This window comes from Macadamia integrifolia, chromosome 8 (genome assembly GCF_013358625.1).
Source record: "Macadamia integrifolia cultivar HAES 741 chromosome 8, SCU_Mint_v3, whole genome shotgun sequence".
NCBI lineage: Eukaryota > Viridiplantae > Streptophyta > Magnoliopsida > Proteales > Proteaceae > Macadamia > Macadamia integrifolia.
Window position 1 is genome coordinate 3918081 of NC_056564.1, and position 54234 is coordinate 3972314.

The following is a 54234-nucleotide window of genomic DNA, read 5'->3' on the forward strand; positions in this document are numbered from 1 at the left end:
TTTTTTTGAAAAAAAAAAAAAAAAAAAAAAAAAAAAAAAAAAAAAACTGAAAAAACGAGATTGGACGGAACTCCAAAATGGAGTTCCGTCTTCCCAGTTTCGTTCCATTTTACAAAAAAAAAAAAATCCCATAAAAATCTGAAATTTTGAAACACCATTTTTTCGTTTAAAAACTGTTTTTTTACACAGAAACTGAAATTTTTGTTTTTAACACGAAACGACGTTTCTGTTTCTTTAGTCTTTCCTCAATACTTTCTATTCACCCAAAGATTATAAGTGTCATACATATCATCCTTTCACATGATACACATAAATAGGTAAAACTTATAATCTATTCAATCAATGAGATGAAATGATAAGTTAGATGGATAATACGATTGATTGACTATGTCATTAGTTTTGGTGGGATTGTCCCATTGGCGTCATTGGAGCTTATAATATATTACCGTAATTAGTTGTATGTCCTAATCTTCAATATTTATTTGGAGGTTTTACCACACTGCTGGTGTCAAAGGAATCTCTCACATCATATCCACGGTAGCTGACAAGATTGTGTCGTCAGATGGGCAGAGAGTAGAGAAAATAAATTAAAAATGAAAGAGAGTAAGAGATAATACATTTACCCATTCCCTTCTTTCTTTAATATATCGAGGGTGGGATTTTATACTCTAGATACATGCTTTGAATGAGTATGACAGAATTAAGGATGTGAAGCTGTAATCGAAATTGTTAATTAAAATTGAATCAATCCGTTTACATTGATACCGCAAAATCGCTTAGTAAATGGTGTGGTTATAATTTCAAGTTTCAGGCCGATTAGTTAAACGGGTTGGATTGGTTTTAACACGAAACTCATTCGTTTCAAACCGAATTGAAATCGTTTAAACCGATCCGATTAATCCGTATAACAATTAAATAAAGCAAGGGCAAAATCGGTATATGACTTCAAAAAATATAACCCTAAATAAAAGCAATTGGAATGAAATGGATTTGTGACGTCTCGTATTCCCTACTTTCCTTTTCATGGTTTGAACCCCTAGTTTTCTCAATCAGGTACGTACGATTAATCTATTAGTTATAAAATAACTAAACAATCTTCATTCAGTTCTTCCCATCTTCTTTCTTCTTCTGTCTAGACTCTAATCTAAGGATTTGATGATTCATTAATCTCTTTCATTTGCACGCCCTTGAGAATTAGGAACTTGGGTTTATGGGTTTATAAGGGAATGCTCGAGGAGATGAAAAGGATCTTGAGTTATAAATCGAGTGACATTGGAGAATGGTCATGCAAAGAATAGCACTAGATTATCAAATTAAGAGATACCATCATCAATATAGAATCTCTTATTTGTGGTTGTCAATTATTTTTGGATAAGCTTATGATCTTTAGTTTAGAGATGATTGCAAGTTATAACAAACCGATTGTGAACCGTTTTACAAACTATATGGAATAAATCGAAATCGAAACCATTTAATACCGTGAAATCGACACCGTTTAGAAACCGTGAAAACCAAAATCATTTACTAAACGGTCACGGTTTCAGAAAGTGGAACCGTTTAGTAAATGGGGTGGTTATGATTTTAGTCAAATAAATGTGAACCGAACCGATTCGTACCGTTTAAATCGAAATCGAACAGATTAACACCCTTAACAGAGTACCTAGAGAACTTATTTTGCATGTATTAGGGAAAGTGAGGGGTTCTTTAAATTATGTGGATATAATTAAGGACATGTATGAGGGAGTAGTGACAAGTATCAAAACTCCAGAATATCAAAATAATGAGTTTTCAATTACAATTGAGTTACAATAAGGATCAGCTTTGAGCCCGTATCTATTTGCTCTCATCATGGATGATCTAACCAGGCATATCTAAGACCAAGTCACGTGGTGTATGTTATTCGCTGATAATATAATTTTGATAGATGAAACTGTGGAAGAGGTTACTACTAAACTGAAGCTATAGAGATCAAACTTATAATCAAGAGGTTTTAGGATAAGCAGAATAAAGATAGAGTATATGATGTGTCAATTTAGCCAGACTATGAGAAGTGAGGAAATGGCGAAACTTAAGGGGCGAGAACTACGACAAAATGACTATTTTAAATATCTAGGGTCAATCATTAGCTAAGAGGGTGATATAGAAAATGATGTCTCCCACAAAATTAAAGTGGGATGGATGAAGTGGAGAAGTGCCTTGGGAATGCTATGTAATAAACGCATGCTTGTTAAACTCAAGGAAAAATTTTACAAGACAGTAATATGATCAGTGATGAAATATAGAGCGGAGTGTTGGGCAATCAAGAAAAGTAATTTGAATAAATTGAGTGTAACAGAGATGAGAATGTTGAGAGGGATGTGCGGAAAGACCTGGAGAGACAGAATAAGGAATAATTGTATTAGAAAATAGTTAGGAGTGGCTCTAATTTAGGACAAGCTCTGCGAGAGCCTATTGAGGCGGTATGACCATGTTCAATAAAAACCCATGGATGCCCCAATAAGGAAGTGTGACCAGTTTCAATTATATGGAGCTAGAAGGAGAGGCAGACATAAAATGACCATTGACGAAGTGGTAAGAAAAAATATGCAACTGATAGGGATCAATCATAGTTTGACCACAGATAGAGGTAAGTAGAGGACAAGGACCCGTGTAGCCAACTCCCTATAGGGGATGTCCAAGGATGCTGCTTTGACTACTACTATAACTTCTTATTTTTTCCTCCTTTTACCTATTTTTTACCTCTTTTTAGAACGTCTATTTTTATGCTTACATGTATTTTAGACCTTGTTGAATCCATATAGCCAACCCCATCAAGTTAGAATAAAATTATGGTTGTTATTGTTGTTGACATGCTTTGAATAAATTTCTTGTCTTGTGTAGGTCATATGTGGCTAAACTTTTATGGGTAAATAGGTCATATTTTCTCATTCTCAAATGTCAAATTTCAAGCCAACTGAACTTGATCAAGTGTCAAAATTGTTTTCGAAATATCCACGACAATCCGAAAATGCATACTAATCCAAAGGCAGTTGAGGTTGAGGGAGAGGGAGGGGGAGGGGAGCATGCATAGAGATATAAATGAAAGGATATTTTATTAAATTTGACTCTAAAGTTGAATACATGGCATGTCCATATCATTATTTTTTACATATTAACAGTCAAAATTACCATACCATCCTTCCACTGTTTCACATAACGTGATCTACCCTGACCTTTTGCCATTAATTAATTCTTGGTCTGTTTTGGGCTTTTAGCTCTTGGCTTGTATGGATGTTAGACACTTCTTTGAAGTGTTAATTCTTGGTGTGCCGAAAGTAAGGATGTAAGATGGACAGAGGTGGGCCCAAGGAAACTAGCCCACTCAGGTTTTTGTGGATGGACTTTAGTTATTTGAAAATCTGTATTTGACGGCCCAGCCGAGTCAAACCTGCCGTCGCTCCATCTGTAACGATACCTTTGAGGAGACATACATGGCCTCGAACCCCAAAGAGTTGGGAATGGTAAACACGGGCAAGTTTCAACAGAAACAAAAGGTTACTGAAAAAGGTGCCTACACCTGTACACGGTCTTCGACTTCTACTTCTAGATGATACTCCCGGTTCACCTTAGCAAAAGCTAATACAACTGGCACCGGTCAACCCGAGGCAGTGACCGTTATTGCTTATGATCACTTCTCTATATTAAGGATAACCTTCGCTGTCTGATTCGGACCTTATCTGTCCAGCCGAGTCCACGAGGCCCATAGCAGTCTCTCTCTGTTCTGTGTTATATATAGATCAAGGCTCGACGCATTTCCTACTCCCACTCCAACTTTCCCGCTTTCCATTGTTAGTTGATACGCATTATAATCCCTGATTTCACGCTTTTATACTTTGTATTTCCTTATCATCTACCTATTCGTTTTTCTTCCTTTTTTATATAAGACTTGACTTGGGTGCTCCACATCCATCTCTCTCTCCGCAACTCCCCTGTTACAGAGGCGGCTCTTCTTCTTCTTCTCCTTCTCCATGGTCAGATTCCTTTCCTCCCCAAACCCCGGCTTTGGATTCTACTTCTTCCTGTTTAACCATCTGATTTCTGTTCTTATGTTTCTTCTTATTTTTTATTTTACAGGCGCTTGAGACTGAAAGTATCAGATTTGAAGAGGTTGGTTTGTTAGTTTTGTTTCATTAGCAGAAGGATTACTTAACAGATTTTTGGATTCATGGGTATTTTTCTGTTTTTGTTTCTGATCAAGTAATAGTAATGTGATTACTGGTTTTCTCTTCTTCTCCATTAATGCAGGAATTTATATTGAATTCTAGAGGATTCAAGCTTTACACATGCAGATGGCTCCCTGCTACAGAACCAAAAGCCTTAATCTTTCTCTGCCATGGTATATCCTTCAACACCAACTGGTTTTGCTCTGCGTTCTCTTTCAAATAAGTTTTTCTTTGAAAAAGAAAAAGAAACAGAAAACAAGATTGAGTTCCAGAATTGATCTGTTTTTAATAGGGATAGTTTTATTAATTCTTTTCTGTCATTGTTTCTCCTTTATGTTTGTAGGTTATGCCATGGAGTGCAGCATCTCTATGAAAGGTAAATGGAATAGACTAACCCTCTTCCTTAAGACTTGATTCATATTTCAATTAGGAACAGAGAAGGAAAGCTAAAAGGGTTTTTGAATATCTAATGCAGGAACTGGAATCCGGCTTGCAAAGAAAGGTTTTGCAGTTTATGGAATTGATTATGAGGGTCACGGGAAATCTGCTGGATTAAAGGCTTATATCCCTAAATTTGAAGACCTCGTCAATGATTGTTCTAACCATTTTACAAGCATAAGTGGTAAGATTAAATTTATTATTTCCTTCGCTCTTCTATTTTAAAAATTAGTCATTAAGATCAATGATCTAAGTTATTATAAACTAAACAGAGAAGCACATCTTCCTTACTTTCCCATTACAGAGAAGACAGAGAACAGAAGAAAGTTGAGATTTCTATTGGGAGAATCAATGGGCGGAGCATTGGCTCTCCTCTTACACCAAAAAATGCCAAACTATTGGGATGGTGCGATCTTGGTTGCTCCCATGTGTAAGGTGTGCTTCAATCTCATCACACTCCTTTGTGTTTTCTTTCTTTGGAGCTTGTCTGAGTTTATCCTTTGCACTATTTTAAGCTCCTAATTTTTCTGTTTTTTTCTATGAATCTGAGCTACAGATAGCAGATGATATGAAACCTCATCCATTGGTTATTAAGGCAATGGTAAGTTTTTGCAAGATCATCCCCACATGGAAAATCATCCCAACCAAAGATATACTCGACCTGGCTATCAAAGAACAGGAATGGAGAGATGAGGTAATATATCCATGAACAGATAAATAAAATCTATGTATTTAGTTTCTTTACACTTTGTTTATGATAAATTAATTAATAAATAATTTATTAATAGTTTATTGACTCGTTCGTTCAGGTTCGCTCAAACCCCTTGTGTTACAAGGGAAAGCCACGCCTGAAAACTGGCTTTGAACTTCTCAGGGTCAGCTTAGACTTGGAACAAAACCTTTACAAGGTCAGTTGGTTGTCACTTAATTTCTTAATTTGATATTTTCAATCTTTATTATTTTACATTTTTTTTTTCTGTCTCGATTTAATACATTGTTTAGTAATCAATTTAGTCTCTAATTATCACATGACAACCAATGTTTTATTTTTTAAGAAAAATATGAAGTCAATGTTGAATATAAAACTCTTGTTGATATCACATTTTTAATAAACCCTTAACGTATATGATATCAGTATTTTATATTAGGCATACCTTTTTATGACTAGGCTAAGATCAAGTATTATATATTAGGCGGAAGTTTTCACATGATGCCTTTGTGCTAAAACTTCTACATGCCAAAACACATGAAGGCAGGTCCCACCCACTATCTCCTCAAACTCATGAACTCATATTTGCTGAACTTGGATTCAATAATCAAATCAGAATCGATGGTCTACTTAATTCGGAAAAAAATTGTCTGCAATTCCGATCTCGTACAATTCCGTGAAAACCTTCAGGGGATGACACGTGTATTGATACCAATGCAATGGGCCAGATCTGATTTAAATGTCTCTTCACTGATTTAATGTTTTATTAGTTGTACCAGATCTGAACCATTGTATTGATATCAATACACGTGTCACCGCCTGAAGGTTATACGGAATTGTACGAGATCGAAATTGCAGACGATTTCAACCCACTTAATTCATATGACCATTTTTTTCGTTCCTTTAAATCATGAAATTGCATAAAATCAATAAAACTTATCTCTTACAATTAAATCTATGTAAAACTTTTTGAATAAGCATAAAAAAAATTTTAAGATATGCAAAAATATTTGTTTCTCTACATATTCCAATTAGATTCAAAATAGAATAAATGAAATCCCGAGTATGAATTCGACTGGACATCTCTTTGCACGTGACCCACATTGACATTGTTTCCCTTCTGAATGCCCCTTATTTGGCACAGGTGTCATTACCGTTTCTGATAGTGCACGGAGGCGATGACAAAGTGACGGATCCATCTGTAAGTGAATTGCTATACGAGTCTGCGGCAAGCAAAGACAAGACCTTCAAGTTGTATCCAGGGATGTGCCATGCTCTAACATCAGGTGAGCCCGTCGATAACATCAACATCGTCTTCGCCGACATCATCGACTGGTTGGATAATAGAACAGCACCTGGGACGACCACCTCAAGATGGGAAACAGAGCAGAAGAGTGGATTTGATCATCCTCACATCCATGCTATCCAAACAGAGCAGAAAAGTGAATTTGTTGATCTTCAAATCCATGATACCCAAGGCAAGAAATTGTTTGTAGACCCTCAGAATCAACTCTAGCTCTATCGTGGTTTGAAACACATTTTAGTGAACTATAATAGTGAGTGGAGGAAACCTGAAAGGGGGAAAAAAGGAAAAAAATGAAAAAGGATTGCAGCTTCCCATGCCCACATTGTGGATTTTAGGTCTATCTTCTTTAGTTCTGCCATCCATGGTTGAAACTTGAAAGGGATGAGGACCATTCAATAACTCATTAAAGGTAGTTTAATGGGAAAATAGATTTCTTTCGGAATTTGTTCTACCCTCTAAAATCCCCATCCAAATCATGGGTTCAAGTATCGGTATTGTATCCGTCATATCGTATTGATATCGTCTGAGATCGATCCTTGATTCTTGATCGATCCGGATCAATTATCTATATCCTTTCAAGGGTAAAAAAAAAAAAAGTACTCCTTATGAAAAGCAACGGGAAAAAATGACTAATACACACTGACCCTCTTCGATACTGATACCGAGAACTAAATCCATTATTCAAATCAATTCAAAATTTAAGACATTGAGAAATTGGAGAGAGATGCAATTTCTTCTTCAAGTTCTCTTCTTATTTGTTAGGGCTATGGTCAGTGGAAAGCCTTGGAAATGAAAATTTGCCAAGAAAATTAAGTAGGGAATTAAGTTTTCCTTCATCCATGATAAAATGATTCTTTTTCTCCATTGATGTTTTGATTCTATAATTGAAATATGTGAAGGCTGTATATTATTGAATGAGTTTGAAAATATTCTTTCCTTTTCAAATAAAAGGGTTACATTCTATGGTTGAAGAGATTCTCTCATCACCATAGGGTGAAGAAAAATACTCATTTAAAAATTTTCCTTTTACAAGACTTCTAACAAGAATAAATAACATGGTTGTGTTTGTTTTGCAAATCAGTGAATTTTTTATTATTATTATTTTTTTTTATTGGGTTGAAAATATTGATTTAGAAAAAGTTGCCTCGGAGAACCTCCTAACGAAGATGGGGTGCGGAGGATTTACAATGAAATTGGGTAGTCGCAGCCACCACAACACAGAGGAAAGACAAAGTTTGAATGCATCAGGCACAGGGAAATCAGCACAAACATGGTTCTGTTTGAAGGCATGGTAAGACATGATAAGATGGTCCCTTAGTTCTCAATGTTTTAATTCATTTCCATCATGCATACAATACAAACGCATAACCTTGGATGGTTACTCTAACATGTCACCATCTTATGTGGACCATATACGATTGACTTGATGACTAAAAATTAATATCGTTAATTTTTTTTACACAATCATTTTTGTCCTAAGACCTCATATTGTAGGAAGATTGGATCCACATTCTATTTTCTGCCACTACAAAGGTGAGGAGGCGTATATTTAAAAGCAAAAAAGACAAGTAATGCTAACTCATACGATCAAGTGATTGTATGAGCAGTTGATCCTTTCTTTCTGTTTATATAGGGTGAAGCCCTAAAATAATGTCATAGAGACCTTTCTCTGGCCCTCTCTCATGTTCACCATGTATTTCCACACTAACACTCTCTTTTTTTTTTTCTTTTTTTTTTATTATATGGTACCTTTTTAACAATATTTTTCGGAAACACCCTCTCCCAATAAATAATAATAAAAAAAAAAACATAGTTAAGTGTTTCAGTCTCTCCTTCATGAGATGACTTTCATTCAAGAATCTAATTGGGACAGTGGTGTATTGCAGAACAAGGAGTTTCCCCGCAACGTGAATGGATGGGGCCAAGAATTCAACTATATATTTATCATTCACGGCTCTCAATTATTCCAATCATCCTTGTTCGCATGGATCAGCATCCTCCACTATTTATGAGAGAGAGAGAGAGAGAGAGTGGGGTTGGAGGTGGGGTGAGGGAGATGACCCTTATGTATTTATTTAATTGAAAATGTTCTCCATGATGTTTGCTTTTCTTATTTATTTATTTTCTCTTATTTACCTTTAATGTGGAATGAGAGATTCCTTCAACACCGACAGAGTGGCATCTATGAATTCTTTGACTTTCTCACATAAAATGATCTAGTTATCTTTCAATATGTAATAATGTTTTTAACAAATATATATATATATATATATATAATAATATTTTGGTACAATCCCCTATGCAGAACACTCTTCTTTTAATTATTATTTGAAAAAAATGAATTGAGTTCAATAAAATTGTAAAAATATAAAACAGAAACGAGTGATAAATGTACTCAACTAATCCCCAATGTCTAAGAAGGATAATTTTTCATTTCATTATGAAATCCTCAATCAAATGCTTTATAACAGTCCTCATACATTAAGATACATCGTCCAGTAACTTTTCCACCTGAGTTAACAACTAAATACATGAAATTTACCTTAATTGTGAAAAATAATACAATTCTCCCATCCTCTAAATCACACCCCACTAAAAATCCCTTTAAACAAACCGAACATTATGAAAAAAAAGGGGGAAATGTGTAATACTATGAAGAAATAATACTTCAATGTTCAATGGACCTCTTTGGGTTCGCAGACCTGGAAATCTTGGAACTGGGTTGTATGTTTTTCTCCATTCTTCTTTTCTTTCATGATTTATCATTATAAGTTTGACCTAATTACATTCAACTCTTTTGCTTTTCAAAAATTACAAATAAACTTAACCCAACTAACACCGTGGGAAAAGGTACATTTATCACTCGTTTTTGACTCCTTCAGGTTCGCTTAAACCTCTGTGTTATAGGTAAGGCAACCGATTTGGTCAGTGGCGAATCGACGATTCTCTATTCAAATGAGCAAAAATGGGTTAAATCTTGGTCGTTAAATCGGCACGAATCGGTATAATTAGTAAGTCGCTATTCCCAATGTGAATCGGCCGATTCGACGGCTGTAAACCCTGCTTGGATATGTTATTTTAGTCAAAAATTTTAATCCAGTAGGATTTGTGGGCTTTCTGGGCTCTTGCAAAATTGGGCTTCTTATATAAAATTTTTTATTTCAATAGTCATGGCTTGCAAGTTTCGACTGATCCATGCTGGTTTTTTAGGGTTCTTAGGCCAATTCTAGTTGACTCCCGGCTGGTTCTGCATATTTGAACCTTGGCCTGCAGACCGATCATGGATTAAAAAATGGATGAAATATGCTCATTTCAATTCTAAGTAATACGCATTTGGGCATGATTTAAATTAGATCTTCTTATTTTATAATTTTCTCTCTTCCTTTTAGTCAGTAAAATAGCAGAAAATCAATGAAAATATTTTTTTTCAGTAGAATAAAAATCACTTCTTGAAATGAAATGTCTGAGATTGTTCTTAAAACTCTGAAAAGAACAGCAGCCATATCCACGGATTAGGGATATTCACGTACATGAAGATTCATTGCTCTTTTACACAGGTGTAAGAGGAATAATAGAAAATGATGAGAAAACATCCTAGAAGAGGGGCCACACTCCCCCAATAAAAACTTTTTTTCCTATTTTTTATTTCAATAGTCAAATACTTATGCAAGTTTTTTATTCCCTAGCTAGAGGCTTAAACCAAGCCTGAAGCCCCGTTCTAAGAATTGGATTCGGATCAGTGAAATCAGACAATTGAGATTGGAATAGGCCGACTCCAGGATTGGACTCGGCTTATTTCAATTCTGATTAATACCCATTTGGGTATGAATGAATGCACTTACATCTTCTGACGCCGTATTTTAGAACTTCAGAAATCCAGAATCCGGTTTATGAAAACTCTGGAATCGCAAGTCAGTTGGTTAGTTGTTAGGAGATGTTAGTTAAACAGAATCTGTTAAGTAGTTATCACTGTAACAGGATAAGGAATAAGATCCTTCTAGTACTGTTCTTCTAGTGTCCTATATAAATGTGTGGTTCTCCATTAATGAGGGAATTCCTATTAAGTACTTGAAATTCCAACAATCACATCACTCATCTCCCAGTCCATGTGCGAGCAAGACTTAACTTGAGAAGTTCCCTTCTACAAGGCAAAAGAATGGGGAGAAAGTAGAATGGTTGAGAGAGAGAGAGAGAGAGAGAGAGAGAGAAATATGCCAGACATTCACCATTGGCAAAACCCTCTCTCTCTCTCTCTTAAGCTTTCCAACTTCTTCTAACTACTTTCCAAGAATCTGACATTGATACTCTTACCGCTCAATTCTTTCTTTCTCTCTTTACCGAATTCTGAAATCCATTGCAGCACATTACTCATCTCTGTGTCCTTCAACCTGAAAAGAGTTGTTTCAAGAATTAGAACCAGCGAAAAATGAAGCAACTACATTAGCAAGTAAGCATGAACCACCGAAGAGATGAAGATATCCCAATAACAACATTCCACACCTCTTCTTATTTCCCCAAAACCCTAAAACAACCCAGGTCTTTTCGCAGAGCTTTCAATTACCTGCTCAAAGAACAGCGTCTCCTCTTCATTCTCATTAGCATCCTAATCGCCTCCATCTTCTTCATCTTCCACCCTACCTTAATGACTCTTAGTCAGTCCGCAGCAACACACGCCGTAATCCCCGGAGAATTTCCTGCTGGCGTTACCAATTACGAACAGGTTACTTACCCGTTTCCGAATTCGTTGAATTATGGAGCTGGTAAGGTTGGAAGAGTTCCGGCGGGGATCCAGAGACGGTCTTTGCGGGTTGTTGTCACTGGTGGTGCCGGGTTCGTAGGTAGTCATCTTGTGGACAAGCTTTTGGGTAGAGGGGACTCTGTAATTGTGATTGATAATTTCTTTACCTACCGGAAGGAAGAAGAACGTCGTGCACCATTTTGGGAATCCAAGGTTTGAGTTTATTAGGCATGATGTGGTTGAGCCGATACTTTTGGAGGTGGATCAGATTTATCATTTGGCTTGTCCAGCATCTCCTGTTCGTTACAAATACAATCCCATCAAGACAATTGTATCCTTTCTACTGTTATCAATGGTTTTTGTTTCTCTGGGTTTAACATAAAAATGGTTCTGTTATCATTTATTATTGAATCTGTAACTATTTATGGTCCTTGACTATGATTACACAAGACCAATGTGATGGGAACCCTTAATATGTTGGGCTTGGTGAAAAGAATTGGGGCTCGTTTCTTGCTCACCAGCACAAGCGAGGTTTATGAGGACCCGCTAGAGCACCCACAGAAGGAAACATATTGGGGAAATGTGAATCCAATTGGTGAGCTCTCATTTACGAACTTCATTTTGTTACTCTTTCTTGTCCTTCTGTTTTAACTTCTTTTTCTGTATCTCGGTAGAGATTTTCTACCCTTTCTATGCATTTCTGGGAAATGTTTCGACTCTTTGGTCTTTGTATAGGTGTCCGGAGTTGATATGTGGATCATTCGCCCTCCTTCCCTCTGTGTCAGAGTGCGATACAGGGTTCTTTTCTCTTGTTTAAGATTCCCCCCCCCCCCCTTCTCCTGTTTATTGATGTTCACTGCTCGCATTACTTTGGAGGTTGGCCACATTTTGAATTTTTAGTTTAGTGGGGATAGTTTGAATTCCATCAGCTCTTATTTAAGATCTTGAGACCATTTGCAACTTGCCACAGTAACCTTTGCAGATTCAATATTTAGTAAATATTCTGGTTCTGCATTTGGTTTTTTTGGATGTTTGACACAGTTATTTATATTTCTACATGCCTCAAGAAAAAGAGAAAAAATATATGCCATTTTTTAGCTTTTGAAAACTCCCATATTGCCAATGGATAATGTATTGACTTGAGAACTAGGAGCGGTATACAAGGGGGTATGCGAGATTGGCATGGGGTAAGGCGGTAAGCATATAAAGTGTGTTTGTGGGCTTTAGATTGTAAACTCCATAGTGTGAGATTTGGGTTAGATGGAATTTCTGGTCAAAGTTTGTCTTCTCAGCCTACTCCACTTTATTTTGGTTGATGGGGCAATACAGGACTAATTTAAGGGCTCAAGGGGACTTTGACAAAGTGATCCCTGCTGGTCATTTCATTTTTCTTTATCATCATCACTGAAGCAGAATTTACCTGTAAGTTGTACCGCAGACAGAAAAAGGATGCATGGTAGAGATATTTTAATTGGAAACCGGGAAATCATGAAGCCTCTTTTTCCATTTTGGTGAATTGAGCAGTGGAGGTTGTCTTTAACAGATAAATAGAACTATGATGACAGAGTTCTCTCAAGATATCTATCCAGCAATGTTGGCTGGAGCTTGTGTCAACTTATACCACAAGTTGATGCAACTTAAATTCAATAAGAAAGAAGGATATATTTTCTTGGTCTCAGTAGGTTTTTTTTTTTGGCATTTTGGCTCTGGTTTAATTGTGGCTGTATATATGATGTTGGTTTTTTTATATATTGGTGTCTAATTCAATGCATTAACTGTTTAAGGCTTCTAGGTTCAGAATATCTGGACCTTGTCAAGTAATTGAAGATATGAATTTTATCAATGTAAGTACATGTTTAGTCGTATTAGTCCTTTAGATCTATCAGTCATTTAAGTGGTATAAGTCTTTCAGTCTGATAAAAGAGTTACCAGAATTGGGGCTTCAAGAGTCATCTGTATTTATTATAATGGCGGTAGTTACTGGTTTGAGAGAGTTAATTAGAACTCCACTACTTCAACTCAGAATAATCTCAGATTCTACTATCTCCTACTACTAGGGGCAATTTAACCTGTAGGTTTTAAGAGCACAAGAGTTTACACGTTGTGACAACCAACTTGACACAAGAACCTTGTTTCCCTATTACCGCCGGACCTGAGTTGCAGGAGTAATATATCTTCTTTGATTGCTGTTTTGATTGCCTACTGGTCGGAATCAAAAGAAACTTATTGTACAAATTCTTCTCTCTTTTTTCCCTCTGCCCCTTTCTAGGTGGGGTCTCAATGGGGCTTCATAAAGATTCTGAAATTGCAAGACAAGGGTCAAAGTCGTAAGAGACACTGCTGCACATAGGATCAGTGCTTCTACCACTACTTTGGATGCACACTCCAAGACTTGAACATGGTACCACTCCTTTAATTGCAGGGTGGTTGCCCAACTTACCTTTGTGGTCATTGGTTTCGTTCAAATTCTTGGTGGGTTAAGTACTCATCATGACATATGTCTGATATTTGATACTCCATGGATCATGGTGCAACTCTTTCATGGTTCTTCCTTTCCTTCCAAAAATACACGCTAACTTCTGTAACATATGACTGGTTTGTGACAGGAAATTACACAAATTGACATTTGCTGTTGTTTATGTGGTTTAATATTTTGACTACTTTCCAAAGAAAGCTTCAATTTGGAATATATAGTATTTTTAATGTGTTATTGTTACATAGAAAGGAAATGTTTTTTTATAGGTTTTAATCCATTGCATGCCTGATGAAGTAACCTATTGACAGCATATTTTGATCCAAAGTCAACGAAAGATTAAAGCTTTTATGCCAGTTAAATTATTCTACCAGGTCTTTTCTTTTTTTTTGGTAAGAAGTATTCTACCAGGTCCACATACCCTCTTTTTCATGGTTTACTATGTCATGGTGAACACATTGTAATGCTTCTGTACATATTTTCTTTGACCCTTTGGGGCCCACATAGCAAGAACATTTATATCAGTGCATCAATGTTCTATCTGAGAGTATGCATATGCTAAGAAGATTTTATAATGGAACCTACCACCATGTCATACAGCATAGTTTGTGGTTGAATCAAGCGATGGATGAGTAGAGACGCCATGTTCATAGTTTGTGCTGTGGCTTTATCTGCACAAAAAATAAAAAAATTTGCAACCTTTATGGTTTGCTATGATCTGATTGTGTTAGGAAAATCCTCCATTGTTTGCCTGTCTTAGAAGTCCTTTATCTGCTAGTCTTTTCACTGCCTAAATGGATATTTTGACATTTGGGAAATGCTCCACTCAAAAACATTCTGCAGGATTGACTGATTTAGATAAAAAGGTTAACTGGAGGTTTTTCTGTTGCAGGTGCATATTGCCCACATTTTTAACACTTATGGACCTCGTATGTGTATAGATGATGGACGTGTGGTCAGCAATTTTGTTGCCCAGGTTTGTTTTCTCTCTGACAGTTCTTTGGTTAGTTAGGCTTTGATACCATGCTGAATTCTGAAATTAAGATATTCTTTCAGGTCCTTCGTAATCAACCAATGATAGTATATGGTGATGGAAAACAAACACGAAGCTTCCAATATGTTTCTGACCTGGTAATCTTCAAATTTATTTTATTAAATGATTGTTTTATGCATGCTATCTTTCTTTAGAGACTTTGAGATTACTAATTGTTTGAAATTAGATTACTGCACATGATGCCTGCTGCTATGATATAGATAATCTTATTTTTAATCTGTCAATCTCTCATTAGTATGTCTACTATGATGATCCTAAATAGAGAGATGGGAAATGTGGTATTATTTTATCCAGTTGGAAAATTTGTACTTCTTTTTAATGCTTAATGGCAGTATCTTTCTTTTGCTCCTCTTTTCCTAGACATCTTCTCATGGTTTTTTTTTAATGGAAGGGGGCAGTGCATCTACCAGTGCCCTTTTTGGTAGATAGTATGCATTTATGACTGGTGAAGATATCAAAACCTTACTATCTTTTGTTTTTTGAACATATAGAGCATGAGCATATTACCTTAAAAATGTTCACATTAGTAGCTCATTTATTCTGCGCCTTTTCCATCCAATTAGATATTGAATGTTCAACAACAACAACAACCATAACTTTATCTCAACTAAATGGAGTCGGCTACATGGATCCAATTAGATATTGAATGTTCATGACTGCTAATTTTGGGTGGGCAGTTTTTTCTTTCTGGATCTCATTGCATGTTTCCATTTAGTGTCAAAATGTTGCAGCAATATGGTAGAGTTGAGAGTTCTTACAACTCTCTCTCTCTCTCAGGATTTTTTTTTGGACTTCTTTAAAATTTTCATGGTACAAAATAACAGGCTAAGTTTTCTCATTGTAGGTTGACGGACTGGTGGCACTAATGGAAGGCGAGCATGTTGGAACATTCAATTTGGGTAACCCGGGTGAATTCACCATGTTAGAGCCTGCTGAGGTGGGTAATTCTTTGGATGATATAATGGGACATAATTTGGCTTGCTTAACTGTTTCTTTTGCAATCAATAAAATTCAACTGGCAATGCAGGTTGTCAAGGAAACAATTGACTCTAGCGCAACCATTGAATTCAAGGCAAACACTGCCGATGATCCACATAAAAGGAAACCAGATATCTCCAAAGCTAAGGAGCTGCTGAATTGGGAGCCAAAGATTTCACTGAGGCAAGCCTTCGTTTAATGGTTACTGATTTCCGGAAACGTATCCTAGAGGAAGCTGAAGGCCTGGAGTAAGATAGGGAGCTATCTTGTATGGTATGGAAAACATGCTGTGATATTATTATTATTATTATTCTTAAAATCTTGATTCCTTTTTCTTATATTTCTTCACAATCTGTGTACTTCCTGGAAAATTAAAGCTACGCCCACATTCGTCCACGGTTCTTCCTGATAACTTGTAATGTTTTTTGCTTTATCAGAAGTCAAGGGGTTTGTAATTTGTATTCCGCCATTTTATTGAGCAGAGATTTTGTGTAATATTTTTTCTATAATTGATAAGCAATAGAAAATCGTTCATAGCAGGGAGAACATATTTCATTTGTCTACTCATCTTTTTGACTGTATATTTGTATTGCCAGACTAGTTCAGCTTACGAGGGCCTGTGGGAAAAAAATGAACAAACAAGTAAAATCCTGTACTCTCTAACTGTGCCTAAAGTACTGAAATGTTAAAAATGTTTGGATTGTATCAAATCATAAAGAGATGAGGTTCATCAGAAGGTTTCAAAAGTTGGAATGAGTCTTAAGTTCAGTCAATACACCTTTGGCTCAGAATGGTATGGATTATTTACATTTGTTTATCAACTGATATAACTGACGGCTGAAAACAATGCGTCAAGGCTTCCCTACTACATGCAATGATTATCAATGCCCGCCATATTTCTATGAATATTTTTAGGATACACCACAGAGAGAGAGAGAGGGACAAAAGCTTCTTAGATCACCTGTACATGCATGTTAGATGAAATATTTTATTCGTTTTACAGATGGGTTAGATTTTAAAGCAATACATCCACCAAGAGCCGAAAGGGTCAAACCAACTCATATGGAAGAGATTTTGCTTCTGATTGGGCCTAAACAAACCCACCCGCTAGAGTTGATTTGAGTGATTTCTCAAGAGCAAGGATCACCAAGATAGTAGGTGCATATCCAGTAGAATGCTCTTCTCGTATGATCTTATTCCTAATGTCTTCAAGTTTCTTCAGTATTTCCCCAGGAGTTCTATCCAATTCATCTGCAATATTCCTCTACATATCTGGAGGCAGTGTTGGAAACTGTTCACAGAGATCTCCATCAATCACATCCTGCCAAAAAAAACCATAAATGTTAATCAGGCCTTACCACCAAATGACAGTATGAATGGAAACGCAAAATAATTGTGGTAGATATGGAACGAAGCATGAACCAAACAAGTGATGCAGTAGAAATTTCAATGGTCCCCCCCCCCCCCCAAAGGACTATGGATGTTGATGGAGAGGTCCACTTCTTGACATACAAATTAAAGTACTCAGGTTAAAAAAAGAAAAAGAGGACTGAAAATTGAAAACCAAGTATTGACAATGAGGGGAGACCTAAGACCTTTTTTTCCCCACTTAACCTGAATGGGAGATCCAAGGGCCATATTAATTATCAGACAGTAGCTAAGACGACAATTGCATTTTGAAGATCGGCTGATCTAGCACTCAATTTGATTATAGCATAGGTGAGACATGAGACGATAGATATGCCACGCCATGCAAGCAAGATTTCTTTTGTGGTGCATTTGAAACTCAAAATGGGAAGTGATTCTGACTTGATGCATGTCAAGAAAATTCAATCTCAAATGTTTTACCTTCACTGTGAAGTAAACTGATCTGTAGGCCATGTGGTCTCTGCCATACAAAGGTGGGTGCTCCTGTCTCATATGCATCTCCAGGTGAGAAAAGAAGTCAACACCTTCCCTGGATGTGAAAGCAAGCAAAGCTCCCAAGCTGCCCATGACAGTCCCATAAATGATGCAGTCACCACCCCCTGGAATGAGGGATGCCTTCTGCAAGCATGTGACCACATCACCTACATGGAATTGTAAAATCTCCTCAACCTTGTTGGGAGCCCCATTAAGTTTCCCTTGCTCCCACTTTATCTTCCCTCCTGTTGGATCTTCCTCAATCTCATCTGAGACATCCTGTGGTAAACGGGCGAAGTACACATTACCAAATTTGTCGGCACCTGCCATGCAAAGTCTATGTGGTGGGATGCTGTAAGCCATCTCGGAACACAATCATGTGCAAATATATTCAGCTGATTCACACCCCCTCTATACTTACAGTAATGGAATGACTGCAAGAATAACACCAATGCCGAGGCAGAATATTAGTAAACAAATAAATGGCAAAAAATAAAATGAATATTTGCATCAGAAAATACCTGCAAACTGGATGAGTAGGTTCACGTTAGAAAGGGAGGACAACAAAAACATAAAAATTAGGGATTTCTCTAATAGATATCCAGAGGGTTTTGAGCTAATGACTTGAACTATAGGGTTACTAAAATTACTTATTGACTTTGTCTTTCACTGTTGTTATATATCACTTACAACAATTTTCCAGAATCAGAATCTACAATCTTGAATACCCTTTGTTATGAGAGTTTATTTACGTTTCTCCACTTTCTTCCTTTACATGTCTCTGTGAATGTGCTTGCCTGATGGAGTGTAGGCCTAAGCCTAAGCCTAATGCCTCAAGCTTACATCTCATTTAGTCAAGATGTCCTATTTTGAATTTCCTTTGAAAGCATTATAAATACCATAATAGAATTGTAGAAGATTCATTTAAAAAAAAAGAAAGAAAGAAAGATCATATAAGCAATAAATTAGTTTTGCACACACACACTCAAAATCTGCACTCCAAGAGAAGCATACCTCTTGGATATCACCAACATAAATCCGGTCGCGGTACGTGTGAATAGAGACAATTGTGTTTGGAAAACGCTTATTTTCCCATTTCCTGAGCAACCTCCTCTTCCCCAAATCATAAAATCTTAGCATTGGTCCAATACCAGCAAGTAATCTTCCTTGGAATTGGCACAACGCAAGAGGAATGCCATCTACTTGTGTCTTGTGCAAAAGTTCAAGGGATTTTCCATCTTCCATGAACCTATAGATATGAATGAATCCTGCGGTAAATCTTCTCTTGGGCCAAAACTGCAATGCCTTTGCCCAACTGCCAAGAGAGTTCCGTATTCCTTGTCATGGAAATTCACTGTGCAGATACTAAATGCAGCTTCACTTTCCTGGAGCTCTAACAGGCAAGTTGTACTTGCACTCCTTGGATCAAGAACCCTCATGCAAGACACCCACTTATCCGACTCTGCCTTTGGATATCCATACTGCTCATCAGAAAGAGGATTGTCCTTGTCCTCATCATCACCACCATTTTCCATCTGTTCGACATTTCCATTTGCATTCTCCCCCATCCCAGCAGCCTCCAAGAATTCCTTTCTTGCGGCTTCACGGTCTTCTGCAGTAAATGCTCCCTGATCACTTTCGATCATAACCAACAGCTTCCCCTTGGGGTGAAGGACAAACTTCCTTGGAGTATATCTCAGAGGTATCACAGTTTCATTGAATGTCTCTCCCAGCCACTCAATTGGGAAAACTCTTAACGCATCCCCAGCAACAGCAACAACACCTTCCGCACACTGATCAGGTGAAAATGAGGCAGCATATTCAAGAGTTTCATATGAAAGGGGAGTCAATAAGAAATGCCCTTGGTGAATATAACCAAGCCAAGGCCTACTCGGCAAGCAAAGCATTGCCCCGCCTCCCTCTCACAATACAAGAGAAAAGCTTGGGGGCTCTGAGTCCTAAGAAACAGGAACGGGTATCAGAAAGCTGACCAGTCACCATATCAACTAAGGTCCTGAAGAGAACACCATTCTGTAGACCGGCATTCAGAAAAACACTAGTTGGGTGATCAGCACCATCCTCCCCACCTATGGATGCCTGTACTTCAAGTAAGAGGAGAGAGATTCTGGAGGAGAAGACGCACTCTGCACACTCAAAACCTGCATGCAATCATCAGGATCCAAAAATAAGATACGAATTGTTTTATCATATGACCCAACTGCAAGGAAACGGGACCTGTGTCGTCCTTCAGGAACTGGAGCAATGTCTAGACAAGCTACATCCCCAGACATTTCATGCTTCTCAACTTCCATTAACTTACCTGTCATGTCCATCTCAAAATAGATAAGCTCCCCTCCACTTAGAGCAATGACCACTTGAAGCCTATTGGAGGCAACTTTCACAATCGTCCTTTTCCCTGGAGTTTTCCACTCATTAATTCGTCCATCTTCTCTTCTATGCCTAATACCGTTGGGATGAACTTGCATTAAAGAATCATCTCCTAACTGAGAAACAGCAAGAGAAGGAGTTGTGTCAAGAAACCCACTATCACTAACTTCTTCAACTGTCTCACCAATTGAAAGCACAAGTGTTGCATTAGAAAAAGAGACAAACAATGTATGCATCAAATGCATCGTTCACATTCTTCTTCACTGTCCAAACAGCGCTTGGGATACCAGGGAGTTGTGATACAGCCATCTCACTGATGGCCAAACCTGGTCTTAGTATCCGTAGAGAAGAACGTGGACCCCTGCCACAAAGTGTGTATATCTGAGGAGTCTCTTCCTCAAAGAGATTAATAAGCTTCATGTCCATGACTGGCATCAAGCTCTCAACTTGGTCAATTCTCACAAGGTTCTTAAGCCCCCTAGGCTGGAAGAATACAGGCTGGGAGCCTTCTTCCGTTTCCATAAGTGTAGCTGATGAAGATTCCACATCTGCGTCCTCTCCTATCGCCTTAACTGATACAAACCATGATTCCCAAACTTCGACGCAGCAAACAGAAACCCAGTCTTCAAAACGCACATAGCAACCGTGACTGGGATTGTATCAAAATATTTAATCTTCAGCTCCGTGATGCGTTCGTTTTCGTGCTCCAGTGGCACCTTAAATATATCCCCATACACCGTCTGCAACAAAAAGAAGACCATCGACTTCTGCCTGTGAGTAGCAGCAGCAGATACTATATAAGCACCCCACGCTCCGCCTGCAAATCTGCTCGTCTAGGGATTACATCCCGGACATCAGGGTGGCCTTGATTCTTATAAATTACAAAATTCTCAGCACAGACAGTGACACCACTAGGGCCATCCCCTCACCCAGGAACCGTGACGAGTATGTTGGCACCATTGTCAATCGGTTCCGACCACTTTCTAGAGACATGGTTGAGTCCAAGATCGAGTTCATAGAAGGTAAGGTGTTTCTGAGCCTCATTTGCCCCCTGCCCAGTGGAATCCTGATCAGCTTCAGAGTAATCGAGCTCAATCGCAGCAAAAATGGGGTTATCAAAACCGCAATCGACACCGCAAATGGAATACACAATGTGCTACAGAGAAGATGGAGAAGAGAAGAATACCTAGACAGTGCTACTTCGACGGAGCTACCTCCTGAACTGATAAAAACAGGATTAAAAGCTTTTTCATATCCCAATCATTCCCCCAATGACCCTTTTTGTAATATTCCTTACATTCTGTTATCATATTCAGGAAAGAGAAATCCTAACAAACTCCTAACAGAATTACACAGAATTCCCCAACGTGGCAGGCCTCATTCTCTGACTTGTGCTCCTACGCGGTGGTAATTCCTCTGGTGGTTCCTCTTGCATAGTGGTCCTGCTATTTCCTCCCACAGCAACTGTCGTAGTTGTCTCATTCACCACATCATTACCACCCTCTTCGAAATCAACCTTGTCCTCAAGGTCCAGCTCCGGATACAGGTGCTGCAGGATCGACAGATCTTCCCAAGAGGCATCCTCTAGCGCCAGCCCATCCCATTGAATCAGTGCCTGAGGTACCCATTGGCCTTGTCGTTTCAATCGACGGTAATTCAGTATAGTAGCAGGGGTGGGTTGGTTTGATAAAACAACAGTTGGTAGTGGTAAGGGAGTGGGGCTCGTTGATGAATTTCCAACGTAAGGCTTTAGAAGAGAGACATGAAAGACCGGGTGGATGCGAGCTGTATCGGGTAGCTTGAGTTTGTAGGCCACTGCACCGATGCGGTCCAGAATTTGGAAGGGCCCAAAGAAGCGGCGACCAAGTTTCTAATGAATGCATAAGGCGACGGACTGTTGTCGATATGGCTGGAGTTTAACATAAACCCAATTGCCTTGTTTGAATTGTCGGTCCACTCTTTGCTTATCTGCCTGGCATTTCATACGAGACTGAGCTCTGCTCAGATTAGTTTTGAGAGTTTGAAGGATAGTATCTCGGTTCAAAAGCTGCTGATCGACCAAGTCATTTGAAGAAGACCCCTGCTCATACTGAGCTATGTTTGGGGGAGGGCGCCCATACACTGCCTGAAAGGGAATCATTCCAGTTGCCGTGTGGTATGCTGTGTTATACAGTACTCTGCCCATAGCAAGTACTGCACCCATTGGTGGGGTTCATCCATTACGAAGCTGCGGAGGTACATTTCTAGGCAACGATTCAAAACCTCCGTTTGCCCGTCTGTTTGTGGATAATATGCACTACTCATTGTGAGCGTTGTCCCTTGCTGTACGAAGAGCTCGAGCCAAAAATTGCTGATGAATAATGGGTTTCTATCGCTTACTATTGAGCAAGATAGGCCAAGAAGTTCAACAATGGCATCGGCAAAGACTTCAACAACCTTTCGGCTGGTATAATTTCCTTTTAAAGCACCGAAATGGGCATACTTGGTGAGGCGGTCTACCACTACCAATATGGTTGTCTTACACGCGGAAGAAGGGAGGCCGGTGATGAAGTCCATCGCAACGTCTTCCCAAATTTGTTGTGGTATTGAAAGAGGCTGCAAAAGGCCGGCCAGAGAGGTATTTTGAGCCTTGATTTGCTAGCACGTTTGACACTCTGCTACGAATTGTTTAATTTGTGCACCCATTCCCTTCCAATAGACGTTCGTTGCGAGGCGATGGTATGTGCAGATAAATCCGGTGTGTCCTCCCACCGGTGACGCGTGGTACTCATGCAACAATTTCTCACGGAGGTTAGAGGTGAATGCAATCACCAACCGTTTGTTAAAATACAACAATCCATTAATGAGTGAGTAATTGGAGCACGCACCAGGGTCTGTGGATAGTGTGTCACAAATGGCACGAAGTTCTAGTTTGGAATTCACCTCAAATCGTGCCTGATCCAAAAAATCAAATGTGGGCACTGAAAAAGAGAAGAGGCCCATACATGTTGATGGTGAACATGAGAGTGCATCAGCAGCCTTGTTTTCCCTCCCTGTTTTGTATTGGATCTCAAAGGTGAAGCCCAATAGCTTAGAAAGCCAATGATGTTGCTCAGGCGCCTGTATAGTGTGTTTCGTGAACCCCTTGAGACTCTGTTGATCCGTACGTATCATAAATTTTCAACCAAGCAAATACAGTCTCCAGCACATGACTACTTGTGTAATAGCGTACATCTCGCGTACATAAGTGGAGGCTGCTTGCATTCTTTTAGAAAATTTCTTGCTGAAATAGGCAATCGGATACCCTTTTTGGGACAATACAGCGCCTATACCCATTCCCGAAGCATCGGTTTCAATGATGAATGGGGCAAAAAAATTGGGCAAGGTGAGGACTGGGGCCGATGTCATGGCAAGCAGCAGTGCATGAAAAGCCTATTGAGCCGCAACAGTCCAAGTAAAAGCCCCCTTTTTGAGAAGGTCCGTCAATGGGGCGGCCACTTGGGCGTACCTATGAATAAAACGGTGGTAATATCCATTGAGACCAAGAAATCCCTGTAATTTCATTAAGGACTATGGAACAACCCAATCTAGCATAGCCGAGACTTTGGACAGATCCATTTGCACCCCTCGTGATGAGATGGCATGACCAAGGTATTCGATGCTCGTTTGACTGAAGGCACGCTTAGAACGCTTAGTGTATAGGTGGTGAGCTTGAAGGATTTGCAGTTGGCTCCATAAGTGATCAAGGTGGGTGGACCATGAAGGGCTATAGACGAGTAAGTCGTCAAAGAATACCAAAACGAACTTCTAAAGGAATGGTTTGAATATTGCATTCATGGTGGCTTGAAAGGTAGGCGGCGCATTGGTGAGCCCGAAGGGCATGACCAAAATTTCATAATGGCCCTCGTGAGTTCGAAAGGCGATTTTGTGAACAACGGCAGCTTGAATTTGGATCTGGTGGTAACCAAAACGTAAATCCAGTTTAAAGAAGTACTGTGCACCATACAGTTCATCAAGCAACTCGTCCACCGTTGGAATGGGAAACTGGTCCTAACCGTTACAACATTCAGAGCATGGTAATCAATACAAAACCTCCAGGTGCCATCCTTCTTTTTAACGAAGATCACTGGTGAGGAGAAGGGACTAATGCTCGGCCGGATAATTCATTCTTTTAACATCACAGTCACCATTGCTTCTATTGTAGATTTTTGGAAATGAGGGTATCTATATGGGCGCACCGTCATTGGCTGAGTGCTTCGTTGGAGGTGGATGGCGTGGTCTTGTGCTCGCGGAGGTGGTAACCCTCGGGGAGTTTCAAACACGGAGGCATACATCGCCAGTAGAGCCTGGAGTTCCTGGTTGTCAGTAGTCACCACCTGAGATTGACCATGTTGAAGATCTAGGTGGTACATGGCTGCTACCGATCCTATGGCCGTCAGTCGTCGCAGGTGATTATATTGAAGCAGAGAGGGAGTTGGTGGGGAATTCCCTTGCAATGTAATATGTTTGCTTCTGGTAAAAAATTCCAACATACTCCGAGAACCAAGTCAGCTCCAAATAGGGGTAACACCAAGGCGTCAATTGTAATTGCATGGGCAGGAAGCTTAACAGAGAGGTTGTTAACCATACCTTCACTTGAAATGCAATTGCCGTTCCCCACCAGGACTGCCATATTGGGTGCAGCCACAATAGGAAGTTGTAACTGTCATGCAATTCGGCTCTGTACAAAGTTGTGTATTGCCCCCGTCGATGAGAATCTGCACTGCAAAACAGTTAATAGTGCCTGTTAAACGCAAGGTAGACGGTGAGTTTTGACCATCCATGGCGTTATAAGAGATTTCCATAGTTGGTTCGATAGTGGGTTGAACTTGAGTTTCAGGGTCGACCCCTGTGTCATCACCCAAAGGACCATCACCGTCAGTAGCATCATCATACTCCAGTAAGAAGAGCTGCTTAGATTTGCAGTGGTGACCTGGTGAGAATCTCTCGTCACAGTTGTAGCTGAGTCCTTTCTCGAGACGGATTTGCATCTCGGCGGGCGAGAGTCGTTTGATGGGAATATGTGGAGGACTTGGGGAAACTCCAGATCCTGATGGATGGGACGATGAAGGTAACAATGGTGATCTGGGAGCTGGTAGACGTGGTACCAAGCATCGAAGCTCCTCAAACTTGGCCTCTTGGAGGTGGGCTAGACCAATGGCTTGAGAGATTGAAGTTGGTCGGAAGGCCAATACCTCATTCCGAATATCAGAGCGTAGACCCGATATAAAACAGCTAGTCAGAAATGTAGCCGGAACATTCTGCGTGCGGTTTGCTAAGGTTTCAAACCGGGTTTGATATTCCAAAACGGAAGTTGTTTGTACCAGTTTGGCCAGGGCGCCTTGCGGGTCTTCAAACTCCGACGGACCAAACTGGAGCTCTAGGGCTCTGACAAACGCTAGCCACGACCTGAACTGAGAAGCTCTATATAGAAGCTCTATACATCCATTGGAACCATTATAAGGCCGGACCATCCATATAGAAAGAAGAAATCAAGAGTCTCTGATCATTGGCAGTCCCATGGTAGTCAAAGAATCTCTCAGCTTTGAACATCCAGCCGATTGGGTCGTTGCCGTCAAAGCGAGGAAAATCAAGTTGAATAGTTCGAGCTTGAATCAACCCCAATGGTGGTCCCTGAGCAAGAAGGGCTGTTGGGCTGGACGTGTGACGAACTTCAGGCAAAAGGGATGAGGACAAGCAGAGAGCCCGTTCCAAGCGGCCGTCAATGGCGGTCAAGCAGAGTGTGAGCTACTGGTCGAAGAGTGTGGCGTAAAAGGAGTCGAGCTGTTCACCCTGTGTTGCTACTGTGTCGGTCAGGGCCTTGGTGGATTCTTCGAGGTTTCGGAAATGCGTTCCTTCCACTATGACAGTCTCTCAATGAAAGCACCAATGTTACAAAGAAGATGGAGTAGAGAAGAATACCAAGACAGTGCTACTTCGAGGGAGCTACCTCCTGGACAGAAAAAAAAAAGATTATAAAAGCTTTTTCATATCCTATTCATTCCCCAATGACCCCTTTTATAATATTCCTTACATTCTGTTATCATATTCTTGTCACAGAAATCGTAACAAACTCCTAACAGAATTACACATAATCCCCCAACGTGGCAGGCCTCATTCTTTGTCTTGTGCTCCTACGTGATGGTAATTCCTCTGGTGGTCCCTCTTGCATAGTGGTCCTGCTATTTCCTCCCACAGCAACCGTCATAGTTGTCTCATTCACCATATCACAATGGTGTGAGCTTTATGGGCTTCTAACGGAGAAGAAATGGTTAACCTTGCAACACTATCCCTGTTCAACACGTAAACAAGCTTCTGCTTCTCGCAAGCACCGATCATTATCGCACGGCCCTTGGGATCAACAGCCACGTACTGCCCCGGGACAATCCGACGTGAACCCAATTTCCCAAAAGTCTCTTGATGGATCTTATCGAAAACGTTCTTCTCTTTGTTGTACTCGAGAATCACGATTCGACCAGAATCGGAACCAACACCAATGTAGTCTTTCTGAGAACCAGTTAAACTGAACTGTGCCAAAGAGCGATTGCCCCGAAGACCTCCATGGAGAGCATTGTCTGGATCTTGCCATTCTCGTCTGGCCGCAAGAGATCGAGGACTTTGCCTCTCGCCACAACGATCTCTTGGGATTTTCCACCGATGAAGTTCCCATAGGTGGCGCAGACGACACCCGTGGCTCTCTGCAGGGTGAGGCTATAGAGGCACATGGCAAGATAGCTCCAGCAGGAGTAGAAATGACTCCACAGGAACAGTAGTTATTGTGAAACTCTACAAGTATCCTGGCATTTGGTGGGTGGAGTAACCAAAACCCTAGCTTTTGCATAGGAAAAATAGGGAACAGAGCCAGAGTTGAAGTCCCGGGAGAGGGGAAGAGGAGAGCTCTACCTCTACGTATACTAAGCCCTAGACGTCCGTTACCCTCTCCTCTGGACATTCAAATGTGTTTGTGGACCTGCCGCCGACCAAAACGCTCTGGACCTGGGCCATAAGATCTGAGCCCATATGTCAGGATCATATGGGCCTTTTCGAAACTTATCCTGCCTTACGGGAAAGTTCATGCCATATCCTTGTTTGAAATCCTTCTTGATGTACCGATCGATGTTAGAATTATGGTTTCAGAAATTGGAATTGAATAAGGGGCCTATTAGAATTGGAATCAGGATAAACTTATTTTGATTATGCCCGATTCCTGCAATTTATTCTTACTATTTTTTATATGTTCTATTAATTCAGCCCAAGCCCAGTCAAATTTTAGGTCAGGTTTGGATATCTTAGTTTTAGGCCAGTTTTGTCGGGTTAAGCCCTACCTAGCTCAACCCTGATTGACCCCTGGTTACATGCCACTAGTATCCCTCCATGAGCCAGAAAAAAAAATAATAAAAATAAAAATAAAAGAGAAAAATGAATGAATCAATGAAAGAGGGGTAGTGAAGTTATATTACCTTTGATGGAACCACCCATTTATATTTTATTTATGGGAAAAGAAGCCTAAAATGTAGTGCGTCCCTGCACCCAAAAACAGTGGGGAGAAAAATGATCGCCTCACCCCTTATGAAAAGTGAAAATCTCAATCATGTTGATGCTTATACCAGTGCTCTCATTGGCCCTTGTGCCAATTTAAGGGTCACACTGCCTTTAGGGAACCTTCTCCTATTATTTGTATACATATACTACTACATAGGTTTGAGCTGGACCGGACCTCAACCCAGGCCCATCCTGGCCTCAGGCCTAAAAATCTCAACCTACCCAGGCCAGGCCAAATTAAGACCCCTAAATTTTAGATATTGATATTTGCAGTATCCAGGAAATTGTCTAGCTGGTTTCCGTTGAGAGGAAAATCCGAATTCCCAAGCGACCATAAGGAGCTTTACCACTTCAAGTTGTCATTTGTTGTAAGGCATCAACAACTTACGACACCAGGAGGGGAAAGCAGCAGCTGGACTGGTGTGGTGGGAGAACAAGAAGACCACAGGTCACTGGAAAGTGGAAACTGATAATAAGAGGGTCACGGTCATTGAAAACTGAAAAGGACAAACTCTCTCTCTCTCTCTCTCTCTCTCTCTCTCTCTCTCTCTCTCTCTCTCTCTCTTCTCTCATTGATAATAATTGGTAGCCATGAAGCGATACATGGCCACTACATGGGAAAGTCAAAAGTGAGTTGCAACTAGTACAGAATAAACCAAAGGGCCAAAAGTAGCTAAAACAAGCTAGTCTTATTTCCATGTCTTTCTGGACATTTGCCCACTTCATTTAACGAATTGATATTTATCCATAATGCACACAACTCAATGTAGCCGAGAAAAAAACAAATTAAAAAATCACAATGAAAGAATATGCGGAGATTGGCAAGTTTTCTACATCTAAGACACCGTTTGATAATGTGTTTGCTGTCTAGAAACAACAAAAATGATTTTTTATTTTTTTAGAAACAAAAATGAATTTTTTGGTGTTTGATAAATCTGTTTTTGAAAATATTTTTTTGTAAACATAATGCCACTAAAAACCCCAATGGTATCATCGGATGCCCAAAAGGAAGAGAGGGTCCGGTTATCTTTTTTTAGGTTTACATAGTTGAGAGATTTAACGGGCACAACAACTTTTTTTTTTCTCTCAAATTCGTTTCTAGAAATGAAGAAACAAGTTGGACTTGTTTCGGCAAAGTATTTTTTAGAATTGTAAATAGGCATAAATTTTGATTTATGTTTATAGAAACAGGTGAAACGGAACAACTTTATCAAACGCTTTTTAGGTTATTTCTCCATTTTTTTTAACAAGAAAACACAGAAATAGAACATTGTCAACGGGCACTATTTGATAATGTTTTTGTTGTTTTTGTGTCTAGAAACAGCAGAAACGACTTTTCATGTTTTCAGAAACAAAAATGGATTTTTGGTGTTTGATAAACCTGTTTCTCGAAAAGTTTTTTTTTTTAAAGACATAATGCCACTAAAAAAAACAATAGCATCATTGGATGCCCAAAAGGGAGAAAGAGTTTGATTGTCTCTTTTTAGGTTTAAATAGTTGAGAGATTTATTGGGCACAATAGCTTTTTTTTCTCTCAAACTCGTTTCTAGAAACAACTCGTCAAAGTCGTTTCTAGAATTGTAAATAAGCATAAATTTTGATTTATATTTCTAGAAACGGGTGAAACGGAACAACTTTATCAAACGATTTTTAAGTTGTTTCTCGATTTCTTGAAACAAGAAAACGTAGAAACAGAACATTGTCAAACGGTGCCTAAGATGAGATAAGAGTTTTTTTTTTTTTTTTTAAGAAAAGATTAGAGCTATTTTACTAACAATGGAGAATAGGACTAGGGGCTTGCTTCCTCTTTGTTTACAAAGAATTATTTTTTAACCCTAATGATCCTCACCACAACCCAAATCACTGAATATAAGGCATCAATCATCAATATTCACCACAACCATCTACAGGTTTGGATAATTAACCCAATATTGTGATTGTTACAATAATGATTTGTATTGTCATTTTATACGTCAAGCCAATAATGTAGAAGGAGATGAGAATACAATGGATGCTGATATATCATATATGATCTGTAATGAAAATAGAGAAAAATAGACTCAGAGAAAAATACACATTGAAAAACGTCATATACTTCCCTTTCCCATTGATGATTTGTCAAAAGGCGGCACAATAGCACCACCGCCCCCTCAACTCCACAATTCGACTCCATCCCTCCTCTCTTCTTCTTCTTTTGTTTTTTTGGTAGACTCCATCCCTTCTCTCAATGCCACCTTTGTATGCCTTTTCATCTTCCTACTGATAGTGGTTTATGCATATAAATTCATTCCAGTGGAACCTACCCTTCTTATTATCTCTTAATTATCAAGATAATCATGAAACCCATTAGAACTTTCAACTAAACAACAACTTTATATCTAGACTATAGCGGCATTTCTTTGTTTTTTTAATAAGAAGAAGTGGGCAAAATTATGGCTTGAGATAGAAAAGAAAGCCATGTTGTTACATAATTAGACTCTTATGGCCTTATGGGCAAATATATATATATATATACACCCACTTAATAGTACGAGAAGATTGTTGGCATGGTAGACCCAAAAGAAAGAAATATCTGTGAGCCACAGCTTGAAATTAAACTGACAAGCACACACACCATGGAAGAGAAGAGGGAGGGAGATTGGAAAAGAAAAAGAGTCATAATTAAACACTTGAGATAGTCTAATCCATTAACTAATAAGAGACTTCCATCATTTAAACGCGTGATAATAAAAAAAATGGTTTCAATTACACCCACCTAACAATAATTAGAAATTGAAGGAGGTGAGGGAGAGGGAGAGGGAGAGGAAGAGGGTTGGTCAGGGGAGAAAGCGGAGGAATCGTGATACTTTTGGACACTCTCAGTGCCTTTCTTTAAGAAGGGTAAGGAAGCTATTTAAAAGGTAAAAGAAAAAAGAGAATAGAAAGAAAGAATCGGATTCAATAAGATGGTGGACTGAGAACATGAGATATTAATAGAGAAGGAAAGTAGCTTTGTGTCCAATTCACACATCTAGAGAGACCCAGAAACCATTCCCTTATCTACTACAGGGTTATGGGTGCGAGCTAGCGAGCATTTGTTCCCTTAGGAATCTTTTTTTTATAATGAAGCTTCTCATCAATTACCCCTCTACCTCTACTTCTTAAAGAGTCTGCTTTGCTTCTGTCAATCTTTTGATTCAATCCTCTTTTCAAAGACCAATTACTGAACTGCAACCTCGGGTGGCATCTCTTTAGGCATATTTGGATACTCTCAGAGTCTCACTCAAATGCCAGCAAGCCCAATTGAAAAGGATCCACATATCATATATAAGAGCCACAAGAGGCCACTCCACTTTAAGCCAATTGATTTTAAGATGGAAGCTTTAACATGGTATCAAAGCAAGTATGTTAAACCTCCGTCGATGATGAATTTCTTGCTCGACCCACGAAAACACAACCAATTTCAAACTACTTGATTCCTGATCAGACCAGAGAGTGTCTAACCAAAATCCAAAATTCAAGATCAAATTTCAGGCAGGGTAGAGAAAGATTGGACAGGAACAAGGATCACATGAGGGGATCTCTGATTCTGTGTTTATTTGTTTATAGATATTACTTGGGTTCTTCTTACTTCTTACATGTCTTAATATATTTCCCTGAATTAACGACTGAAACTGAACCCACCACTGTCACTCTTACTCGTACCCAAATAGAAACATGACAAAGAAGAGTAAGCCATTGCTGAATACTTGACCGTTGCTTTGTCCCATATTATTATTTTTTATTTGAATACCAGATTTTACGGTTCTTCAATCCAAACAAGCTAATTTTGTCTGAAAAAACTCTGAAAAATAATCAGAAACAATAAAATTGTAGGCCATACCATGCCAAACAAAACCTTAGTCTATTGACTGATCAGAAGAGGGGGGGGGGGGGCAACTGGTCAAGCATATACTGATGCTGTTCCATAAAGAACTGAGCATCCCACCACCATGTCCCAAAATAATAGCTGAAATTAAACAATGACAAGCACAAGACACCATTATTTAATGAGGATGGTAAACCCTTTTCTTTATTAGGGCAAGGTACCAAATGGGTTGCCAACTTGATTACTTGAATTGCATATTAGGAAAAAAAAAAACTCAATATGATAGGTAGTTTTGAATATTTAGAAATTAAAATGATAGAAAGAACTTGGACACATATTATTTTCCACCCAAGACTTGTCCTCATGGGCCATGGCTGTTTAATGAACCATTGAGAGAACATCCCATTATGTCCATCAAGAATTTTGGTTTTCTTCACTCATGGTGAAGGAAGAATCTCTTTGGATTTGATGCTCTAATTTTATGAAGGAAGGGTATTTCAGATCTTCATCAATGGAAGTAAAAGTTAAGGATGAGATTCACTATGGATGAAATGATTCTCTCTTAACACTTGGTGATGAAAAAGCTCTCGCCTGATTTGAGTAAAAAAGAAAAGAAGAGATCATGTTTCCTCCTCCTATCTCAAAGAAATGATATGATGATCGTGGCAGGGGACTCATGCTAAAAACTCACAGTAGTGGTAAGCAGTCATGAGTCTCGATGACATTAAGAGTCGAGATTGATTAGTATAATATATTCTCTAATTTTGTCTTAATTATTCAATTCTTTGGGACCCACGACTACCCATCTTTTGCTTTCTCCTGTCCATTCTCTCTCCTCCCCCCAAACTTAAAAGCAGAGCATGCTGGCTCTCCCTCTCACTCTCTCTCTCTCTCTCTGTCTCTCTCTCTCTCTGCTAATTCATAATCGTTAAAACCAAGCAGTGGCGTTGTGTGATTCAGTACCTTTTACCTGAGATGAAAGGAATCGATATCTTTTGTGCCTCCCAAGCCTCAACGGCCATATGTGTGAACATGGAGAAAAGCTCTGTGGTTCTACCAGGTGGCCGGGCCATTGATCGCCACAATTACCATATTACAGACGCAAGAAGAAGCACCAGAGGTCTTCTTAATCCATCATCCTCATCTTCGTGTTCATCTCTTTCTCAATCTCAGCCACCAACAAATTCCAAAGCTTACCCTGAAAATAAAAACCAGAAGAAGACTGATAAGAAGCGGTCTGCGGCTAAAGCTATCAAACTCATCAGCCCACCTGGTTCCTCCAGATATCTCTTGGGCGACACCTCTTTCTTCGATGTCTATTCGGATTTTGCTCCAATCCCCGCTTGGGTTCCTACTAAACCTTCAAGGCCTCTTTCTCTCAACCCTGATGATTCCCCTGCTTTGAAACCTTCTTCGTCTAATTCCTCGACTACCTCTTCCTCTTCAGCATTAAAGCCTCCTTCTTCCTCAGCGCTCTCACTGCCATCTCCTGCCTCGAAACCTTCTTCTTCAAGTCAGTTCCGTCAACAGGTACGTGTGTCTATGTCTGTCTCTCTCCGTTCTTTTGTTATTATCTTTAATAATGGACACTTTCATGAGGTATTGCAGGTTGTGGTTTTGAGGGTGTCGTTACACTGCAAGGGCTGTGCAGGGAAAGTGAGGAAACATATCTCTAGAATGGAAGGTAAATTTGATCGATCGATCGGAGTTAATTTTTCTTACAAAATCATACAAATTTCGAAATTTAGTGGGTGATGTTGATGTTTCTGATGCTCTGTTATCTGGTTAATGTTGATACAGGGGTGACATCTTTTACCATAGACTTTGCAACGAAGAAGGTGACAGTGATCGGAGACGTAACACCATTGGATGTCCTCGCGAGTGTCTCAAGGGTTAAGAACGCACAATTCTGGCCATCTACATCTCCTCCGCCGCCGTTACCGTCGGTTGGCTCGAGTTCCTGACATAATTGAGGAAGAACATAATGTAGTTTAAAAATCTCATCTGGGTTTTCTGTGTAGTTTGCACCTGTAACAAATGTAATTCTCTGCTTGTCATGTCTTGGAAGAATCAATGGCATCTTATCTTTTGGGTATCGTTAATTTTGTCTGTGCATATGTTTGGGGCAAATCTAATAATCTAATAATCCAAGCAGTTACTTGCCATGGATTTGCTGACAATTTGCCACGCCTTCGCATCTCCCAATGAAATCTCTTCGTGCAAAATAAAAAATAAAAATAATGTCTAGTTTATGATCTGAATGAAGCCTCTGATGTTGTGTTGGTCTCCTTGGTAATCTGATCTCTCTCTCTCTCTCTCTCTCTCTCTAAAAGATGCCTGGATAGTTACCGTGATGATAATGAATATGAAACTGAATTGAACTCAAAGAAGGAACGGAGAAAGAACCAAACAGAGTTCATTTGATTTTGGATTGTAAAATATGTTTTTATTCTTGGTTCGGTTCGATTTTGATTTATGTATTTTATATCTTAAAACGAATCAAAACCAAATCAAATAATCAAAAATTGAACCAATTGACACCCTTTAAATAGAATCGAAAAATTTTAATCTAGGATGGAGGATATTCTTGAAACTGATTTTGGGATTGAATACTTGAATGAGACGACGGTTCTAAAATGGGTTTCCAACAATTCCAAAACTGATTCATTATTAAGAACTGATTTTTTTGATAGAATTGCTAGGACATGGATATTTAATCATAGTTAATATTTCTAGAAGGAAAGTCGCATTTAATAGTTCTAGTATTGACCCCTTAAGATCGGAAGCTATTAGGAACCATCCCAATTACTTAGAGCCGTCCGATAAAACTGAAAGACATCTCAGTGAGGTTTTTTTTTTTCTTTTTGGTTAAACCTTAGTGAGTCATCTTTCAGAGACTTTAAAACCATGCGTCGAGCTTCGGCCACTACCAGGTTTTTGTATCTAAACTCGTGGTCATGGTCTTCCATAGCCTTAAATGGTTGCAAGTGTGCAACCAATTTCCATTTATAGTTCTACTAAACCTGATGTATAATATTAGGCAAAATGGTCGTGGTATGTGCAGAAAAATAGGAACATGGAACGTTCGGAGCTCGGTGAATGTTCACGTAAGTGATATGATTGACACGTGTTAAATATGTTAATTCTGCTAACAGGGTTATAAACAGTTACAATTTTGTTTAATATTATTAACATTTAAATAAATAAATAATAAAAATCCCAATGTAAACAGACTCCTCCTTTCATTCCGCTTAGAAATCTCGATCCTTTCTTTCTCTCTCTCCTTGCTTCTTCTTCAAGGTTGTTCCTTCTTTTTTCTTCCTTTTTCACCGCTCTCCAGTCTAGTTGAAGTTTTGTTTACCAATTTCAGTGAAGATTCGCATCCATGGTAAATTCTCATAGGCTAATAATATCTACCCAATAAATAATAACAAAATCCTAGATATTCAATAGCTTTGTTTACTTTATAAATTCAAATTTGTCTTTTGCCATACATGCAAACTTTACTGTCCAAATTCCTTCTCTCATGATTAATATGTAAACATGGTATTTGGATATGTGTGGCCAAGTCTCTCATATGCTCAGTGCCTAAAAATAGTTATGTTGATTTTTTCTTATTTCATCTTATTTTGAGAGAGAGAGAGAGAGAGAGAAAGAGAGAGAGAGAGAGAGAGAGAATTGAGATTTCCCAACAAAATCGAAAGAGGAGTCTTCTTATATTGGATTTTATTTATTTATTTATTTATTTATATAAAATAATATTAGACAAGGTAAGTAATCACGTCCGTCATCTCCCAACCCTAAAAAATAGGAATTAGCTACAATAGAAAAAACTAATAGATGATTTAGATTAATCTAATCTTAAATGGATGGTTAATATTAAAAGAAAGTGAAAATAAGATTGTAATACGTACGTCCTACTACCACTTGCCCATAATATTATTTAAAATATTTTTTTGTTGACATATTTTGTTGTTGCCTCGCACATGAATGGGAGACACAACGAATTTAAACTGAAGCTTCCCTAGCAAAGTGGACAGCTTATGGGGTCCTATGCATTCTCGAGGTCATCACTATTCACTCCTTTTAATCCAAGTATTGATATCAACTTCACAAAAAACCCTTCCCCATCCCTATGGAATATTTTTTTTCTTCAGCCACGGAGAAAAAGGAATCCTTCAATTCATTCAATTTGACAATTTGATTGATAATTATGAACTAGATTTTCTTTAACATGAGCAAAGAAAATTTCTCTAAAAAAATTAAAATTCTATTTATTAGTTAATAAAAACTACCTATATCATTGAGGGTTATAAAAATTGACACATTCGTGGGTTGCCCAGATGGTTAAGGCGAATTGGGGATTATGTGGATAATCGCATAGTCTCATATTCGATTTTTCATCTGTACATCTGCGATTTAAATAAAAATCATGGCAGTGGGTTACTGCACTAGTCTCCCAAGGATTAATGAAAACAAACAAAAAAAAATTAAAATTGGGATTGAAACGGTCAAGGACGATCCTTATTGGGCAGATCCGGCTTAGTCTATCCCACTCCAAAATATAAAAATAGTGTGGCTGCTGGGATTCGAGCCCAGGTCTCCACGGCCACAACGTGGAATTCTCACCACTAAACTACAGCCACACGATATGAGGGATTTTGAACTTAGTACCAATACAAAGTTAGGAATAAGGATGAAATGACTTTTCCACCTTTGAGAGTTGAAAAATGATACCTTTATTGATGTTTTTTTTTCAAATGCATGCAGGAGTTGCACTCATCCACAGGACGCATTTCCCCATTAATTATATCTTTCCAAATTTTCACTTTCTTGGGTTGGAATGGTTTAGAGACTAGCTAAGCGGACTCTAAACTCTAAACACGAAGATGGTGTCTGTAGACTGAAACGGCAAGGCTATAGCACCTGTGAAGTGCATGGATGATGTTTTTGTTGTTGAGGAGAGTGTGTGAATGTGTGAGGAGTCGAAGTTGGAGGACAATCATAATTCTACTTCATTCACAAACAATCTATTTCTTCTTTTCTCTTTGCTCTTCGTGGGTTTTTTTTTTAACTTACAAGGCACCCCTTCGAACCGTTCCAGTTTTGCAATTCAGGACTAAGGGTAAATCCTGAATACATGTAGCCGCACTCAATGTCCTCCAACGAAGTAGAAGTAGAATTCATTCAAAACCCTCCAAGTCAAGACTCCTTTCATGGTTGCATGGGTAAATTTACTTCGATAGGCATGAACCAAACTCAATGTCCTATTTGTTAGTTCTCCTTTTCCATGCAAGCTTTGCTGTAATTTTGTCCCCCATTTCTATGATAGGGTAATAACATTGCAGCTCAGGTTGTAAGGGAAATTAAAGGGTGGAGGACCAGTAAAATTTTTCAAATCTAATAAAGAAAACTTATAATCGATAAGTGGTTATGTCACTAAATCATTCCATATTTGGTTATTAAGTTTGATTTTATTTTGCATCTAAATCCTTTATATTTAAAAAGTTAAAAAATAAAAATTATAATCCTTTTAATGAATGTATATAACAGCCAAGAGGTTCACTAGAGGTGAGCATTGAATTTTTTTGCACCATAACTCACCGACTGTACTAGACAAAGTCCACTCCATTTTCAACAATCAAACATGGAGCTATGGATGTCAATTGATCGGGCTCAATCAACCTAGTCAGATCCATCATATTTTTGTTTTGCATCGTGATCACCCGAATATGTAATCAGGCAAGTCTGGATCAAGCCCTCACACGAGAACCATTCTCCTATGGTGCTTGATCCACACTTGGAATCCACTTAATCTCTCTATTCTTTTAATTGGATTTATTTTGTGTGGAATCTAAGTGTGAATCAAATATTGTACAAAAATAATTCTCGTACGAAAACCTAATCCGATTCCTAAACGGGCTTGCATATGGCAAGCATGGTAGGATTTATAAACGGTCTATCAATGTTCGGGCTTTAATCGGGTTTATGGTGCACTCATCCTAGACAATGGTAGCTATTTTTTGCGTGAACGGATCAAGTTCACGTATCAGAATGTGTTCGTACATCCCTAATATGTGGATTTAGAATCTATTAAATGAAAAGAGAGAAAATTGATCCTAAATCTATGGACCAAGGTCATTGTCGTACGTAAACCTGATCTGATCTGCCAGTGTTCCTTTACACTGATCGAGCCCTGCCCTATTTTCTAAATGAGCAACCATGAGAACAGATTGAATATTGAAGTTACATTTAAAGTGAAACATATTCAAACAGATCTCTCTCTCTCTCTCTCTCTCTCCACACAACATATTTGCAAATTCTAAGGCACACATTAGTAAGTCACGTAAACCGTAAGCTGAAGCAGAGTCTCAACTCCGTCGGTGGAATTCTGATCAACGGAAGGAAGGGTCTTGACGGCGGCATATCCCTTGGCTTTCACATACTTTCCCGTCCCACCCATGATAGCCAGTTGTGACTCCGTCACGGCGGTTCTATGCACCCCAAAAAAACTCAAGCTATCAGCATAACCACCGCTCTCAAACATCACAGTGAACGCCATGGTCTGGCTGGTACCATCCTCCGAGCTTACTACATAGAACCCCTGTGCCTTCCCTAATGAACCCGACCCTAGCTGTTCTCCGTCTGTGACCTCATCATCGATCACCGTCATCGTTCCAAACGTAAGGTCCTGAAGCGCATTCCCCGTAGGAAGCTTACCACCGTTGGCTACCGGGAACTTAGATCCACCACCGTTGATCACGTTGTTGCCGCCGTTGTTCTGAAATACTTGGGCGGTGTTACCACCTAGGCCGGTCAGGAATGGAATGTTGTTGTTGTTGACGATGCCATTGTTACCGTTATTTTGGGGAACGCCGTTGTTAACGGGAAGGACTGCACCGTTGGGCCTGGCGAAAGGGAGGTCACCGTTGACGGCTGGGTTGGTGACGATTCCGGTGACTGCTCTGGCAGAGGGGTTTGTCCCACCTACTATGTCATGCATGAAGAAGGACATAGGTTGGTTTGGGCCTGAACCAGCCACGGTTGCACTTGCGGGTGCTCCGGGGGCAGCAGCGGCGTTGGGTGGTATGACTGAGACAGTGGCAGCAGGTACAGCAGCAAGTGGTGCTACTTGTGTGACGGAAGGTTGGACTGGACTGAACGCCGACGCCACAGGAGTAGGTATGACTGCGGAGGTGGGTGGCAGGACCTGGTCTGGAATCCGAGCACCGGTAGCCGTAGTGGTACATGTGAGGGCAAGGGCTAGCAAGAATAGATGGGCTATGGCCCTGTGCGAGGTGGAAATGGACTTGTGGAACTCCATGACGAGATCGAGATTGAGCTTTCTTCTCTGAGAATTTTATGTTGGTGGAGGAGATGATATAAGCAATGGGTTTTATATCAGAGAAAACTTTGATGGGTGACTCAGAGAATGCGAATGTGTATATATATAGATGGTGAGTGGAAGATCGAGGAAGGAAAAACGAAAGAAGAAAATTAATGGAGCTGGTGCTTGCGTTTACTTCCCCCTTGGTGTGTTTGGTTAGAACCTAAACGTCAGTATCAACTACTATGAACTATGAAGTAGTTGTTAGTGGCCTCAAATATCTTTAGATAGATGACCGGACGTTGGCGAGAAAATGGACCCACCGGAAAACAATCAAAGCTGGTAATAAGGAATCATGGTGGTAACTACGGACCGTGATAGTCACAAACGTTAAGAGCTCTTGAGCCCGGACCAGAAGTTTGTACTAGAATGATATAGGTGAACGGATCAGGTTCATCCTACGAGAATGTTTTTGTACACTTCTAATCCATGGATATAGAATCTATTAAGTAAAAAGAGAGAAAATTGATTCTATATCCATAGATTAAAACCATTCTCATATATTCTCGTACGTGAACCTAAACTGTTCTCATAATACAATCCTAGACCAGCCTTGAATTACTGGTGATTGGTGGTAGTGAAAATTACCAAATAAAACATAGTACTAGAGTGTGGATCAGATTATTAGATTGTATTAAAAAAATAGGAGACTCAAATCGTCAAATTGTACCAAGTGAATTTAATAAGAAGGGGGTTACCAGATAAAATAATAAGAATAGAAAAGGGGATGAGCTTTACTTCAATGGCAGCCAGCTAGATAGACATAACTGTGGCCTAATGGCCCCTCGAGGTCATGTTCTGACCCTTCTTGAGTTACTTGTAATCCTCTATTCGGCCTCAGTGGGTCTTGCAACAAAAATAAATAAATAAATAAATAAAGGGGTAAGTGTTTTCTCGGTGGGTCACACAGACTACACTCAGACACGGGGATGTGAAATCACCCTAGGAGGGGCACAAGGGTCATTTTCTACCTTCTAGCCCTTGGGTGTGTAGCCGTTGTGTCTCATTCTAAAAACTTTGTTCCAAAGAAAAAATAATAAGAAAAAAGGCTCCCTCAACTTCGGATGGAGGGTCTTTCATCCTCTCGATATGAAATGATTTCTCTACCACTTATTTATGAAGCCGTTTTTTGACCTCCTCACGGATGTGTTCTCCAATGCTGCTTACTTAGATAACCCTTGTCCTAAAACTAGGATGCTATTTGGGAGTGGCGACTAAAAGAGAAGCATCGCCTCACTATAGAATCTGGCTCATTATAAACCAAACTAGAGCATAGCAGTAAAGAAAAAAAACTGACCCAAACAAAATATGCGGCCATTTCGCCAGAAGTGTATCATTCTCTGAACAAAAGCTCTGCAAATTGAATCTAGCAGGCAATTTAGTTGCCTTGATCTTAATGATGGAATACTCCTCATAGGGGTGAAACTCCCATTATTACCTTACCAAAAAAAAAAAAAATCCCATTATTAAACTTTAAGAGGGAGAGAGAACCTACAATTCTCAAATTCAAATGTTTGAGAACACACTTTATAAGAACAACTTTGGGTTATGTTATGCTTGATATAAACTAAAAATTTTGATTTAGCTGAAACTTTCTTAAACTTCAACACCTATTAGATAGATATTGAAGATGTTTCTGTTGTTTCACCATCTTTTCATTTTTAACTCAATGAAGCTTAGGGTCCATAAATATCTACACTTGCAAGTTGCAAGGGTTACAGATGAGGTTTGATCTTCCACCTCTGGCCAAGACAGTGGCATACATTTCAGTAGATTACAGATTAACCCTTCATTTTCCACCCCCACTATGCAGCTGTAAGGAGGAGCTCCTCTAGGAGCTCAGTGTCACCCCCATCTGCACCACAAGAACTCCTAACTAAAGTTACCCAAGCATTTGAAGGGAACCTCATCTTCCTCTTCTCCATCTCCTCCAAAACAAAGGAAGCATCACTCAAGCTTCCACCCTCACAGAGACCAATAACCAAACAACAAAATGTCTCTAAGCGCGGGCAGTGCCTATCAGTGAACATCGCATTCAAAACTCTCAAAGCTCTGTCGAATTCTCCAACCTTGCAAAACCCATCAATCATCATCCTATACGTGGCAGAATTAGGTTCGCAACCTCCGATCTGCATTTCAACCATGGTTTTGTAAGCCTCCGCTGTGTTTCCTTCCCTACACAAGTAATTTATTAAGATGTTGTATGTTACCACATCTGGCTTAAACCGCCTCTTCTTCATCTCAATGAGTAAGGCTTTTGCTTCCTCAATCTTCCCTCTCTTTCCAAGGTCAGTCATCAATACCCCAAAATTCACAAGGCGTGGTTTGCACCCTCTGTACTCCATATCAAACATCACCTTTCGTGCGGCGTCATATTTCCCCACAGAGCACAAACCCTCCATCACCAAAGCGTAGGTGACCGCATTTGGGTGTTTCCCTTTCCGGGTCATGTCTTCGAGCAAACCCTTGGCCTTCTCCGTATCACCAGTTTTACACAGAAACCCAATTAGGCTATTATAAGTCACTACAGTAGGTTGGACTCCCCTCTCGAGCATATCTTCAAACAGTTGGCACGCTTGTTCCCACTCGCCTTTCTCAAGGTATGCTTTGATGATAATGTTGAAGGAAACAGAATTCCGCCGAAAACCCATCTTGGATGAGCGGTTAAAGATCTCTTTTGCATCATCAAACCGACCATTGTCGACCAGGACATTGAGGAGGAAATTGAAGGACTGTAATGAACGAGCGCAATTGAAAGAAGGGATTCTGTGGAAGAGGTTGATGGCCCTCTCAGATAAATTGGATTTTCCGTAATGTTGGAATAGAGCGATGAAGAGGGTCTCGTGGCACCGTATATTGTAGTCTCTGATGTAATCAAGGAGAGTCTCCACTGCTTTGAAATCGTGACGACGAGCAAGTTTGTAGATGAGAGCAGAGTAGGAGGGATAATCGTGTTTGAATCCCATTTGCTGGTATTCATGGAAGAGGGTTAGCGCATCATGTGCATCTTCGACTTCCTTGAGATCGCTGACAAAAGGAATAGGCCTGCGAGGTTTTGGAGAGGCTTTGCGAGGCAATCCATGGCGACTTTTGTTTTCGTGTCTGTTTGGACGAAAAGTGTGGTATGTGACTGATCTGATCTGATCGACAGTTCTTGTTCTCAATGAGATCATGGAGGGAGGGAAGGAGTGATCGAGACTTCAAGAGCAGGAAGCCGCAACCATATATTACAAGCAGGAAATGTCGTGAAATCCAATGGTTCCTCTCTTTTACGTTGAGAATTTTATTGTCGAAACAGCAAGATTTCAGAAATTTCAGATTCTCTCAGAATCAGAAGGACCTAGACCGGATCGGACCAAACTGATTGGCTTAACCACTGGTAGGAGTATTGGTGCAAACCCTAAAATATCGAGTGGGAGTTTATAGTGAGGTTCTCTTTTTCTGTAAGCAATTTAAAAGAAGTGTAAATGCATTGTAATCCTATTCTTTATTGATAATGAAACAAAAATCTTATCTCACTTACATTAACAATCTTTGCTGAACCTCGTAAATCTATGTACATTGTGTGTTCTTATTTTTTCTTGTTTTTCTACATTATTTTAAGATTGCATTTCTACACTAATTCAATGGCAATGGTGAGGTTATTCCTCCATCACCACGTGTGAAAGAAAACTTGATTCTAATAATGTTGTAGGTACAACGTAGGATTCTCAGCATTTGCTCAATTTACTTCCACGTGGAATATTCAAATCATTATTTTATTTATTCCCGTCTACGTTGATACACCTCATTTCAGTATATATGCATATTCGTATCCACCCTACATATTTAGAAACAGAACAGGAGAAAGAAGAGAAAACCGTCAATTGTGTCTACTCTTTACATGCTAACAAGCTCTCCTATCAGCTCATCAAGTAACAATTTCTCTATTTCCCTACCCACCACATCAATATCATCCCCTATTTCCAACCACCTCATCTCCCTATCCAATACCTTCTCCGATGAGTCGTTAGTTTCTTCCTCACCCTGGTTCACCAACAATTTCCAAAGGTCATCCACCAGAGACTCTTCGTACCGAGTAGTTAGTCTTCTCATTGCTGGCTTCACCCAGGGGTGTGGATCCAGAGATGGCCGAAGAATCTCCATCAACCCATAGTTTATACGATCAAACAACAACTTCCTTTCTGACCTTTGCCATGTCAACTGTTCACCATACTTCTTCTCAAGCTTCTCAAACACCACGGGATCCACAGGGCATTCCAGTGAGTGCGAAGCTGCCAAAACCATTTCCCGATCCATAAAATCCAAACCCGAATCAACAAACACATCAACAACATAGAAGTAGTCTCGGTTTTCTCCAGTGCTCAATCTGCCCATATGTTCACCTTTCTCTTCTGAAAGACCGACAGATTCTTCACCAGTGTCTTCATCACTTGACACAAACAGTTCTATTCCATCTCGATATGGATCTGAGCTCTCCAACTTGAGAAGCTGAAGCTGCATCCGAAGTCCTAGAGCAAAAAAAGAAAACAAGGTGCAAAGTTTTAAAACATGAACAATGAGAATTATAACAGGCACATAAAGGATCTGAGTCAGTTGTCTATACCATTTAGATCAGCACTAACCCTCTCAAAGCACTCTGATCCAGATGACATGTCTTCCACAAATGGTAGCTCTAGAACTGAAACTGGACTAGGCTGATCAACCTCTTTGGAACTTGCTGGAGATTCGGGTTCAGGTAAAGAACAGTTTGCAGAGAGCAATGCTTCCTCAGTGGATTGGTCTGGCGCTTCCTGAAATATTATTATTTCAGAGAAAACCTTTAGTGTCAACATAATATAATAGAAATAATTTAACCAACGAGGAAACATAATTTGTCATGGTAAAGGATCTTAAATAGAACGAACAGAAAAGCTAAAAGGAGTGACCAAACAAAGCATCTGAAACAACTATTTGGCAAGACTGATTACCAAGAAAATGAATGCCTGAATCAACAAGCATACTTTATGCAACATATATATGCAAGTAAATAATAAGGCATCTGGATTGTAAGCCTACAGGTCCACTCCAAACAAAGGGTTAGGGGAACAATTTGAGCCTTGGACAGTTGGGAGGCATATGCTCCGTAGATCCAAAATCATTTTACTGCAGTGATATCAAGAGTTGAAATTTAAATTTTATTCGTTTGAGAAAATACTACAGTTATCATGTACTTCCTTTTGAGATTATTTATATTGTATTTATAAGGTCATACATTTGTCTGTGCTATCATCAGGCTTGCAGGCTGTCACCACTAGGACTTTGAAAAACTAATATGGAGTTAAAGTCAACAGTCGAAAAGAAAAGGAATTACTAAATACATCCAAATGATAATGAGAGGGTGAGTTAGAACAAATGTTCAGAGATATTTCAGTCGAGCACAAGTACCATTTGGTGTTTGAGATTGATTTGACCTTATTGTTGGGGATTACATGCTCACCGATCTTCTTTTTCTTCCAACAACCCTCCCCACATAAAAACAAAAGGAGAGCTAAAAGTAAGGAGAAGGGCAAGGTAGGGGGTGAGGAGAAGAAAATTAGGTTAGCCCTAGCAAAACTGATGTTTCAGTGCATCAAAAAATTAGTAACCCAACGCACAACAGAAAATGAAATGGAAGGCACCAAAAGGTTTCCAAGATTTTTTTGCTTATTTTCTTTCTTTCTTTTTTCCCTCTTGGTGGGGGGGGGGGGGTGGGGGGGTGGGCGAGGAAGGGGGGTCAGTTTTCACTAAATCAAATTCATCTAACAAAAAGTGGGGGAGGGGACACAATTCAAGTAAATCATAGAAGAAAGCAAGCATTTCAAGAATATAAACTCCAAGATAATTAGTTACATCATATACTACATAAAAAGACCTAAATATTGGCCAGTGAAGAAAAAAAATATAACAAACTTAGTGTAGCTAAAATGAGGATATTGAGATTGATGAGTGGTAAAATAGAAAAGATAAAATAAAGGAATAAACAAATTAGAGCTAATTTAGGAATAACTCCAATACATGATTAATTGCGAGAAAATTGTTTGACATGGCATGAACATGCACAACAAAAGAGTCAAGGGTAGATCTAAAATGACTATAGGAGAAGTGGTGAGACATACATTCATAACTTAGGTCTAGTAACAAGTATGCCTTTGCATAGACCTGATTGGTGAGAGATGGTCCTTGTAGCTAACTCCAAAAAATCAGCCTACTCAACTAGATACCAGTGCAAGCGATCAATTAGGTCAAATCTAGATAAACAAGAGGCCTCAGGATTGTGATCATAATGAAGAGTCAAGCTAGATAAAGAAGAGAAGCAAATCAGCCAGTGACTACACAAGCACACCCACTTCCCAAATGGAAAAAGAAAAATAAAAGTCAATTGGAGATGTGCTTCAAGCAGTTGAGCAAAATATGAGAATAAATCTGACTCGGGATTTCATTAGACTGCTTAGAGACACCTAATTCCAAACACATCAACTTACTAACTCCAATCTATGATTACAAGTTGAGCAAAGTAGCAAACATTAGAAAGTGACAAGGTGCAAAAAGAATAATTACTCCAGGATAACAAAGAATATGGTGACAAGCAATCCATTCAACATGTTTGAAGAGGGCAGATAAAGATATAATCCTAACCTTTAGAATTGATTCATTAGCATCATGAACAGAGGAGGCTTCAATGTTCTCTAATATGATACAGGCTGCTGACTCAGGCAGTTCCTCTTCAGGAGTATCAGCGAGCCTCTTCATGTCCTGCTTCTCAGAAACAAGCACTTCCTCAACAATTAGCCTCTTATCTGCCACATCACAAGATAGCGGTTCAGGAATAATAGGTTTATGCTCAGGTTGATCCCTCTCTGCCATATTCTTTCTTGGTTCATCCAGCCTCGTGTGAGTTTCTTGTTCAGAATGATTACTCTCCCGGTTTGTTCTAAAAGAAAAATGAGGCTTTTCATTCTTGGAGCTCTGGTCCCTGAGGAATGAATCGGAATCTTCTATGTGGTTGGAATTTCTAATTATTAATGTATGAGGCTCCTGCTTGATAACCTTTGACATCAAAGTCCTGTCATTCCCATCAGCTCCATGACCAAAGCCTGATTTTGGACTTCCAAATGAAGTAAATGACGCTGGAACTGATTTGGACCTTGGCAAATGTTTAGGATAGCCATCTTTCCAACCATCTCTACTGCTGATACCAATAGGGGTACACCTTGCAATTCCATCCTTCCTTGCCAATCCATCACCTGCTCCCAACGTCGCTGGCTGAGTTTCTTTATCAGGAATAGCAAGCATTTCACCAAGGGTGCTGCCCTTACCAACCAATCCAACTTCTTGAAATCGGCGAGTCCTCTTCCACCTTTCTGAGAGTCGCTTCTTTGCCTCCCTACTTACAGATGACTCAGGTGAACATGATGACGATGGGCTGTACCTGTTCTTCCACTCAAAGATACATCTAGAAGTTGGTGGCACAGCCTCTGATTCATTTGCAGAATCAACCTCTGACATGCTACATGAACTCTCATCCCCTGCATAACCTTTAAGCCGTGAACTGGATGCCCTTATAGAGCTACTGCTTACACCTTGTCTCATCTGTCTAGTGATCTCCCTTGCAATTTCTCTGGAACTTTTAGACCTATGCCTCACATTATTTGAAGAATTTTTCCTATCACACACTTCAGCAAATAACTGATGATTCTCAGAATGGAAGCCTATGGAAGAACTTGGTGAGGCAGATGTTGATGCATTCTGTGCCTTTACAGGGTTGGGCTTCAAAACAACAATCCTTGTAGGAAGAACACAGTCCTCATCCTTCTCTTCAAATCGAGATTTCATGAGCTTAGATGAATAGTAGGCACCATCTCTACCATGGCCTTGGACAATGTCTTTCTGAATCGAGTTTATATCTTCCCTCTGGTCAGTTTTTCGCTCAGCTTTCCAGCATATGTCAGGGTGTTCATGCTTTGAAGCATTTGATGATTTTAGGACTGTTATGTGACCAAATTGGTGAGGGGGTGGGGCTCCATGGAGACCATGTAAATGTTTTGTAAATAGAGAATCTGGTTCTTGAAGAAATTTCAGTAAGAGATCCTTATTGGAGTCTAACACCTCTAGTGCATCATGGAATTCCTTTGATTGTTGAAGCTTTTCATCAGTCGATAGACGTTTTGCATCCATGAACTTCTGCCTTATTAATGCCATCTTTGAATCACTAGGTTTAGATTTTCCAATCCATTTCTGAATTGCTGGCTTACTCTGCTTCTCTGTCTTTGATGCTTCCCTGACTTCAAAGACATCCTTGAATTCTTGAGGCTCCTTATCATGCTTCTTTCTTGAGGAACGAGCCTCGTGCAATGGTTTCTTCTCTTGCAAAGCAATAGATGCAGTTTTCTGGAGGTAGTTCTCTGAAAATATTTTCGGTTGTTCATGGACAAGCTGCTGAGGTGGCAGTGCATCAAGACCCATCAATCTTGCAATAACACTTGGAGGCCTTCTCTTGGATTCCATATCTTTTGACAATTCTTCTGCTAATAACTTCTTCATTGGAGTCCCACCTGCTTGTTTTGAAGAATTTCTCCTCAAATCAAACATAAACTAAAACAAACACAAAATATACTTGCATCAGGTGGAAGAAGATATTCAGTAATTGTAAAGGGGGTGGCAGTGGGGTGGGAAAGAAGCACGTTTCATTGATATCAGCCAGACTGACATATGATTCTTCACCAAGTAAATAAAATTATGGTAGAGAGAAATTAGTGCAGAGGACAAAGGACAAATGGCTTACCGAATCTTCATCTGCGAGACCACTGCTACAAGAACTAGAATCAGACGTTCCATTCAAGGAGACGACTGACTTCCAGCTATTCCAATCTCCTGGAAACAGACACTATATTATTATAACGAAACTTCCAGGGGGAAAATATATTCTATACACAATCAACAGAAATAGCTGATAACCTCTTAAAAATAGCAAACCATAAAGCAGCAAGGAATAGTGGGAAAAAAAATATCCACACCCACAGATGAGATAAACATAGGAGATAGCAAATAGCTGCAATAAACCTGTGCTTCCCTCTCCAAGAATAACGTTACCCGTCAATTTCATTCAGAACCAAATATTCGTCTAAGCAGAAGAAATATAAGTAAACAGAGCTATTGTAGAACACGTTGGAAGAAGAAGAAGAAAAAGAACAGAGCCGGGGAAAGGATCTTTCCGCATCAAGTGATAATTATAGAAGATGGCAGGCCGAAATCAAGCGCAAATCTGAACCATACCAGATATATAAATAACAGAAGAACGGTTAAAAAATATCAAAGCAGAACATGAAGCAAAACGATTCAACGGGAGAATACTAAATAAACAAAAAAACTCACCACTGCCAACCAAAAGCAGAAAAGCAAAGGGAGAAAAAAAAAAACAATTTCAAAAGAAAAGCACACATCACTGCTATGATACCTCATTATAGCCTCAACACTCGTCGATTGTAGACAAGACAGAATCATGCTAATAGCACCATATGCGAAAATCCACTACGTATATCATTCGAAGCAAAACCTACATTTCTCAAAAAATAGAATAAAACCAACAACAAGGGAAGAAAAGGGAAATTAAACCTTACAAGAACGCCACAGCTGCATACATGGTGAAATGAAAGAAAGAAAAAAGCCCTAGAAGCCAAGGCAACCGATGTCTGACCTTCTGACAGAACTCTTTCCGTTAAAACAAGATGAGCGCCCGATTTCTGATGAGAAAGGTTTCTGATCTTTGCAGCATATCCGTGTGAAGGTCTCTCCCGACCATGCCGCCTCTGAAATTTCTCCATTTTCACGCATAAAAAGACAAAATCTCGATGTTAGTACACGAACACAGATCGCAAATCCCGGAAGAATAACACAACGATGTGTCGTGGAAGAGGAAGGAAGGATCCCAGAAAATCATACTCAGAAAGCTCAGATTTTCTATCTTAATTTTTTTTTCTTTAAAGTATAAAATAAAAATGTTTCTATGCGTCTTTGATCTGAGAAACGCACGGATCAGGAACCAAATCGTGTTGGCTTAGCAGAAGAAAGAATGTGCGAGAGAACAAGGAAGATCAAAGCTCCAAAAATGGGGAAGATAGTTTAAACTCTGGTTCCCTAAAACTGTCCGTTATGGTATTTCCTTTTCCTTACGAAACCCTGACAAGCAATGGCGGACATTAATGTCTCCCCTGGCAACCTCAACTTCGACCTTGACCCAGATCTTTCGGTTTTCAATCCTCCTTTACCTCAGTACTCACCTATTAACAAGTAGATAATAATTCCAACCCCAGAGAATAGAGAGAAAGATACACAGTTTTTTGAACTTTCAAATACCCTATTTTCTGACACAACTTGACCCTTGCGCGGGCAAATGTCCTAATCCACACGTCGTTTCTCTAATGGACTACGTAATTAATTATCTTCCTTATTTGACTATCATGTCCTTTTGTTAAATAAAGTAATCTATCACTACCGTACATGTGGCATCCCATCAAGACAGATTGTCTCCGTAAAGGTCGCTCCGTTACATTGGATCTTTTTCCGTATCACATTTTTGAAAATGACAGTATCTAAAGGAGTGTTTAATGGCGTGGGGCCTGGGTTAGGGACGCTCGGCCTATCATGCGTGAAGTTTACGGAAGCATGGGACCCACTCGATGGTTCCCATTTAACAACAAAAATAATAAGCTCTGATGCTTTCCTCGATCACATCAATTTTAAAGCATATCCCCAAGTTTTAACTTTAACCATCATTATCATCTCATAATCAAACGCGCCCCTTAATTAATAAAAATTTTCTTAATTAATACAAATGAAAACAGATGGTGCAAAAACGTAATCCCAAAATGATATAGAAGATAATAAAAAAATAAGAATAAGTAATACAGAAGATAACGAAAAAATAAGAACAAGCAATACACACAGATTTACAAGGTTTAGCAAGATTGCCTATATCCTCGATGAGATAAGATCATATTTCACTATCAATGAAGAATAGAGTTACAGCGCTCGTCCCTCATACCTCTCAGTATTACTTACATTACAAATAAATAAACCATCGGTACAAATATATAGCGAAAAACCCTAATCCGAAAAGTAAACAATTGCCCTCAAATAAAAAATTCAAGCGGGGCTACACTCCCCTACACCCCCTACTATGCAAGGGGCCTCCTGCCTCCCTTGCAACCCCCACGGCCTGCTAATCGGCTAGCGGGATCGTCATCCTGCCTGTCGAGGTACTACAATAGTACTCCCTGTATTAAACTGTGACGGAATACAAAACATCGTACACCAACCGATGGTTTGTAAGATAGGTTTTATTTACCAAAAATAAAAAAAAAAAAAGTAGGTTTTTTGAATAACTACAGCCAACCAAAGGATCTCCGATTGTATTTTTCCTTTTGCCATGAGAAGAGTAATAAATTTTCACGCTTTTTTTTCTTCTTTTTTTTTTAGTAAAAAAAAAAAATCATGCTTATGGAGTTACCAGAAACTTTGTATTAGGGGTATCAAATTTTAGCTAGAATTGGTCGGATTGATATAAATTGATTGGTTCATACCAAACTCTCGTCCCAAAAATTACCAAAAATTTTAGCCTTTTTCAAACTAGTAGATATCACAACTGTTCAAGCCGAATGAAATTGAAATTGATAAAAAAAATCGAATTAAACCTGCTAAATAAATTTTGAAAAATGTAAAATATAAACTAGTGTCAATTGTTCAAGATTCATGACCCTCTGTATGCCAATTTTTGTTTTCCTTCCCTCTTTTAACTTTTTGGCTTTATTTATTTATTAATTTTAGTAGAATTGCTTTATATTTAAAAAGTCAAAGTAAACTAAAATTAAAAGTCAACTTATTAGTTTTTTTTTTTTTTGGTGCTGAAATTTTTTTAGAGTTGAGGTCATTGTCACCTTACTAAACGCTATAAATACAATAATATCAGGTGCAAGTAGTGTTTAATATACATGGGGGAAAATTTTTCAATACATAAAAGCCATATAACTAAGATGGTCCGGAAATTCAACTAGCAATTAACATTTCAATATCAATTTGTTAAGAAAGACCATTCATGAGTTACAAATGGAGACATCTATGTTACGAAACTTAGAAGGAAGATTGAGTTAAATGTATAACAAGAACTTTTAAATGTTCCAATATAAAGGGATGATTTGATCATATTGAAGAAGCTAAAAGAATCAGGGATGGAACTAAAGTAACTTTAAGAGAAATTATCTATATAACCGATCCCATTTAGTAATGATAACTAACACTACAATATGCGGTGGAAAGGTTTAAAACCAACACCTAAGCCTAAAGCTAAGAAGGAACCAATTTGGGTTTCCAAAAGCTGAGTTGAGTTGAGATGAATTATACTTCCCAAGCCCCAACCGTATGACCGACTGTGGCAAATACTAAGGTCATGGCATTAGGAGTTGTTGAGTGATTTGGTGCATTCATAAGTTTCCACGTCTTTAATGAAACAGCTCAAGACTCACAATTTCCACCCCCTGGTTCTTCTTTTACTCTTTGATACCTTTTTCTCATTACAATCCAAAAATTTCTTGTGAAACCAACTTGATCTTGTGATCATTTGTTTAAAAGGGAAAAAAAATGCTTATTCATGGGGCCTTTCAAAGGAAAGAAATGCTAATTTCTCTTCACATATGGTGACGTGAGAATCTCTTCAATTATAAGATATGATTTTTTTTATTGGATTGGGAAAGGATATTTTTTATCTTATACGACAACAACATGTGTGAGTTAATAATAAATCTAAAATCGAGTTACAATGTTCCATCACCTATAGTGAAGGAAAAATTAATACATTGGTATAGCGGAAAACTAGATTACAAATCAAATAGCTGATAATCATCAAGTCAAGTCGAAATTTTATTTAAATTGACTATACCATCCTTCAATGCGGCAAGAATCAGGATTCCTTTCTATGTTATAAATTAAAATGACTTCCTCCATATGGCAAGATAGAGGTCAAAAATAATTTTTTAATCCAATTATATGGTCAAATTACATGGATTAAGAGTTATCTCCTCACCATGAATGAAGTAGAATTCGAAACCTCAAATGATTATTTGAATGAAAGATAATTCCGGACAGTGTCAGTGCAAAAAATCTCTTAGATCACACCAATAGAAACCAAAGGAGTATCACTCATATGAGGTCCACATTATCAAGACGAAAAAAAAAAAGTATATGCGGGAGCGATACATAATTTGTAGTTTGTATCGTGAGAAATAGTATTGATCTGGAATTGGAATTTCACAAAATCCATGGAAAAATCAACTAATTTTCATAATAACTAACCAAAAGTTGGTCAACTAGGTATTCCTATGCTTTTTTGTTTGTCCAATTACGCCGAGGTAACTTATCATGAAAATCACAATGGTGGGACCTCTCTTCTTTGTTAGTACCAGATTCAACAGCCCTTACATGAGAGAGAGAGAGAGAGCTTTACAAGCATGCAATTCAACGCACGGCCAATAATCTACTTTCTAGTGGGACCCACAATTGCAAGATGTGTACCTAAGAATCAGAATACATGAGATTAGGATTAGCATAATTTAAATACAATGCAGTTTTTGATAGCATCCAATGTGGCAAAAGAAAAAGAGATGTTCATAATCGATGCCTCGATGGTACATGACACTTTAAAAAGGTCACAAAGCTAACCTAATTACCTTAATTAGTAGGGCATTTTGGTAAATGCGCATGTAGTATTTTTCATATTTGGCCACATACTTATTTATCTACTAACTAGAACTACCTTGCTTTTTTATTTTATTTTATTTTATTATTATTATTTAATTACTAGATGCAACTTTAAGAGAAAAAAAAAGAAGGGAAACTTAAGACATTATTTTTTTTTTAGTAAATAACTTTTAAGACATTATTGATATGTCGAGAAACAAAGAAGGCATGTTACATGGACATCTTTATCCTTTATGTATGATTGATCGAGACCATTACATATCGATATTGGCCTGATTTTTTGCCGGTCTCATATCTTATATCCATTTAATTTGTACCAAGGGTAAAAACATAATAAAAACAATTTAAAAAAAAATTGGGTCAAAATTGTCTGATCCTAACCGATACAAGCCGATCCAGATGCGAAGATTGATACCATTGACTTAAATCATGAATGGTATTTTATAGTTCTAAAATTCGAATTGGATAGTTTCATAACACGCTAGGTTCTTATTGACAGTGTAAGTATGATTTGAGGAATCATAATTGGATCATTGTTTTTGGCCAATTTAAATTAAAATTAATAAATTTCAACTTCAGCCAATTCTTACTTGATTTCTAGGATTAAAGATGATTCTGGTCAAATTTAGTTGAATAAGAATCAAAATCGGTAGAAACTAATTCTGTTGCCGATTCCATTTGCTTGAACCATGAGTGCAAGGACCTCGTGTAAAATGACTAAATCAAAATTCAAACCCCACCACCCCCCCCCAAAAAAAAAAAAAATATATATATATATATATGTCCACTTTAATTTAGCAAAAAATATAAATAACATGAATTTTTTACTTTTAAAAATAAGAGTATATTACGAGTGTTATTCTTTCACCGAATTCTTGGTAGATGGCATGTCAACTACATTTTTCAAAACCATTGAATAAGAAAAGACCCTTGTTCAATTGTATGATCCACATTTCATTTCAAATTCTTTCCTATATTTTTATGGTCTAAAATTTACATTTGTTCATCATTTTTATTTTATCTTTTATACTTTATTTTGACCCTTGGCGGGTAATGAACTGAAAGAACTTGACTCATAGGAAAATAAAATCCCACTCCGTTTAAAAGGGGTATTTCGGAAAATACAAAACCTAAGGTGGTATTTACCAACCCATATAAGAAGAAGATTATTCCATTTTGGCACATACAATTATGGATAAATTCTTTCACTAAAAGTCAATATTTTTTTAATGAAGTCATAATGTTGGAAGAATTATTAATTATGGTAAGAGTGCCAAAGATACATGCATGAATGACTGAGAAGCCTTATCTTAATGCCTATAGTTGAGCATTACATTTTTTATCCTTCTACTCGTCAACGAAGCCTCGGCTCATGCCAAGAAGGGCATGTCCCTTTATTAGTTAGATCTTGAGTGAGTATATGATAATAAAGGTCAATTTATATGAACCAAACGCAACGATGTGACCCAACCTGCTTTCTTA

General features: G+C 38.7%; 5 protein-coding genes, 1 non-coding gene and 2 pseudogenes across 11 annotated transcripts; 3 read left to right on the forward strand and 5 right to left on the reverse strand.

Annotated features, from left to right (window-relative positions):
• Nucleotides 1–3780: 3780 nt before the first annotated feature.
• On the forward strand, nt 3781–8822 carry LOC122087512 (caffeoylshikimate esterase-like). 2 transcript variants are annotated; one of them, XM_042656667.1, is made up of 11 exons: nt 3781–4010; nt 4114–4146; nt 4285–4375; nt 4546–4578; nt 4678–4824; nt 4945–5075; nt 5197–5334; nt 5450–5548; nt 6494–6827; nt 7790–7946; nt 8542–8822. In XM_042656667.1, coding segments are annotated over exons 1-11 (1167 nt in total). In that variant the 5' UTR covers nt 3781–4007; the 3' UTR covers nt 8543–8822. The 2 variants fall into 2 exon arrangements, with proteins under 2 accessions (XP_042512601.1, XP_042512600.1); XM_042656666.1 differs by lacking the exon at nt 8542–8822 and having other exon boundaries at nt 7790–8010.
• A 1953-nt stretch (nt 8823–10775) lies between these two features.
• On the forward strand, nt 10776–16448 carry LOC122086213 (annotated as a pseudogene).
• Nucleotides 16449–16697: 249 nt separating this feature from the next.
• LOC122086371 lies at nt 16698–27080 on the reverse strand (annotated as a pseudogene).
• A 5378-nt stretch (nt 27081–32458) lies between these two features.
• On the forward strand, nt 32459–33697 carry LOC122086157 (protein SODIUM POTASSIUM ROOT DEFECTIVE 1-like). The gene is made up of 3 exons (XM_042654882.1): nt 32459–33125; nt 33204–33279; nt 33396–33697. Exons 1-3 carry the CDS (start codon nt 32571–32573, stop codon nt 33557–33559), a joined length of 795 nt encoding a protein of 264 aa, XP_042510816.1. The 5' UTR covers nt 32459–32570; the 3' UTR covers nt 33560–33697.
• Nucleotides 33698–36169: 2472 nt separating this feature from the next.
• TRNAH-GUG lies at nt 36170–36241 on the reverse strand. The gene has a single exon. It is a non-coding gene; the product is annotated as a tRNA-His (tRNA).
• A 1637-nt stretch (nt 36242–37878) lies between these two features.
• LOC122085657 (dirigent protein 10-like) lies at nt 37879–38996 on the reverse strand. The gene has a single exon (XM_042654150.1). The coding sequence runs from the start codon at nt 38917–38919 to the stop codon at nt 37930–37932; it is 990 nt and encodes a 329-aa protein (XP_042510084.1). The 5' UTR covers nt 38920–38996; the 3' UTR covers nt 37879–37929.
• A 1623-nt stretch (nt 38997–40619) lies between these two features.
• Nucleotides 40620–42497, reverse strand: LOC122086502 (pentatricopeptide repeat-containing protein At1g07740, mitochondrial). The gene has a single exon (XM_042655352.1). The coding sequence runs from the start codon at nt 42153–42155 to the stop codon at nt 40788–40790; it is 1368 nt and encodes a 455-aa protein (XP_042511286.1). The 5' UTR covers nt 42156–42497; the 3' UTR covers nt 40620–40787.
• Nucleotides 42498–42712: 215 nt separating this feature from the next.
• Nucleotides 42713–49311, reverse strand: LOC122086501. 5 transcript variants are annotated; one of them, XM_042655349.1, is made up of 6 exons: nt 48698–48829; nt 48458–48556; nt 47786–47874; nt 45640–47595; nt 43589–43775; nt 42713–43493 (listed from the first exon to the last, which is right to left on the reverse strand). In XM_042655349.1, the coding sequence occupies exons 4-6, from the start codon at nt 47590–47592 to the stop codon at nt 42862–42864; spliced, it is 2772 nt and encodes a 923-aa protein (XP_042511283.1). In that variant the 5' UTR covers nt 47593–47595; nt 47786–47874; nt 48458–48556; nt 48698–48829; the 3' UTR covers nt 42713–42861. The 5 variants fall into 5 exon arrangements, with proteins under 5 accessions (XP_042511283.1, XP_042511281.1, XP_042511284.1 ...); XM_042655347.1 differs by lacking the exon at nt 48458–48556 and having other exon boundaries at nt 48698–49311; XM_042655350.1 differs by lacking the exon at nt 48458–48556 and having other exon boundaries at nt 48616–48840.
• Between the last annotated feature and the right edge of the window lie 4923 nt (nt 49312–54234).

Coding starts and splice junctions, on each gene's coding strand:
- LOC122087512 (XM_042656666.1), top strand. Junction 4,147..4,284: donor AAAGTATCAGATTTGAAGAG/GTTGGTTTGTTA, acceptor CCATTAATGCAG/GAATTTATATTGAATTCTAG. Junction 5,076..5,196: donor TGGTTGCTCCCATGTGTAAG/GTGTGCTTCAAT, acceptor TCTGAGCTACAG/ATAGCAGATGATATGAAACC.
- LOC122086157 (XM_042654882.1), top strand. CDS start 32,571: ATGAAAGGAATCGATATCTTTTGTGCCTCCCAAGCCTCAACGGCCATA. Junction 33,126..33,203: donor CAAGTCAGTTCCGTCAACAG/GTACGTGTGTCT, acceptor GAGGTATTGCAG/GTTGTGGTTTTGAGGGTGTC. Junction 33,280..33,395: donor ACATATCTCTAGAATGGAAG/GTAAATTTGATC, acceptor ATGTTGATACAG/GGGTGACATCTTTTACCATA.
- LOC122085657 (XM_042654150.1), bottom strand. CDS start 38,919: ATGGAGTTCCACAAGTCCATTTCCACCTCGCACAGGGCCATAGCCCAT.
- LOC122086502 (XM_042655352.1), bottom strand. CDS start 42,155: ATGATCTCATTGAGAACAAGAACTGTCGATCAGATCAGATCAGTCACA.
- LOC122086501 (XM_042655347.1), bottom strand. CDS start 48,824: ATGGAGAAATTTCAGAGGCGGCATGGTCGGGAGAGACCTTCACACGGA. Junction 47,596..47,785: donor GTCTCGCAGATGAAGATTCG/GTAAGCCATTTG, acceptor TGTTTGTTTTAG/TTTATGTTTGATTTGAGGAG. Junction 43,494..43,588: donor GGTTAGTGCTGATCTAAATG/GTATAGACAACT, acceptor TTTTTGCTCTAG/GACTTCGGATGCAGCTTCAG.